Source organism: Callionymus lyra, chromosome 7, assembly GCF_982586985.1.
Source record: "Callionymus lyra chromosome 7, fCalLyr1.hap1.1, whole genome shotgun sequence".
Classification (NCBI taxonomy): Eukaryota; Metazoa; Chordata; class Actinopteri; order Syngnathiformes; family Callionymidae; genus Callionymus; species Callionymus lyra.
In genome coordinates this window covers 20,160,510-20,221,457 of record NC_141824.1, presented here as the reverse complement: position 1 = coordinate 20,221,457, position 60,948 = coordinate 20,160,510, and the positions used below count along the sequence as shown (strand labels likewise).

Below are 60,948 nucleotides of genomic sequence, written 5' to 3'. Positions count from 1 at the left end.
GCATGTTTTTCCTCCTCACAGCACAAAGATCCGTTATCTGGCCGCTGCAGGCTGCCATGACTCAGCAGATCAAGACTTAAAGTCTTTGGAGCCGCGGCACTGATCCCTGCAGACGCCCGAGTCACCGCCGAGTCACCGCTACTGCGCAGGTGACCCGGTTACACATTACACAACTGGATCTGATGACCTACACGAGGGTCTGAGTCAAATCAAGGTAAGAAATGTGGTCAAAACACCCGGACAGACCCCTTGTAACCACCTTGGAGTCTCAGGACAGAGAGAGGTCATCAATTGCAATAGTCGTCGAGTAGAAAACACACACCTTCGTCTGCAGTATCAATTTATTTCACCAGTTGCCGTGAGCGACAGCTGCGTCTGATCAGAAAATACTTTCTCGTCAGGACTTTGTACAATCGGGAAACACGACCGAGGAAATGAACGAGTGAAGTCAAACGTGTTTTTCTCCAGGTGAGTTCGCGACGTCTCGTCCAACTGGAAGACAGTTCTGTTGATCTAAGGTAAGGAATGTTTGAGGAAAAACATGCAAGTGAAGCAACAGAAGAACAAAAAGGATGAGACGGTTGTCCGTGTCCAGTGATGTGAGACGTCCAGTGTTGACCGACGAAACACTGACCTGCAGTTACAGAGCAGTCCAACCACATGAAGAATTGAGTGTTGCAGCCGCTGAGCAGCCATGTTTGTTATGCCACAGGAGCACCTGTGGTCACGTGACCTTGTGTGTGTCATGTGATCGTCGACTGTTCTGAAGTTGATCACGCGATGAGTGTCGTCCATATGGCACTTAGATCTCCATGCACAGGTTTGTCACGATTTCTGATCAAAGATTTGAGGTTTCTTATTTTTTTCTACCTTTGGTTCTACCTTCTCCAACACTCAAGCCTAGAGGGCGCTGTGGTCCAGTGACATGGTAATCCAGGACATCAGGTGTGTACATTGATGCCAGAAATGTACTTTAAATCCTTTTTTTTTACTTGCTTTTACACTTATTTTTGGCACTTTCGAGAAAAACAAGCAGCTTTTTTCAAAAGTTGACTCAAGCACACATGTTCAACTCATGGCCTGAGGGTCAGAACAAGCCTGCGCACTAACTGAGGGGACACACACACACACACACACACACACACACACACACACACACACACACACACACACACACACACACACACACACACACACACACACACACACACACACACACACACACACACACACACACACACACACACACACACACAGATACACAACCATTCACACACACAGACAGTTACGGACTGAGGGAGAAAATACTTTCAAAACTGTGAGGCGATCACGCCTTCACTACGCCACCGTGTTCCCCCCAAAAATGAAACTCTTGAAGCCTGTAAACCAGAGGTCTCTTCTAGAAAGGCACTCAGAGAGCGCATACCTCTGCCAAAGGAGCTCCTTCGATATGACCTTATAAAAGGCATGGCATAAATCTAACCAATAAAATAATAATTTCTAACGGGTTGATGAGGCCTTAGGATACAGCATCAACTGTGTCTTGATACATTACGATGCACTTTCAAAGACCACTAGACGGCACTAGTTCTACGATGCCAGGTTTCATTAAATCATGAATAAGAAGTGAAACAGTCGAGTGACATCATCCGTTATCGTCAAAACAAGAGCGACATGTGGCTCTTCTAAGGAAAGGTTCCCCTAAGGGTTCACCACTGGGTGGGAGTCAAGGGGCAGACCGACATCCTCCAAGTCACTGACTAGTGGTTGACGCTTGTAACTGCAGGCCAGTGGTGGAAAAATGGATAAAAAGTAAGTGATGAACAAGTTGGCACAGGTGTCGTTAAGAAAAAGTCTGCCGTGGTCACGTGATCGAGTCCAGAGATGACGTCCAGCGACGTCTGTCACTCCGCGTTGTTCCTGCTGTGGTCGTACGACAGGCGTCGCTTAGAGGCCGCCATCTGAGCGCTCCGATTGGCTGACGACAGGCCGGGGGAGGGGCGGCGGTTCGCCGGCCACGGAGCAGGTCTGCTGTCCTGTGAGAGAGACAAACATAGATGATCCGGCGAGTCGTCATGTGACCACAGGTCAAATCTCTTAAGGTAATCCCAGATAACACCTGCCCTCTAGTGGCCGCTGAGAGTCTTCACAGCGTTCGTGGGGTTGCACTCACCGGCGGCGGCGGCGTCTCCATCTCCAGCGTCTTCAGCAGCAGCTCATGTGAGGCGCCGCTCGCTCGCTTGTTTCTCTGGACGATCATCTTGTTCAAGTCGTGGAAACTGTCCAGGAGCCTGAAGGTGAGAGAAATAGAAAGTATTGTTTAAATAGAAAAATACATTTCCAGAAGAAAATGAAGCGTGAATGCTGACTATAGTAGTGGAATAAGTATTAGTAGTAGCATTAGTATTGGAATTTGTAGTTAAAGTAGAAGAAGTGGAATTAGTGGTAAAATTAGAAGTAGTAGAAGATTAAAGTAGTAGTAGAATTAGTAGTAAAAGTAGAAGTAGTATTAGTAGTGGGAGTAGTAGTGGAATTAGTATTAGTAGTAGTATTAGAAGTAGTAGTGGAATTAGTAGTTAAAGTAGAAGAAGTTGAATTAGTAGTAAAACTAAAGTAGTAGTAGAACTAGTAGTAAAAGTACAAGTAGTATTAGTAGTGGAAGTAGTAGTGGAATTAGTAGTTAATGTAGAAGAAGTGGAATCAGTAGTACACATAGAAATAGTAGGAAAGTAAAAGTAGTTGTAGAATTAGTAGTAAAAGTAGATGTAGTAGTAGAAGTAGTAGTGGAATAAGTATTAAAATTAGAAGAAGTAAAAAAAATTAAAGTAGTAGTAGAACTAGTAGTTAAAGTAGAAGTAGTATTAGTAGTGGAATAAGTAGTTGATGTAGAAGAAGTGGAATTAGTAGTATACGTAGAAATAGTAGAAAAGTAAAAGTAGTTGTGGAATTAGTAGTAAAAGTAGATGTAGTAGTAGTATTAGTAGTAGAAGTAGTAGTGGAAGTAATAGTGGAATAAGTAGTAAAATTAGAAGTAGTAAAACACATAAAGAAGTAGTAGTAGAAGTAGTAGTAAAATGAGAAGTAGTATTAGTAGTGGTATTAGTAGTTAATGTAGAAGAAGTGGAATTAGTAGTAAACGTAGAAATAGAAGAAAAGTAAAAGTAGTAGTAGTAAAAGTAGATGTAGTAGTAGAAGTATAAAAAGTAGGTCAAAGTGGAAGGAGTTGAAACCTGAGTTTTCCCCATTGAAATGAATGGGGTAGAAAAAGAGGAATAAAAGAAAGAGTGGAAGAGATAAAAGAAAGATAGAACATAGTCCGCCCTCAATTGTGTGACTGCTTCCCAGCATTCACGCAATACCTTCAGGTGTCTCAGTCTATAATTCTTAGTAATAAGTCTCACCGCTTGTGTTGTCCGGCGCTGCCTCGCAGGATCTGAGTCAGAGAAGGAACGAGGTCATCGTCGCTGAGTCTGGGCAGCGAGGGGAAGGCTTCAGTGAAGACACTCTCCTGGGGGGGAAATAAACAACTGCCGTTACCATGACGACTATCAACACAACGTCAGAGAGACAAAACAGCGACACCTGGTGGTGGTTCTTTGAAAATCATGAGGTCAGTCAGGATGAAAGATAAATATGACAAATAACGATTTTAAAATAGACAAATATGATTGATGGACGTCACAGAGAAGTGAGGAGTTACATTCGTTGGATACACATTTTGAATAATATTGTTAAAGCGTTGAGTACCATGAGAAGCCCAGTAGGTGGCGCTTTGTACACGTTTTATTAGGAGATAATTGGTTAAAGGTGTGCTCTGAACAACAGAATTACGTGACCGCCACGTCTCGTATTTTTAACTGTTTTTATTGAAATAAAACTGTCAAAGTTTTGTATTCATTTTTTTTGTATTTTATTAAACTTCATAATGAAAAAAAGGAGCCTTTTTGTTGTCGTCATTGGGACATATCAGAATCAGAAATTTTTATTTCCAGTGTTGCAAATACTACATAGGGTGTGTTCTGGTGGCAATACAGAATACAAATAATACACATTCATAACAAAACAAACCAGCCGCAGATTAACAAAGATAACACACATTCGATTTTTCCCAGGAACAACTATTAAAAAACACTTAAAAAATTATATAAAGGAAAAGATGAAGTGACATAAATAAACAAACAAGTCCAATTATGTTTGTAATAATAACAATACTTGTAAATTAAATAATTTTAATAAAATAAAGGGAATTACACTAATTCAAATAAACAAATCTAAGACAATTTCAATAAATCATTACATTTCCAAATCTATATTTATTATACAAATGCCATTTAAAGATACCTGCTGTAAAAGTGAATCATTATATACATATAATAAGTATTTTAATATTTAGTTTTTACTATTGAATATATTTAATGAATTCATGTCATGATGATTGACATTTACATGATAATATATCTTCATAGCGTCGTTCATAACATGCCTCCTCCCTGAACGTCTCCTACTGATTAAATAAACAGTGTTTAAAAGGCTCTTATCTCACGCAGAATCTTCTCCTCCGTTTGGTCCTAACTCAGTTACCGGTCCAGTGGGAGTCACTTCCTGCCCCCGACAGGCCACATTAAGAAGATCTGACGCTGAAGTGAGTTACTTAATTCCAGCAGAGATAAAAGCAGCTGCGTTACCATGGTGATTCCAACTGAGGACATGATGATTCCTCCTAAATCATACCGAGATGAAACGCTCGCTGAGGAGAGTTTGAGGCGACTGAAGGAGCTCATGTCGTCCAAAGCAGATTTAGAACTAGACCGATAAACTCCTTCACTTAATGTAAGCGACGAGTACTGGAACATAAAAGCACTCAGAGAGTGCAGACCTTCTCAAAATAATCTTTTAAACAAACATGTGTGACCTACATTTGTTTTATCTAAATAATTCCAAACCTTTTTTAGCATTTTAATTATCTCTAGCAATAACACTTTGCTCAACCTGACAGCAGGGGGCAGCAGTGCTACAGAAGAACGGGTTTTTGGACTGTTCAAATCATATTCTTTTTATTTATTGATTTATTTATCAAGTCAAATTATGTGGCAAAAATGAGTTCTTGAATAATTTAATATTATGTTATTTTGTGTCTGTATATTCACATCAAGATCTATAGATGAAAAACAACATTCAATATTGTGCCGTAGGTCAAATATAGGTCACGACCTTTGCTCTTCACTATCAGCGCCGACAACCTCTCCAGGCTCGCTGGTTTCATCCCTGTGGACGTGCTCGGAATGAACATCCCAAAATACTCCCGCTGATGTTTTTATCGCGGTTATCGATCGTGTGTCTGGGGAGCACGTCCACACTGACAGTATTTAGTGCCCACAGGTAGTGTTGTCATGGCAACACATCTTGTCCCATCACGACGAAATGTGGACAAAAAGTTTTTGTATTTTAGTACCAAGAAAAAGAGGCCTACTTTCTGTCAAATCTGTCATGATATAAGACTTCAGCTTTTATTTGTAAAATTGTGAGAAACTGGACGAACCAGCTGTAATGACAGTAAATGCTGGTTTAAGCATGGCTGCTCTGACCATATAAGGACTTCCACACTCACCAGGTTCTGGCTCCGCCCCTTTTTACCCTCCTCCGCCGGCCACCACTGTCCAGAAGCGAGTCCACGTTCCTCCGCCGTCGGAAACGCAGTCCAGGAGTCGTCGGCAAGAGAAGAACTCTGCGTCCAGTCGGGCGTCCACTTCGAGGACTCGTCTGTGAGAGCGGACACAGGTTTAGAACATATGTTGATGCACCTGACAACACAAGGTCCGGTTACTGTCGCCATTATATTGACGGAACCACCTTGATGTTCAAACAGCCAAAATAAAACAGTACGATCAGCAAAAAAACTAAAATTAGGAACTGATAAGATAAGATGTTTGTGTATTAGCATCTATATCAAAGCGCTATGTGACCCTGGTCTAGAAAGGTGCTATATAAATAGACATTATTATTATTATTATTATTATATATATAGACTTTAGACTTTCTTTTATTGTCATTGCACAGAAAACACAGCAGTGAAACTGGCAACGAAATTTCATCGCTCTGCAACCGTTAAAAAACACAGCAGAGAGATGTACATATAAAACGTATAAATATAAATATTAATTAAGTTAAAAATAGTGCAATAATAAATAAATAACATTATTGCATATAATAATTCATGTTTATAAAGTTTAAATACAAATAAGTTAACAATAGTGATATATTTCACTATATATTCCATTGTATGCCAACGATGTGTGTGTCTCTTATCTTTTAGAGACTTTTCAAAGGTGTGAGTTTTAGCATTATTTATATAAAAAAAGGGAGACATTTTGTTCCTTGTGTTTTACTTGTTTTCACTAATAAACATGTACATCTGTTCCATAGACTTAAAGTACATGGACAGGTACTGGCCCCCGGATCGGGGTCTTTAGATCGCTGCCTTTAACCACATTTTAAATGATCATGAAGGTTTATTTTGACTACTAAGATTCAAACCCCATCTGAACTCGAAGAAACAGAGCTTTGCACTTATACAACAATCATTACGGTAGCACAGCAATTTACGAAAGTTAGCTTAGCTCGCCTCTCAGTACTTTGAATCCTGAACGATCATGTGATTCAAATAAATGAAACTGTATCATGTCCATACATAATAACGGTATAGAAACACTGAATGCACACAGCTGTGGTGCTGAGTTCACCAGGAGGGATTGTGACGAAGAGAGAGAAGAAGTTTGGAGCGAGTTTTAAAATGTTTACCGAGTTAGAAAATAGATTTTGTTGCAGGTGAGTTGAAGGTAGTTTTGAGGGTCACTGCCTTGATAGTGTGTATTCAAATAAAAGACCGTGAATGAAATGAGAATCAGGTTTAACATTTTATCCGCCTCTGTCCCATGTCCTCCCCCCAAAACTCTATAGTATAAAACGGTCTCCACCTGTGATAAAAGCAAGTATGGCTGCCGGGGTGAGGGGTGACCCAGCCGGCAGGTGCTTAAATGTGACGCACAAATTTCTTTTTCACCCACTGACCCACAAGTTATAACCACAGCTGATTATTGGCGACTCAGCGGAGGATCGGTTTGGGAATCCAGGTCAAGCTAGAGCCGCTAACGTGACGCTAACGTCCAGCGACAAGCCTCTCACTGCAGCAGCACCAGGGGTTGTTGCCTCGGAAGAGACTTTTATAGTGAGCTGGAGATTCATAAGAACTCATGATTCTTGTGATTATTACAATAAATAAGTGATTTATTTGTATTTTAAAAACTTGAAGAGTGTTTCTGACAATGTGGTTACATTTTATTGTTTATTCTCAACATTTAATTGTTAACATTTTCCACCTTTTTTTGTTTATTGAACTTTAAGGATTTCAGGGCAACTTCATCTCAGCTTTAGCTTCACTTTCCTTTTCCTCAACAACCTCAACTTCTGACTGAGAGTTCAGGCGTTGTTAGGAAACACAAGTTTGTTTGTGTGGTTTAAGAAATGTTCGAGTCACATGGTTTGAAAAGAAACATCCATTCTCATCACAAACACTAGTATGTGATTCTATTTGATCCACATCTATTCCATCTGTCCGTCAAAGTCTTCTTAAAGGTCAGAAAGAAAAAAAAACTCACCGACAACTTGATCTGCGGGGGTGGTCTCGGGGCGGCCTCTCTCCGACTCCGCCTGCATGAAGACCCCAAACTCATCTTCTTCTTCTTCTTCTTCGTCCCGCTCCTCCTCCTCAACCAGCTTCTCCTGCAGGTTCTCCAGCTCTCCAGTGTGTCTCTCGCTCCCCTCCTGGGCTCCTCGGCCCGTCTTGTCGACCCCCCTCTTCACCTCCTTCACCTCCTCCTCCTCCTCATGGGGCGGGCTGGTTGCCATGACTCCCAGGGGAGCTGGATTAGCGGGCGAGTGCAGGAGATCAGCAACATTACTGTGTCGTTCTGTACTCTGGAACTTTTCCCTGCAGGTGCCTCTTTCCTCTCCTCTGGTCCTGTCCTTAGACCTCCTCTGCTGCTCCTCCTCCTCCTGACACGTCTGATCCACATCCTCATCATCATCACCATCTCTGCTTCCCCTCTGTTCCTCCACCAGCTCTACACCCCCTCTTTCTAGCTCAGCACAGTGTCTCCAGATCTCCTCTGGGTTTCCCTGCCCTTGAGGAAACTCTGATCTCATCTCCTCCTTCATTGGTTCCCTTGTGAGGTCCGACACGTTCTCCCATCCTTCATCTGGTTCCTGCTCTTCTAGCCGCAGATTAGTGTGACTTTCAAAGCGGCAGGTGCTGCCCTCTGCAGGGGTGGAGGGTACCTGCCTCAGCGAGGGATCAGAGAGTTCATTTTCAGCCTGCTCCGGCACAGGAGGAATGCTAAGATCTCCAGCTTCTTTCATTTCACTTCCTACAGTTTGTGTTGTTCTGCTCATGTCACATAGGGACGCCTCGAGATTCAAAAGACCAGATTCCTGAGACTCACAGCAGGGTCTTTCCATCACTTCTTCTCGGGAACTTCCCACGTCGAGTCTGGATCTAGAGGAGCCGCTCGGGTCCGGCTCGTCCTTTGGCTCATTGCAAAAGTCTTCACATCCAGAATGACGGTGAACGAGATGTTTTGTGACCTCTAGGCTCTTAGCATCTTCGGTTTGAGTCTTCTGGTGGACATCACAAAGTCTTTCTTCAACCATTTCAAGCTCCTCCCTGTCCTCCTGGCTGGCATCGGTGTAGGTGCCCACAGCAAGACCTTCAGCAGGATCCTCCTCAGGAGTGACTTCACCAGCTTGCGGCTTCATGACTTCTGAGTCCGGGTCATCTACAGTTTGCGTCTTCTGATGGTCCTCGGGGCGACTCTGCTGGAGATCCACGTCATGTTTCGGCGTGGGCGGACGTGATGAAGAACTAAAGTCTTCACTCTTTTCAAAGTTCAGAATTCCTTTTCTCGGAGCTTCCTCCGGACTTCTCTGAGATCCAGACTCGCAGTGGGATGGCGGACTCGCTCCTTCCTGTCCTCCTTTGTCCGGCTCTTCCTGCCTCACTGGGTCGTCGCGGCGCCTCAGTCCTGCCGTGTTGCAGGACTTCCGCCATCTCCGTCCCGAGCGCACTCGGACACGGGTCGCCCCAGTCTGCAGCTGAACCCCCGGGTCTCGCCGTCCCGCTTCCTTGCTTCCTCCCGTCTTCCCTCTCAGCCATCCGCTGACGGCGCTGGCCGGCCCGCCGGACCCGGGTTTGGCCGTCGAGTACAGGCAGCTTCCCTTCTCCGTCCTCAGGAAAAGACACTGGGTTTGAGTTTTCCCGTTTCCCTCGGAGGTCTTCAGGGTCGCCACGGTGACCAGAGCGCCGATCCCGGACTGCCTGGCGTCCAGTCCGAGCGGGAGCCCGTACCCCATGTTGCCCCACTCTCCGCTGAGGTAGACGTCAGCGGGTCGGGGGAGGGGGCTCTTCTGTGGTGGAGGTGGTAAGGGGGCCTGGCCTCCCACAGGCTTCCTGCGGTTCTTGGAGCACAGCGCCCAGGCCCGCAGACCCCTGATGAGCGGGAGGTCCCCCAGCTCCAGTCGGCCCTGGAAAGGGAGCGCCACCCTGGAGCACTTCTGCAGCATCTCCCGCGTCGAGCCCGACAGGCACGGGTAGTTGTTGTTGTTATTCTGCTGGAGCATGCTGCTGGTTCTGGGCCTCATCTATGATTTATGGTTCCGTCCGAACGCTTCTCTATCATGAAGCGGGTCGTCAGCCTGAGTCCGATCTCCTGCTCGACAGATGAAAGTCTTTCACTTCCCCGCAGAACTCCTCTCTTATTCATCGACTGTAGGAGGAGAAAGCATCCGACATGTCGGTCTGGTCCTGAAGACGAGCGTCTGCGGAGTCGATAACAAGAAGTCTGTTTTCCTCCAGCCTCACTGACAGCATCTTCAAAGGCCTCTAATTATCGACTCACAACAACAACCTGCAGGAGAAACAGAAACCAGAATGAGACTTCTTCTCCACAAATAAAGCCGTGAAGGGTCACATGACCTGGACATGTCAATTAACGCCCAATAAATCAAACCACGCGCTTTCTGAGGTTTTTACAGAAACTCAATTATAATTTGTGCAGAGCTATCGTCAACGAGTTTGACTCTATTTAGCACTCGGAGAAAATATGTAATAAATAATTATCAATTTAATGTTTATCCTGATGATGAGGAAACTATTTTTTACGGGTTCAAGAGCTTCTCATTTAAGACTCAAGAGTGCCACAGAGTTTTAACTAGGGGTATGTATTGGCAAGCGTCTGGTGACATGATACATATCACAATATAGTATATGATATACTGCGATACTGTAGGAAAAAGTATATATTTGTAGTATTGTCGAGTACTTGACTCTGGTGTTGCAGAATTTACAGACCACATGACTCTTGTCGAAGTCGTAACTGCTTTCATTTGTTTTGAAACCAAAATAAGTCCAAACATCAGCTTTAAAATCTGCAACTGTATCCTCTTGTCCTCAGTCATCGCTAGGATTCCGTCAATGTGAATATTTGCATGCAGTTGTAAATTAAAATCTAAATAATTGTATGTTATACAGAGACTATGGACATTTTAACTACAAAATAAATATTGTAAAAATAAAACATTATCTGAAAGACAAAGAAACAACAATAATAATTAATTTAAATATGAATAAAGTGCTGGTAAAAGTCAATACAGTATCATGAAAAAAAAATTATAAAGAATAATAAGTATTGGCAACAATAAGTTAATTTTCTCTTGTGAATCATGGAAACAGGAAGTAGTGTCACCAGGACAGGAAGTAGCAAAATATTGCCTGGAACAAATGTAGGCCAAATTGTCTGAATTTGGGGGAGTCGCCAGAACAGGAAGTAGCAAAATGTTGCAGAACCCCAAAAACAAAACAAAAGAATAACAATTAAGTTAAAAATTAGCAATGCTAGTATACACATAAAGTGATGTCATCAGCAGGCGACAGTATGGACACAGGGTCACAAAAGCACAACAATATATATGGAGCGTCACCATCAATGCACAGATGCATCCGTGAGAGACTCAGACTAGAGCTCATCTAAGAGATCACAGTGGCATCAGATCAGGGATGAGTCATCTGACACTTGAGGTGACCCTTCCATGTCGGGTTCCTTTCCTGTGACCCCTTAAACAAACTCAATGAACAGAGCGTCACTCTGGCTGAGGAACGTGTGGTTCTCGCTCAGGTGCACACGTCCCTCTGATGGATCAACACGGTACAGGTGAGCTGAGGGGGGTCGTCGTGAGTGGGGGGGGGGGGGGGGGGGGGTCAAAGTCGTGTTTGGATCGTTACACCCACGCAGGCCGCGGAAGCAGGCGCGTGTTCAGGTTCACGATCATCACCGGAATCCACGATCAAACCCGTCGTTGCTTCTTCCACACGATCCGGTTCTAGACCTGTAACCTCGAGAACATTTGACGGACGCTCACCTCCTCCTGAGGGTCTCCATCACGGGTCCAGGTCCAGCTCTCCGAACCCGCCGGGCTCACCGGGCTGCTGCGCACATGACCGGAGAAATAAAGAGGTGTTGATGGTTCAGATCCTCGCCAGTTTCTCGTCAGCTCATCCGGCGACACCGCATCTCTGCTGCAGCATCTTCCCGCAGTCGCCTGGAGCCGCTGATGACGACACGCCAGTGGACCAGCAGCCCACTCACGAGTATGGCGGCAGAACAGTGCCACGCAGGCGCCGTGTATCACAGAAGATTAATGCCACAGCACATTTTTTAATACTACTTTTCAAATCCATTATAATCACTGACTGATATTTGTGTATTTATTTTTAGTTTTTATTATTTAATTTTATATATCGCTCCTTTTCCTTAACACTTTATACTGAATGCTGCCTGCGAAGCTGGAATTTATAACTTCATTTTATTATATTTCATCTTTTTAATTTATTTTTTATTTTTGTGGGCATTTCTTAACCTGGGTTACATTGACCCAGAGAAAACACAATGGATACCAGAAACACATTTGTTTTCAAGCCTTCGGGTCACCTTTACCCAGGGTTAAATAAATAATACAATATGAAAATATAGTACGGAAGTAAGTAATTTTTATTTCTGGAAGATCATTCCAAAGCTTAGGAGCTAGTGTTTTTCTTTATAATATTAACGTATTTTATCCGCAATTTCTCAAATCTTGAGCGACAGACTGGCGTCCTATCCAGGGTGTCCCCTGCCTCTCGCCCTATGATTCTGGGATAGGCTCCAGTCTCCCCGCGACCCCAGGATAAAGCGGTTGTCAATGAATGAATGTATTAAATTAAGCTCATGTCTGTATTTACACTTATAGATATTCTTAAATACAAAATTTAAACCCTTTTTCTTTTTGTCTGTGCTACTTCTTCAACATCTCATTGAGGCTATAGCTTTCTTCATCCCTTCTTTCTTTCTCTGTGAAATATATTACAACTATAAATTGCTTACTTTAACACTGAGTAATGTTTTTCTGTTTGGATCAGTTTCATAATCGAGAAAATCAATATAACTTTTACTTTCGTGTTAAAGTTCTTTTCTCGCACAGATGTAACTGAATCTCTGCACGTTTGTCCTTGAAGTGCAGAATCACTACGACTGTAGTCGCGTCCTCCCGCCACACTGGAGCACTGTTTACCCTCCATACTCATCTAATCTCCCATCACACACTCGACCTGGCAGTCTACGTCACACAGCATCACACACACACAGCATCACACACACATACACACACACACACATACAATGCGAAGACGTCATAGTTGGACACAGTTTCCTTCCGGAGCCATTACATTATGACCAGCTCACTCGTTCATTCGGCGCCCGTTTCCTGGTCTGCAGTGGTCAGTACACGTGCTGGAAATGTGATGAGATTCAAAGACACGAGGAAACCTTCAAGTCTGGGAAGCTTTTTTTTTTTTTAATTCACAAAACATGTTGTTCATAACAGTCGTTTCCCAATTCGACAGAAACACTGAAAACCCTCGTTTCAACACAATCAAAGACTCCAGTTATGATCCATGCTACCGAGCGCGTCACTACTCGCCGTCCAGCGTTAAAACCGAAATCATGAAAACTGTCTGATCACACGTCCGGTGTACAAAGCAAGTCACGCAAAAGTAGAAGCACTTTCCTCCCCTAAATCATCGGCTCTCAACTCAGTCGCGATCTAAAAAATTATGGATACGATTTCATGCTAAACAATAACAAAATGTGGTTCTAAAAATCATAAATTAGCAGCGGTTTAAAGCCGAAGTCTCTGAGAGCAATTTGAAACCAGAAAGGTTGCAGGTTTGATCCCAACAGCATAAGAGAGCATCGCTCGTGAGCGGCGTCGAGTGTAAAACTACAGTCAAACCTGGTGAAAAGAAGTCACATGACAAGACCACCCGCAATAGGAACATCATCACTGAAGTTTCTCTTGTATTTACACGATTAATTCGGCCTGTGATGAGAATAGAAGGTGGTGAGTATGAAAATAAAGACTCCAGCATTTTTCAAACAAAGTATTTAGGACTACACTACACATCTCACGGGCAGTTACAAAAATAATCACGTTTAAAACGATATTTATATAATGACTCTTCTGCTGTTTCTCTCGCAGCAAAAGAAAAAAAGAAAAAAAGGATCAAACAAGTGTCGCGTGTTCAAAGTACAAAAACACAGCAACCCCAAAGAAAAACATGGAAACAGCATCTCTAGAAATCTGTCACCTGGGTCACTTTGGTGGTGGAAGATTCACCTGTTCGTGTTTCCGTGGTAACCACCTGCCGCGTGATTCTGGTGGTCTTGGTCGACGTGGTGAGTGACCCTTCCTCCGTGGAGGACACCTGCCGCTCTGTGGACGTTTCCTGGGTGGCAAAGTCCATCCCTGAGGCGTGAACGCAGTAAGACCCGGAGACGTCCACGTCACCGCCAACTTCCCCCCGATGATGGGCCCGCGGAGATCCCTCCGGAGTTATCTGAAGGAAGCCTGGTAGTGTAGAGGGGGAGGGAAAAGAAGAGAAGAAGAGGAGGTGAAGTATATTCTTTGTATTTATAGTCAATTTTCTTTCAGCCTTAATAAGATCAAATACAAATATGTTTATTTAACATTTAAAAATCATTTGTGAAATATTTTTTGAAAAAATGAAAGAGAAAAGCTACATAGGAGACAATGAATAAAGTTCATTTATCTATCTATGTACTATTGTCTTTCTCCAGGAATTCTTATTTCCACCAAGAGGATCATGTGATCATCTGCTTTAATGGTTTAACATCAATGAAATGTTAATAAAATAGTGAAAATGGGACGAGAACAAGATGATAACAGTTTGGTAGTTTTCCGGATAACCATCTGAATCAATGACTCTTTTGAAGGATCTGTCGCTTCAGGTGAGATAGCAATTGCTTCTTTTAAAACTTGAACAGTCAGGCCAACAACTAGTCAAAATTAGAGTCCCTTTTCCAAATCAGATTCCAAATGTATTGACTTTTACGGAGGTTCAGGAAACTAGCATGCCTCATCCTTACCTTTGGAGTGTGGCTTGAGTGTGAATTTGGGGACTTTAAACCAGGCAGAAGACTCCCCTTCGTCAGTTTTGCTCTCTACTTCAGTCCAAGTTTGAAACCCTGATGAACTGATGGTAAATTCACAAGGAGACTCTGAGCTGTCCCTGTCTAGCATGTCAGTCCTGGCATGAGATGATACCAGGCCCTGAGGACGTTCTCCACCTAAGGCCACCGAAGTTACTTTGCTTGTGCTGACTGTTGGTCCTTCAGCAGATTTCCCTTCCAATGACTCCACATTCGCAAACATCTCTGCCTCCTTTTTTGGTGAACCTATCCTACCATAGGGAGAAGTTAACTCCACCTTTGGGAGCTTGACTTTTCCACTTATTTGTCCCTTATTGTCCTGAGGAAGAAATGAAGGATCAAAGTCTTGATCTTTGACACCAAGACCAGAAGATTGTGTGCTGGAAAATAACGTCTTCCCCTTATGTCCATCCCAAACGTGCACTTTCTTTTCCGTCTTCTCAAAGGTTGTGCTTGTGCTTATTCTTGATGCCTTTACCGTCATTTCCCCACTTGCACTTGTTGTCTCCTCCGATGTTGGATTCACCAATACAAAAACAGCTTTCTTTACCTTTGGGATTTTAGGTCCTTCATACAAAAAATCTGGCCCTTGAATATCCAACCTTTTTTCAGGAGAGGCGAGAGAAGGCAATGGTATGCCAAACTTGGGTATTTTGATTTTTTTCTCCATGCCTTTAGGTGCATCGTCGTCATCTATTGAAGTTACAATATCAAAGTCTATGTCTGGAATTTGGGGGATTTGGGAACCAACACTTGCAGATGGCAGCTCACGCTCTGTCGTTGGTACTATGGTAGCTGAGCCTGGTTTGATTGTTGTACTTGTAATGGGTTGTAATGATCCTTTATCACGATCATGGACCTCTGAGTTTCCATTTTGCCCTGAGTTTGATCGACAAGAGATTTCAATACCTTTCTCAATATTTGGTGTTTCAGTAGTGACAGTTGGCTTTTTTGGCATCTTGAATTTTGCTCCCTTACCTTTAGCGCCTTTTCCTTTATTTTTTGTTTCTGTGGCATGGAGCTCTGTGTCTTTCTTTTGGCCTTTCCCTCCCTTCCCTCTTTGAAGTCCCAATTCTAGTTCTACAGGTTGAAGAACTGAAATTGCGTCCATGTGTAAATCAGACACATTTGTACCTTTACTTTTTGGAAGTATAATGTCTACCTTTGGCATTTTAAATGTACTACTGTCCATCACTATTTCTTCCTGATGGGCTATTACTTTGGATTTTCCTTTAGGGAGTAATAAATCAACTTTGGGCAACTTGTAGAGTGCTCCTTCTTCATCTGGATCAATCATTTCATATGTCAAGGAAATGTTTGAATCCGGCTTTTTTCCTTTAGGAAGTGAAATACCAACTGAAGGCATATTAACATGTGGCATCCTGAACGTTGCTCCTTTTACTTCCTCTTCCGGAGTTTCAAAATGTCCTTTCTGTATAGAAATGTCAGACTTTGGCAAAAGCACCTCACTCTCTGGACATTTACTTGGTGATATTGAGAACTCAACAGAGGGCATTTTAACTTTACCTCCTAGAGATGGGCCTTTTGGGGACACCTGAAAATGTGAAGACTTTACTTTGTACTTTGAGTTATCTTCAACTGTAGATTGTGGAGATATTTGAGGACTACTAATGTTGCATGTTACTTTGGAATCAGCATTAGGACTTAAACAAATAGAGGGTGATTTAAGTTGGGGATTAGGGTTAGGTAGATCAAAGCTTCCACCTGAAGATGGTCGACTGCCACCTGCTTTTAGGAGTTCAACTTCGACATCATCAACTTTCGGTTTAGTGAGACCAAAGTCAAGATTTACCTTGGGAGCAGAAATATCAACCTTTGGAAATTTGATGTTGGACATTTGACCAATATCTACCGAAGGCATGTGAAACTTGCCCCCTTTATGACCTGACCTTTCAAATTCCCCTTCGGCTTTTACTTTGGAGATGGACATTTCAACATCAAATTTATCCCTGTTATTACTTTTGACTTCAGGCCCTTTGACATCAAGTCCCCCCTCTAGCTTTCCTTTTGGAAATGATATATCAACAGATGGCATGTCTACTTCTCCTTTATCATCCGGCCAATGCAAATTTGCATCAATTGTTGGAGAATTTATCTTTGGCAGGGACAGATCGATTTTAGGCATTTTAAACTTTCCACCTTTAATCTCAGGGGTGTCAACATCAATGTCTCCTTCGAATTTTCCTTTGGGAAGTGATAAATCTACACTAGGAATATCAATCTTTCCTTTAACACTGGGCCCTTCCAAATTGGCGTCAATACTTGGAAGGTTAACTTTGGGCAAAGAAACATCAAACTTAGGCATTTTGAATTTACCCCCCTTTATCTTAGGACCTTCAACATCAATGTCTCCTTCAATCTTTCCTTTGGGTAGTGAAACATCGACAGATGGCATACTGATCTTTCCGCTTTTCAGATCTGGACCCTGAAGGTTGATGTCTAGCTCTGGTGATTTGATTTTGGGACCCGAAATATCAAGAGTTGGCATGTTAAAGTCTCCCCGTTTCATCTCTGGGCCTTCAAGATTAATTCCAGGTCCTTTGCCTTTCACCTTGGGAAGAGAGATATCCACAGAAGGTAGATGGAACTTTCCTCCTTTACCAGATGTTCCTTCGATTTCAATGTCCCCGCCAGCTTTTCCTTTGGGGAGGGAAATGTCTAGGTCTGGCATCTCAATCTTAGGTCCTTTGAAGTCTGGGCCTTTAATTTTGAAGTCTCCCTCAGGTAGCTTCACTTTGGGCATGTTGACATCAAATGTAGGCATCTTAAATCTGCCCCCCTTGACCTCTGGAACTTCAACGTCTAGTCCTCCTTCAAGCTTTCCTTTTGGAAGGGATACGTCAACGGATGGCATGTCCACTTTACCCTTAACCTCAGGTCCCTGCAAATTGGCATCAAATGTGGGGAAGTTGACCTTGGGCAGGGTCAGATCCACTTTAGGCATTTTGAACTTTCCTCCTTTAATGTCAGGGGTGTCAACGTCAATGTCTCCTTCAAATTTCGCTTTTGGAAGTGACACATCTACACTAGGAACATCAATCTTTCCTTTAACACTGGGCCCTTCCAAATTGGCGTCAATACTTGGAAGGTTAACTTTGGGCAAAGAAACATCAAACTTAGGCATTTTGAATTTCCCTCCCTTTATCTTAGGACCTTCAACATCAATGTCTCCATCAATCTTTCCTTTGGGTAGTGAAACATCGACAGATGGCATACTGATCTTACCGCTTTTCAGATCTGGACCCTGAAGGTTGATGTCTAGCTCTGGTGATTTGATTTTGGGTCCCGAAATATCAAGAGTTGGCATGTTGAAGTCTCCCCCTTTTATCTCTGGGCCTTCAAGATTAATTCCAGGTCCTTTGCCTTTCACCTTGGGAAGAGAGATATCCACAGAAGGTAGATGGAACTTTCCTCCTTTACCAGATGGTCCTTCGATTTCAATGTCCCCGCCAGCTTTTCCTTTGGGGAGGGAAATGTCTAGGTCTGGCATCTCAATCTTAGGTCCTTTGAAGTCTGGGCCTTTAATTTTGAAGTCTCCCTCAGGTAGCTTCACTTTGGGCATGTTGACATCAAATGTAGGCATCTTAAATCTGCCCCCCTTGACCTCTGGACCTTCAACGTCTAGTCCTCCTTCGAGCTTTCCTTTTGGAAGGGATACGTCAACGGATGGCAGGTCCACTTTACCCTTAACCTCAGGACCCTGCAAATTGGCATCAAATGTGGGGAAGTTGACCTTGGGCAGGGTCAAATCCACTTTAGGCATTTTGAACTTTCCTCCTTTAATGTCAGGGGTGTCAACGTCAATGTCTCCTTCAAATTTCCCTTTTGGAAGTGACACATCTACACTAGGAACATCAATCTTTCCTTTAACACTGGGCCCTTCCAAATTGGCGTCAATACTTGGAAGGTTAACTTTGGGCATAGAAACATCAAACTTTGGCATTTTGAATTTCCCTCCCTTTATCTTCGGACCTTCAACATCAATGTCTCCTTCAATCTTTCCTTTTGGTAGTGAAACATCGACAGATGGCATACTGATCTTTCCGCTTTTCAGATCTGGACCCTGAAGGTTGATGTCTAGCTCTGGTGATTTGATTTTGGGTCCCGAAATATCAAGAGTTGGCATGTTAAAGTCTCCCCCTTTTATCTCTGGGCCTTCAAGATTAATTCCAGGTCCTTTGCCTTTCACCTTGGGAAGAGAGATATCCACAGAAGGTAGATGGAACTTTCCTCCTTTACCAGATGGTCCTTCGATTTCAATGTCCCCGCCAGCTTTTCCTTTGGGGAGGGAAATGTCTAGGTCTGGCATCTCAATCTTAGGTCCTTTGAAGTCTGGGCCTTTAATTTTGAAGTCTCCCTCAGGTAGCTTCACTTTGGGCATGTTGACATCAAATGTAGGCATCTTAAATCTGCCCCCCTTGACCTCTGGAACTTCAACGTCTAGTCCTCCTTCAAGCTTTCCTTTTGGAAGGGATACGTCAACGGATGGCATGTCCACTTTACCCTTAACCTCAGGTCCCTGCAAATTGGCATCAAATGTGGGGAAGTTGACCTTGGGCAGGGTCAGATCCACTTTAGGCATTTTGAACTTTCCTCCTTTAATGTCAGGGGTGTCAACGTCAATGTCTCCTTCAAATTTCGCTTTTGGAAGTGACACATCTACACTAGGAACATCAATCTTTCCTTTAACACTGGGCCCTTCCAAATTGGCGTCAATACTTGGAAGGTTAACTTTGGGCAAAGAAACATCAAACTTAGGCATTTTGAATTTCCCTCCCTTTATCTTAGGACCTTCAACATCAATGTCTCCATCAATCTTTCCTTTGGGTAGTGAAACATCGACAGATGGCATACTGATCTTTCCGCTTTTCAGATCTGGACCCTGAAGGTTGATGTCTAGCTCTGGTGATTTGATTTTGGGTCCCGAAATATCAAGAGTTGGCATGTTGAAGTCTCCCCCTTTTATCTCTGGGCCTTCAAGATTAATTCCAGGTCCTTTGCCTTTCACCTTGGGAAGAGAGATATCCACAGAAGGTAGATGGAACTTTCCTCCTTTACCAGATGGTCCTTCGATTTCAATGTCCCCGCCAGCTTTTCCTTTGGGGAGGGAAATGTCTAGGTCTGGCATCTCAATCTTAGGTCCTTTGAAGTCTGGGCCTTTAATTTTGAAGTCTCCCTCAGGTAGCTTCACTTTGGGCATGTTGACATCAAATGTAGGCATCTTAAATCTGCCCCCCTTGACCTCTGGACCTTCAACGTCTAGTCCTCCTTCGAGCTTTCCTTTTGGAAGGGATACGTCAACGGATGGCAGGTCCACTTTACCCTTAACCTCAGGACCCTGCAAATTGGCATCAAATGTGGGGAAGTTGACCTTGGGCAGGGTCAAATCCACTTTAGGCACTTTGAACTTTCCTCCTTTAATGTCAGGGGTGTCAACGTCAATGTCTCCTTCAAATTTCCCTTTTGGAAGTGACACATCTACACTAGGAACATCAATCTTTCCTTTAACACTGGGCCCTTCCAAATTGGCGTCAATACTTGGAAGCTTAACTTTGGGCAAAGAAACATCAAACTTAGGCATTTTGAATTTCCCTCCCTTTATCTTAGGACCTTCAACATCAATGTCTCCTTCAATCTTTCCTTTGGGTAGTGAAACATCGACAGATGGCATACTGATCTTTCCGCTTTTCAGATCTGGACCCTGAAGGTTGATGTCTAGCTCTGGTGATTTGATTTTGGGTCCCGAAATATCAAGAGTTGGCATGTTAAAGTCTCCCCCTTTTATCTCTGGGCCTTCAAGATTAATTCCAGGTCCTTTGCCTTTCACCTTGGGAAGAGAGATATCCACAGAAGGTAGATGGAACTTTCCTCCTTTACCAGATGGTCCTTCGATTTCAATGTCCCCGCCAGCTTTTCCTTTGGGGAGGGAAATGTCTAGGTCTGGCATCTCAATCTTAGGTCCTTTGAAGTCTGGGCCTTTAATTTTGAAGTCTCCCTCAGGTAGCTTCACTTTTGGCATGTTGACATCAAATGTAGGCATCTTAAATCTGCCCCCCTTGACCTCTGGACCTTCAACGTCTAGTCCTCCTTCGAGCTTTCCTTTTGGAAGGGATACGTCAACGGATGGCATGTCCACTTTACCCTTAACCTCAGGTCCCTGCAAATTGGCATCAATTGTTGGGAATTTGACCTTGGGCAGGGTCAGATCCACTTTAGGCATTTTGAACTTTCCTCCTTTAATCTCAGGGGTGTCAACGTCAATGTCTCCTTCAAATGTACCTTTTGGAAGTGACACATCTACACTAGGAACATCAATCTTTCCTTTAACACTGGGCCCTTCCAAATTGGCGTCAATACTTGGAAGGTTAACTTTGGGCAAAGAAACATCAAACTTAGGCATTTTGAATTTCCCTCCCTTTATCTTAGGACCTTCAACATCAATGTCTCCATCAATCTTTCCTTTGGGTAGTGAAACATCGACAGATGGCATACTGATCTTACCGCTTTTCAGATCTGGACCCTGAAGGTTGATGTCTAGCTCTGGTGATTTGATTTTGGGTCCCGAAATATCAAGAGTTGGCATGTTGAAGTCTCCCCCTTTTATCTCTGGGCCTTCAAGATTAATTCCAGGTCCTTTGCCTTTCACCTTGGGAAGAGAGATATCCACAGAAGGTAGATGGAACTTTCCTCCTTTACCAGATGGTCCTTCGATTTCAATGTCCCCGCCAGCTTTTCCTTTGGGGAGGGAAATGTCTAGGTCTGGCATCTCAATCTTAGGTCCTTTGAAGTCTGGGCCTTTAATTTTGAAGTCTCCCTCGGGTAGCTTCACTTTGGGCATGTTGACATCAAATGTAGGCATCTTAAATCTGCCCCCCTTGACCTCTGGACCTTCAACGTCTAGTCCTCCTTCGAGCTTTCCTTTTGGAAGGGATACGTCAACGGATGGCATGTCCACTTTACCCTTAATCTCAGGTCCTTGCAAATTGGCATCAAATGTGGGGAAGTTGACCTTGGGCAGGGTCAGATCAACTTTAGGCATTTTGAACTTTCCTCCTTTAATCTCAGGGGTGTCAACGTCAATGTCTCCTTCAAATTTCCCTTTTGGAAGTGACACAACTACACTAGGAACATCAATCTTTCCTTTAACACTGGGCCCTTCCAAATTGGCATCAATACTTGGAAGCTTAACTTTGGGCAAAGAAACATCAAACTTAGGCATTTTGAATTTCCCTCCCTTTATCTTAGGACCTTCAACATCAATGTCTCCTTCAATCTTTCCTTTGGGTAGTGAAACATCGACAGATGGCATACTGATCTTTCCGCTTTTCAGATCTGGACCCTGAAGGTTGATGTCTAGCTCTGGTGATTTGATTTTGGGTCCCGAAATATCAAGAGTTGGCATGTTAAAGTCTCCCCCTTTTATCTCTGGGCCTTCAAGATTTATTCCATGTCCTTTGCCTTTCACCTTGGGAAGAGAGATATCCACAGAAGGTAGATGGAACTTTCCTCCTTTACCAGATGGTCCTTCGATTTCAATGTCCCCGCCAGCTTTTCCTTTGGGGAGGGAAATGTCTAGGTCTGGCATCTCAATCTTAGGTCCTTTGAAGTCTGGGCCTTTAATTTTGAAGTCTCCCTCAGGTAGCTTCACTTTGGGCATGTTGACATCAAATGTAGGCATCTTAAATCTGCCCCCCTTGACCTCTGGACCTTCAACGTCTAGTCCTCCTTCGAGCTTTCCTTTTGGAAGGGATACGTCAACGGATGGCATGTCCACTTTACCCTTAACCTCAGGTCCCTGCAAATTGGCATCAATTGTTGGGAATTTGACCTTGGGCAGGGTCAGATCCACTTTAGGCATTTTGAACTTTCCTCCTTTAATCTCAGGGGTGTCAACGTCAATGTCTCCTTCAAATTTCGCTTTTGGAAGTGACACATCTACACTAGGAACATCAATCTTTCCTTTAACACTGGGCCCTTCCAAATTGGCGTCAATACTTGGAAGGTTAACTTTGGGCAAAGAAACATCAAACTTAGGCATTTTGAATTTCCCTCCCTTTATCTTAGGACCTTCAACGTCAATGTCTCCTTCAATCTTTCCTTTGGGTAGTGAAACATCGACAGATGGCATACTGATCTTTCCGCTTTTCAGATCTGGACCCTGAAGGTTGATGTCTAGTTCTGGGGATTTGATTTTGGGACCCGAAATATCAAGAGTTGGCATGTTAAAGTCTCCCCCTTTTATCTCTGGGCCTTCAAGATTAATTCCAGGTCCTTTGCCTTTCACCTTGGGAAGAGAGATATCCACAGAAGGTAGATGGAACTTTCCTCCTTTACCAGATGTTCCTTCGATTTCAATGTCCCCGCCAGCTTTTCCTTTGGGGAGGGAAATGTCTAGGTCTGGCATCTCAATCTTAGGTCCTTTGAAATCTGGGCCTTTAATTTTGAAGTCTCCCTCAGGTAGCTTCACTTTGGGCATGTTGACATCAAATGTAGGCATCTTAAATCTGCCCCCCTTGACCTCTGGACCTTCAACGTCTAGTCCTCCTTCGAGCTTTCCTTTTGGAAGGGATACGTCAACGGATGGCATGTCCACTTTACCCTTAATCTCAGGTCCTTGCAAATTGGCATCAAATGTGGGGAAGTTGACCTTGGGCAGGGTCAGATCAACTTTAGGCATTTTGAACTTTCCTCCTTTAATCTCAGGGGTGTCAACGTCAATGTCTCCTTCAAATTTCCCTTTTGGAAGTGACACATCTACACTAGGAACATCAATCTTTCCTTTAACACTGGGCCCTTCCAAATTGGCATCAATACTTGGAAGGTTAACTTTGGGCAAAGAAACATCAAACTTAGGCATTTTGAATTTCCCTCCCTTTATCTTAGGACCTTCAACATCAATGTCTCCTTCAATCTTTCCTTTGGGTAGTGAAACATCGACAGATGGCATACTGATCTTTCCGCTTTTCAGATCTGGACCCTGAAGGTTGATGTCTAGCTCTGGTGATTTGATTTTGGGACCCGAAATATCAAGAGTTGGCATGTTAAAGTCTCCCCCTTTTATCTCTGGGCCTTCAAGATTAATTCCAGGTCCTTTGCCTTTCACCTTGGGAAGAGAGATATCCACAGAAGGTAGATGGAACTTTCCTCCTTTACCAGATGGTCCTTCGATTTCAATGTCCCCACCAGCTTTTCCTTTGGGGAGGGAAATGTCTAGGTCTGGCATCTCAATCTTAGGTCCTTTGAAGTCTGGGCCTTTAATTTTGAAGTCTCCCTCAGGTAGCTTCACTTTGGGCATGTTGACATCAAATGTAGGAATCTTAAATCTGCCCCCCTTGACCTCTGGACCTTCAACATCTAGTCCTCCTTCAAGCTTTCCTTCTGGAAGGGATACGTCAACAGATGGCATATCCACTTTACCCTTAACCTCAGGTCCCTGCAAATTGGCATCAAATGTGGGGAAGTTGACCTTGGGCAGGGTCAGATCAAATTTAGGCATTTTGAACTTTCCTCCTTTAATCTCAGGGGTGTCAAAGTCAATGTCTCCTTTAAATTTCCCTTTTGGAAGCGACACATCTACACTAGGAACATCAATCTTTTCTTTAACACTAGGCCCTTCCAAATTGGCGTCAATACTTGGAAGGTTAACTTTGGGCAAAGAAACATCAAACTTAGGCATTTTGAATTTCCCTCCCTTTATCTTAGGACCTTCAACATCAATGTCTCCTTCAATCTTTCCTTTGGGTAGTGAAACATCGACAGATGGCATACTGATCTTACCGCTTTTCAGATTTGGACCCTGAAGGTTGATGTCTAGCTCTGGTGATTTGATTTTGGGACCCGAAATATCAAGAGTTGGCATGTTAAAGTCTCCCCCTTTTATCTCTGGGCCTTCAAGATTAATTCCAGGTCCCTTGCCTTTCACCTTGGGAAGAGAGATATCCAGAGAAGGTAGATGGAACTTTCCTCCTTTACCAGATGGTCCTTCGATTTCAATGTCCCCGCCAGCTTTTCCTTTGGGCAGGGAAATGTCTAGGTCTGGCATCTCAATCTTAGGTCCTTTGAAGTCTGGGCCTTTAATTTTGAAGTCTCCCTCAGGTAGTTTCACTTTGGGCATGTTGACATCAAATGTAGGCATCTTAAATCTGCCCCCCTTGACCTCTGGACCTTCAACGTCTAGTCCTCCTTCGAGCTTTCCTTTTGGAAGGGATACGTCAATGGATGGCAAGTCCACTTTACCCTTAACCTCAGGACCCTGCAAATTGGCATCAATTGTGGGGAAGTTGACCTTGGGCAGGGTCAGATCAACTTTAGGCATTTTGAACTTTCCTCCTTTAATCTCAGGGGTGTCAAAGTCAATGTCTCCTTCAAATTTCCCTTTTGGAAGTGACACATCTACACTAGGAACATCAATCTTTCCTTTAACACTGGGCCCTTCCAAATTGGCGTCAATACTTGGAAGGTTAACTTTGGGCATAGAAACATCAAACTTTGGCATTTTGAATTTCCCTCCCTTTATCTTCGGACCTTCAACATCAATGTCTCCTTCAATCTTTCCTTTTGGTAGTGAAACATCGACAGATGGCATACTGATCTTTCCGCTTTTCAGATCTGGACCCTGAAGGTTTATGTCTAGCTCTGGTGATTTGATTTTGGGACCCGAAATATCAAGGGTTGGCATGTTAAAGTCTCCCCCTTTTATCTCTGGGCCTTCAAGATTAATTCCAGGTCCTTTGCCTTTCACCTTGGGAAGAGAGATATCCACAGATGGTAGATGGAACTTTCCTCCTTTACCAGATGGTCCTTTGATTTCAATGTCCCCACCAGCTTTTCCTTTGGGGAGGGAAATGTCTAGGTCTGGCATCTCAATCTTAGGTCCTTTGAAGTCTGGGCCTTTAATTTTGAAGTCTCCCTCAGGTAGCTTCACTTTGGGCATGTTGACATCAAATGTAGGCATCTTAAATCTGCCCCCCTTGACCTCTGGACCTTCAACATCTAGTCCTCCTTCAAGCTTTCCTTTTGGAAGGGATACGTCAACGGTTGGCATGTCCACTTTACCCTTAACCTCAGGTCCCTGCAAATTGGCATCAAATGTGGGGAAGTTGACCTTGGGCAGGGTCAGATCAACTTTAGGCATTTTGAACTTTCCTCCTTTAATCTCAGGGGTGTCAAAGTCAATGTCTCCTTCAAATTTCCCTTTTGGAAGTGACACATCTACACTAGGAACATCAATCTTTCCTTTAACACTGGGCCCTTCCAATTTGGCGTCAATACTTGGAAGGTTAACTTTGGGCAAAGAAACATCAAATTTAGGCATTTTGAATATCCCTCCCTTTATCTTAGGACCTTCAACATCAATGTCTCCTTCAATCTTTCCTTTGGGTAGTGAAACATCGACAGATGGCATACTGATCTTTCCGCTTTTCAGATCTGGACACTGAAGGTTGATGTCTAGCTCTGGTGATTTGATTTTGGGTCCCGAAATATCAAGAGTTGGCATGTTAAAGTCTCCTCCTTTTATCTCTGGGCCTTCAAGATTAATTCCAGGTCCTTTGCCTTTCACCTTGGGAAGAGAGATATCCACAGAAGGTAGATGGAACTTTCCTCCTTTACCAGATGGTCCTTCGATTTCAATGTCCCCGCCAGCTTTTCCTTTGGGGAAGGAAATGTCTAGGTCTGGCATCTCAATCTTAGGTCCTTTGAAGTCTGGGCCTTTAATTTTGAAGTCTCCCTCAGGTAGCTTCACTTTGGGCATGTTGACATCAAATGTAGGCATCTTAAATTTCCCCCCCTTGACCTCTGGCCCTTCAACGTCTAGTCCTCCTTCGAGCTTTCCTTTTGGAAGGGATACGTCAACAGATGGCATGTCCACTTTACCCTTAACCTCAGGTCCCTGCAAATTGGCATCAATTGTTGGGAAGTTGACCTTGGGCAGGGTCAGATCAACTTTAGGCATTTTGAACTTTCCTCCTTTAATGTCAGGGGTGTCAACGTCAATGTCTCCTTCAAATTTCCCTTTTGGAAGTGACACATCTACACTAGGAACATCAATCTTTCCTTTAATACTGGGCCCTTCCAAATTGGTGTCAATACTTGGAAGCTTAACTTTGGGCAAAGAAACATCAAATTTAGGCATTTTGAATTTCCCTCCCTTTATCTTAGGACCTTCAACATCAATGTCTCCTTCAATCTTTCCTTTGGGTAGTGAAACATCGACAGATGGCATACTGATCTTTCCGCTTTTCAGATCTGGACCCTGAAGGTTGATGTCTAGCTCTGGTGATTTGATTTTGGGACCCGAAATATCAAGGGTTGGCATGTGAAAGTCTCCCCCTTTTATCTCTGGGCCTTCAAGATTAATTCCAGGTCCTTTGCCTTTCACCTTGGGAAGAGAGATATCTACAGAAGGTAGATGGAACTTTCCTCCTTTACCAGATGGTCCTTCGATTTCAATGTCCCCGCCAGCTTTTCCTTTGGGGAGGGAAATGTCTAGGTCTGGCATCTCAATCTTAGGTCCTTTGAAGTCTGGGCCTTTAATTTTGAAGTCTCCCTCAGGTAGCTTCACTTTGGGCATGTTGACATCAAATGTAGGCATCTTAAATCTGCCCCCCTTGACCTCTGGACCTTCAACGTCTAGTGCTCCTTCGAGTTTTCCTTTTGGAAGGGATACGTCAACGGATGGCATGTCCACTTTACCCTTAACCTCAGGTCCCTGCAAATTGGCATCAATTGTTGGGAAGTTGACCTTGGGCAGGGTCAGATCAACTTTAGGCATTTTGAACTTTCCTCCTTTAATGTCAGGGATGTCAACGTCAATGTCTCCTTCAAATTTCCCTTTTGGAAGTGACACATCTACACTAGGAACATCAATCTTTCCTTTAACACTGGGCCCTTCCAAATTGGCGTCAATACTTGGAAGGTTGACTTTGGGCAAAGAAACATCAAACTTAGGCATTTTGAATTTCCCTCCCTTTATCTTAGGACCTTCAACATCAATGTCTCCTTCAATCTTTCCTTTGGGTAGTGAAACATCGACAGATGGCATACTGATCTTTCCGCTTTTCAGATCTGGACCCTGAAGGTTGATGTCTAGCTCTGGTGATTTGATTTTGGGACCCGAAATATCAAGGGTTGGCATGTTAAAGTTTCCCCCTTTTATCTCTGGGCCTTCAAGATTAATTCCAGGTCCTTTGCCTTTCACCTTGGGAAGAGAGATATCTACAGAAGGTAGATGGAACTTTCCTCCTTTACCAGATGGTCCTTCGATTTCAATGTCCCCGCCAGCTTTTCCTTTGGGGAGGGAAATGTCTAGGTCTGGCATCTCAATCTTAGGTCCTTTGAAGTCTGGGCCTTTCATTTTGAAGTCTCCCTCAGGTAGCTTCACTTTGGGCATGTTGACATCAAATGTAGGCATCTTAAATCTCCCCCCCTTGACCTCTGGACCTTCAACGTCTAGTCCTCCTTCGAGCTTTCCTTTTGGAAGGGATACGTCAACCGATGGCATGTCCACTTTACCCTTAACCTCAGGTCTCTGCAAATTGGCATCAATTGTTGGGAAGTTAACCTTGGGCAGGGTCAGATCAACTTTAGGCATTTTGAACTTTCCTCCTTTAATCTCAGGGGTGTCAACGTCAATGTCTCCTTCAAATTTCCCTTTTGGAAGTGACACATCTACACTAGGAACATCAATCTTTCCTTTAACACTGGGCCCTTCCAAATTGGCGTCAATACTTGGAAGCTTAACTTTGGGCAAAGAAACATCAAACTTAGGCATTTTGAATTTCCCTCCCTTTATCTTAGGACCTTCAACATCAATGTCTCCTTCAATCTTTCCTTTGGGTAGTGAAACATCGACAGATGGCATACTGATCTTTCCGCTTTTCAGATCTGGACCCTGAAGGTTGATGTCTAGCTCTGGTGATTTGATTTTGGGACCCGAAATATCAAGAGTTGGCATGTTAAAGTCTCCCCCTTTTATCTCTGGGCCTTCAAGATTAATTCCAGGTCCTTTGCCTTTTACCTTGGGAAGAGAGATATCTACAGAAGGTAGATGGAACTTTCCTCCTTTACCAGATGGTCCTTCGATTTCAATGTCCCCGCCAGCTTTTCCTTTGGGGAGGGAAATGTCTAGGTCTGGCATCTCAATCTTAGGTCCTTTGAAGTCTGGGCCTTTAATTTTGAAGTCTCCCTCAGGTAGCTTCACTTTGGGCATGTTGACATCAAATGTAGGCATCTTAAATCTGCCCCCCTTGACCTCTGGACCTTCAACGTCTAGTGCTCCTTCGAGTTTTCCTTTTGGAAGGGATACGTCAACGGATGGCATGTCCACTTTACCCTTAACCTCAGGTCCCTGCAAATTGGCATCAATTGTTGGGAAGTTGACCTTGGGCAGGGTCAGATCAACTTTAGGCATTTTGAACTTTCCTCCTTTAATGTCAGGGATGTCAACGTCAATGTCTCCTTCAAATTTCCCTTTTGGAAGTGACACATCTACAATAGGAACATCAATCTTTCCTTTAACACTGGGCCCTTCCAAATTGGCGTCAATACTTGGAAGGTTGACTTTGGGCAAAGAAACATCAAACTTAGGCATTTTGAATTTCCCTCCCTTTATCTTAGGACCTTCAACATCAATGTCTCCTTCAATCTTTCCTTTGGGTAGTGAAACATCGACAGATGGCATACTGATCTTTCCGCTTTTCAGATCTGGACCCTGAAGGTTGATGTCTAGCTCTGGTGATTTGATTTTGGGACCCGAAATATCAAGGGTTGGCATGTTTAAGTTTCCCCCTTTTATCTCTGGGCCTTCAAGATTAATTCCAGGTCCTTTGCCTTTCACCTTGGGAAGAGAGATATCTACAGAAGGTAGATGGAACTTTCCTCCTTTACCAGATGGTCCTTCGATTTCAATGTCCCCGCCAGCTTTTCCTTTGGGGAGGGAAATGTCTAGGTCTGGCATCTCAATCTTAGGTCCTTTGAAGTCTGGGCCTTTCATTTTGAAGTCTCCCTCAGGTAGCTTCACTTTGGGCATGTTGACATCAAATGTAGGCATCTTAAATCTCCCCCCCTTGACCTCTGGACCTTCAACGTCTAGTCCTCCTTCGAGCTTTCCTTTTGGAAGGGATACGTCAACCGATGGCATGTCCACTTTACCCTTAACCTCAGGTCTCTGCAAATTGGCATCAATTGTTGGGAAGTTAACCTTGGGCAGGGTCAGATCAACTTTAGGCATTTTGAACTTTCCTCCTTTAATCTCAGGGGTGTCAACGTCAATGTCTCCTTCAAATTTCCCTTTTGGAAGTGACACATCTACACTAGGAACATCAATCTTTCCTTTAACACTGGGCCCTTCCAAATTGGCGTCAATACTTGGAAGCTTAACTTTGGGCAAAGAAACATCAAACTTAGGCATTTTGAATTTCCCTCCCTTTATCTTAGGACCTTCAACATCAATGTCTCCTTCAATCTTTCCTTTGGGTAGTGAAACATCGACAGATGGCATACTGATCTTTCCGCTTTTCAGATCTGGACCCTGAAGGTTGATGTCTAGCTCTGGTGATTTGATTTTGGGACCCGAAATATCAAGAGTTGGCATGTTAAAGTCTCCCCCTTTTATCTCTGGGCCTTCAAGATTAATTCCAGGTCCTTTGCCTTTTACCTTGGGAAGAGAGATATCCACAGAAGGAAGATGGAACTTTCCTCCTTTACCAGATGGTCCTTCGATTTCAATGTCCCCGCCAGCTTTTCCTTTGGGCAGGGAAATGTCTAGGTCTGGCATCTCAATCTTAGGTCCTTTGAAGTCTGGGCCTTTAATTTTGAAGTCTCCCTCAGGTAGCTTCACTTTGGGCATGTTGACATCAAATGTAGGCATCTTAAATCTGCTCCCCTTGACCTCTGGACCTTCAACGTCTAGTCCTCCTTCGAGCTTTCCTTTTGGAAGGGATACGTCAACGGATGGCATGTCCACTTTACCCTTAACCTCAGGTCCCTGCAAATTGGCATCAATTGTTGGGAAGTTGACCTTGGGCAGGGTCAGATCCACTTTAGGCATTTTGAACTTTCCTCCTTTAATCTCAGGGGTGTCAACGTCAATGTCTCCTTCAAATTTCCCTTTTGGAAGTGACACATCTACACTAGGAAAATCAATCTTTCCTTTAACACTGGGCCCTTCCAAATTGGCGTCAATACTTGGAAGGTTAACTTTGGGCAAAGAAACATCAAACTTAGGCGTTTTGAATTTCCCTCCCTTTATCTTAGGACCTTCAACATCAATGTCTCCTTCAATCTTTCCTTTGGGTAGTGAAACATCGACAGATGGCATACTGATCTTTCCGCTTTTCAGATCTGGACCCTGAAGGTTGATGTCTAGCTCTGGTGATTTGATTTTGGGACCCGAAATATCAAGGGTTGGCATGTTAAAGTTTCCCCCTTTTATCTCTGGGCCTTCAAGATTAATTCCAGGTCCTTTGCCTTTCACCTTGGGAAGAGAGATATCCACAGAAGGTAGATGGAACTTTCCTCCTTTACCAGATGGTCCTTCGATTTCAATGTCCCCGCCAGCTTTTCCTTTGGGGAGGGAAATGTCTAGGTCTGGCATCTCAATCTTAGGTCCTTTGAAGTCTGGGCCTTTCATTTTGAAGTCTCCATCAGGTAGCTTCACTTTGGGCATGTTGACTTCAAATGTAGGCATCTTAAATCTGCCCCCCTTGACCTCTGGACCTTCAACGTCTAGTCCTCCTTCGAGCTTTCCTTTTGGAAGGGATACGTCAACGGATGGCATGTCCACTTTACCCTTAACCTCAGGTCCCTGCAAATTGGCATCAATTGTTGGGAAGTTGACCTTGGGCAGGGTCAGATCCACTTTAGGCATTTTGAACTTTCCTCCTTTAATCTCAGGGGTGTCAACGTCAATGTCTCCTTCAAATTTCCCTTTTGGAAGCGACACATCTACACTAGGAACATCAATCTTTCCTTTAAAACTGGCCCCTTCTAAATTGGCGTCAATACTTGGAAGGTTAACTTTGGGCAAAGAAACATCAGATGTAGGCACTTTGAAATGTGTTCCTTTGAAATTAGCACCTTCTACATCAAAGCCTCCTATAAGCTTTGCTTTTTGAAGTGAAACATCAACAGATGGTGTATTGGTTGCCCCATATTTTAAGCCAGGACTCTCAATATTGACCTTCAGCTCTGGGGATTTTATTTTAGGACCAGATATTTCGGCCATTTTAAACTCCCCCTCTTTAATTCCTGGACATTTGACATCTAGTCCTCCTTCTAGCTTTCCTTTGGGTAGGTTAATGTCAAAATCAGGCAATTGGAACTTTCCACCTCCACCAATGTATAGATCCATATCTAGATCTGTATCTTTACTTTTCATCTTTGAGACAGACATTTCTACAGTGGGTGTATTAAATTTACCTCCGATCTCAGCACCTTTCAAATTGTCCACTGCCATGTTGGTCCTTGGTACAGTACCTTTCAAAGTTCCTTCCACTGAACCAAGTTTGTTTTTATCCAGTCCCAGGTTCTGAACATCAACATCAACTGTTGGAAGGTTGACAGCAGTCTTGGCTTTTGATTTACATCCTTTTATTGAGATATCTATATCTTTCTTTTCTATCACTCCTGGTGAAGGGATATCAACTTCAGGGATTTTTACTTTAGGGAATTTCCCTTCCTTTGGAAGCTTTACGTCTGCAGTAGGCATTTTCAATCCCTCTCCTTTTATGTGGAAGTCCCCATCAAACTCATCTGAATGAGGTGAGAGTCGCACTCTGGGTAGTCGTAACTTTGGGATTCTAAGCTTCCCGTCTCCTTTTTCAAAATCAACATCTAATTTTGTCTTCGGAAGTGCAGCATCAACATTTCCTGTCATAGCAAATTTTGGGGCTGGCCTTCTCTTTGCACTTGGTATAGGAACTGCAGCTTGTGCAGAAGGTAGTGCAAATTCTACATTCGGTGAACTGGACTTGGTTCCTGCTTTGGCAACATTAATATTGCAGTCTTTATCATTAGGCAAACTGAATTCAATTGATGGTTGCTGGGCCTTCATACTTGGCTTTGTAAGCTCCAAAGATCCAGTTCCTTTAGCTGAGGCAGTAGTCTCTTTGGTCTTTGAGAAGTTAATTCCAAACTTTTTTCCTTTAGTTTTAACCTTAGCTCCACTGGCCTTAGGTTCAGGCACTTCGACTTTCCCTTTTAAATCCCCAGTTTCTTCTCCAACGGAACCTTTTATCTTCATGTCAGGGAATCTGGGAGGCAAGAGAAAACATATGTATATATTATGTAGCATACATTTTATGCTGGTCCAAAACATAGTCCTCTAAGCTCAAACTTTTGGCAAATCCTTTGACGATGTTAAGTATAAACAGAAGCAGGTAATAGGCCAACCTGATCTTCCTCTTTGCCTTTACTGCCATGGCTCCAGCTTCTTTTGTGTCCATCTCTCCACTCCACCTTTGTTTAAATTTAGGAAGGCAAAACTCAACATCCATGTCACCGATATCCATTTTTGATGGTGTTTCTTCAGTCACAATTTCTTCTTTACGCTTTTCTTTCAGCCTCTTCAGTCCAAAGCGTCCACCCCTCTTCTTCTTGGCCTTAAAAGTCTTCGTGCCCTTCACACTCTGCAACACACATAGACTACCATCTGTACACATCTCTTAGGATGCTATATTATTCTGTAACATTTAAAAATCAGTCAATGACTAGGAACATGTTGTTTATTTGCCCAATTTTCTATTGCACTTTTACAAGGCTAATGGAGACCATAAAAACGTACAGCAGCTAGCCTAGTTTGGACCTTCATCTAAGGCGTGCGCAGTCATTGTGGATGCTGGTGGTTTGTGTGAGCCATGTGATCTATCACCAGAATGGTATTGAAGAGAGTATAGGAGGAGAAACTGAATAAGAAAGAAGGTATAAAGAAGGACCATGCTTTTTCAGGAGGAGTGCAGAATGTCATGCACCACACTAGGTTGGTAGTGGCATGAAGAATGTCAGAGTTGCATGTTCAAGTTTGCCTAAAAATGCACCTGGAGTTTGAGACTGGTGTGTTGGTGCTGGGTGCCAACTCAAGGTTTTTGTCCCAAAAAGGAGTAATTCTCCACATACAGGACAACCCAGGAAACATGAATATTGCTTAACTACCAACCCATTTCTCCCATATTAAGAGTCCAAAGAAGAAAGAAGAAATACAAATTTACCATTTTAGACAACTTTGCTTTAGGACCTTTGAGTTCCAAACTGGGCACTCTGGGCCGCACACTGATCCCAGCTTCAGGAACTGCTCTTTTCACCAGAAAGCTGACTTTATAAGGCTCTGCGCACTGAAGGATTTTGAGTGCGTCTTCATATTTTACATTGTCAAAGTAGACCTTGGCACTCAGCAGCTGGTCACCTATGAGATGAAATGTTGTCAAAATGTTGTCAAACTTCAATCTTGCTAGGATTCCAAGATGAAGATTGTTCAAAGGTACCTTGTTGTAGACTAAGACTTTTTGCTGCTGGAGAATCCTTCAGGACATCTTTAATAAAAATCCCTCGCTGGCCTCCGCCGGTCACGCTGTAGCCGCTCGCCCCAGCCTCTGCTTCTGTCTCCACAACTATTTCCACCGGCTGAGAGTCCTCCTCTTCAGGCTGACGAACACAACATGAGTACTCCAACACCCTTGAAAACTGAATTAATTTCCTCATCAGACTTACTTTCTGCTCAACAGTAGGTTCAGGGTCCATCTCGGGTTGTGCCAGGTGGGAGGCTGACTCTCTCAAGAGGTTTTTCTTTTGACTTAACACCAACTTCAACTCTGCATGGAGTTTCTGCTTCTGCTCCTGTGGACAACAACAACAATGATGGAAATTAAAATGTATATTTCACTAGGACCACAGCAAGAAGATTGCAGGTTGCTTCAGCTTGAGCAACATCTTCCTATCAAGAAACAAAAGTTTAGTCCCAGACAAAGCCAGTTTGTAGGTGTATGACCTTGAGGGTATGTATTTTAGTCAATGTTTAAAAGCAGCTTTATTTAACTTGTCACTGCAATAAAACAAAAAGAAAAGCAAGCTAATAAAGAATAATGTTTCTGAATAGAGAGAAAGGGATGTTAACCATGTGCAACTTTTCTAATTGTGTATGAAAATACAATTAGTGATGAACAAGATTGATATAAACATTTTTAAGCAGCTTCCTGGAGAAAAAAAACAACCTCTTCATGCCACAACAACTTTACTATTTTATCATTTTTTGGGATATTAAAAGACAAAACAAAGACCGTAAAAAGGTTTGTCGAATTTTGAATAACATTTCCGTACAGTAAACTGACTGACTAGTAAACAGTGGTTTTCTCACTATTCTCGCTGGGCTCTCCGGTTCCTCCGCAGGGCCGCCGTGGTGAGGGTTGCGTTGTGGGACAGAAGGGGATCTCTTGGAGGGGGGTGACCGCTTCTTATCTTTCACCTGGACACGACACCAGGTTTATAAATCTTTTTTTTTTCTTTTTTATAATTCAAGAGATGATGACGACTTACAGATGGTTCTCTGGTCTGGCTGAACACATGTCCGTCCTCCTGCTCTCTGTCCGAGTCTGAAACATAAACACAAACCAATCGTCAAATATTTGATCACAAAGACGCTACTTTTAGTTGGGTTTTAACATGTACATTTTTAAAACAACCTACACCAGTCTATGTACAACAGATGAACCAATATTTTCAGCAAATGTATCCTAAAAGTGTATAAAATTAACACTATCACACTCCAGTTATATCTTGCTGTCCACAGCTTGATTTAAGACAATCAATTCAACTTGACAAGTTCAACACATTTATTGAACCTATTAAATATTTTCTTTGGCTCTATTTGTATGTGTTTAAATAATAACATGTGTTCAAGAGCTCTGCTGCGCTTCCATTATTCACTGTTTTATGGGAGAAGATGTCACTCTTTATCAATGAAGTCATGTTTCCAGCAGCTGCTCAGGGTTGACATTTAATAACAGTTCATTAACTATGTCAACAACAAATAACAATAAGGTATATATTCACTGGGAGCCTGAGCCCATCCCAGTTTCTTCGGGCAAGAGGCGGGGAACACCCTGGACAGGATGCCAGTCTGTCGCTGGGCACACAAAGACAGACAACCATTTACATACAAACTCTCACGTACAGACAATTTCCGAAAGTTTCTAATCAACCTCTGTATGTTTTTGGACTGTGGGAGGAAACTGGAGTGCCGGGGGTAAAGACACACAACACGGGGAGAACATACAAACTCCACACAGAAAGGTCACAAGTTGACTCCATCTGGAAGCGAACCGGCAACCTTCTTGCTGTGGCGCGATCGCCCTAACCACAACAAGATAAACTTAGCAAATCAGAAAAACACATTTATATAAATATCTTTTAATTTTATTTTTATTTTTTATGGTTTGCATGTGTCTATTATTATCGTTAGTACAAAAACGACATCAATATAATGTAACTTTTGCAAGAAAAAAAAGTAATTAATATTCTATGATGAGCTAAATCGGCTTAAACTGCAGGTAAAAAAAGAAAAATTTAATTTAGCAAAAATAATTCTGTACTTTCAAAGAAAAAACAATGAGGTTGAACACAAGTGAGATGAGTAGCAACTCTGTGAAGCTCCAGCTGCACTCGGAGTGAACTGCTAACTATCGCGGTAGACGTATCATGTAACCCATAAGTAGGATTTGTGGGAACGTTCAGTGTTGGGTGTGGCGTTCCAAGCTGCCTTAGGACTGTTGCTCAGACACTTAATCGACTGTTCAGACTTTCTTACAGGGCCGGGTCTAGGCAGGGGCAAGAGGGGGCCTGGCCCCCTCAAATAAATGGTGTGCCCCCTCAAACTTACATGTAAGTAAGTAAGTAACAGCACAATGCCCCCTCAAGATTTGTGGCTGCCCCCTCATACATGCCTGTCTAGACCCGGCCCTGCTTTCTTATGGGCTTTAGGATCACGGTATTAAGTTGTGTGCCATTGTTACGGGACCTGAGAACACAACTAGCTGATGGGCGGGATGGTTAACACCAGTATTAAGTGTAAAATTGGCTGTAGATAAAGGACTGTCATGACCAGATAGGGACTGACCCAAGTTTGGTAAAAGCCTCTGACAGATTGTAATATTGCCTCAGATTCACCAAAGCCAGTTCACTTTTGCTAGTCACTGGATTCTGTTCTATGTGTATTGTATGTGCATTAGGCAGTTTCTGAGATGCTTCAGTAACCCAGTGCAAGTGGGCCTAGTGGGAGAACTAAGAACCGACAATTTGTAAATGTGTCAGAACATCAGCTGATGGCAACCGATGTGGAAGTGGACGGTCACTTTCCACTGTGTGAACAACCAAGAGAAGGAAGTGGTCAGTGAGTCATAGCACTGGGTGCTAATGATGACAAATCTTAATCTGTCAATCTCTGAATCACGCTAACTCTCGAGGTTTCCCGAGTCTATCCTTCAACATAGATGAAATGGGCTTCCGTGCCGTCGCTTGTTGGGTAACATAACTCTGATGGATTCTTCAGCTTGAGGTTCATTCCATGACCCCTCGTCCAGCTGTGTTGTCTGGCAATCATGTGATGGCATTATAAATATCACCGCGTATCTTAGCGTGTGTGTATTTATGTAACCCAGGCTGCCTGTTTGGACGCAGGTTTCGGGTATCTAACAGGTCATAGGCAGACATAGCTGACATTCTGGACTGTGCTGCCAGGCACAGAAAGACTTCGGACAGGTCTAGAGAAGAAGACATCATCGGCTGTGTGTGCAACATTCACATCTGTATCACAGTTTTCAAAACAGCGGCTTGGAGGTCAAATGAAGCACGGATTGGACTGAAGAAAGAAAACGGGCAGTGAGTTTTTAAAGGATTCAAACAGTAGGAGTTAGAAGACTGTAACTAAAACATATATAATATGTCTTTTTAAATTGTTATCCTACTCTGATCATTCTCCTGATTAATGGAAGTATTTCATTATCTCAAGTGTCTCATTAAAGGTCTGAGGAGCAGCTTCATGACGGACAGGTGACAGCAGGAGGACGAGCCAGTGTTTGAGGAAGGGAGGGAGAAAAAAGGAGAAGTTTTCAAATTCTCGGCGGCTTTATTTAGACCACACTTGCAGGTCAGTAGTGATGATTCACATCAACCTACTTGCTGTAATCTATAGTTTCCAGCGACGAATAATCTTCCAACATCTAGTTAGAGATAATTGTAAACTTACATAATGGTTAAAAAGAAATGAAGATTATTTAGGAAACAGTGGTGGATTAAATCGTTTCTGTCTCCATTAAGAAAGGATAAATGACAGCTGAACTGACAAACAGAGTCTCCTTAAAAATGTCTGTTAAGTTAAAAGAGAATTACGCTCATGAACACATGACACACGTCATGTTTCTTAACTGAGCAGATGGAACTGAACCATCATCCACATCCTCTACGCTTTGAATATTTTCTCCGCCTCTACAAACTGCAACAGGAAATCCCGATTTGGCGTCAAGAGTGCAAGTGTCATGTCAGTTTCGGGCCGGACGGTGTTTCCCTCCAGTGTTGTCGTAATCGACCCGTCGAAAACAGAACCAGGAGAAAACATCCACCATCTGCTCACAGGGAGGACGATAACGTTCCCCTGCTGTCTGGCGATGGTGATTTATTTGTAGTTCCAGTTATTATCATCACAGGCCAGATATAGAACACACACTAAGAGTGCACACACACACAAAACACTGCGAGTCTGAATCACATTTACTGTCATTAGAACTGCGTCTCCATCGTAACTGCTCGTATGATGCACCGTGATCTCAAAGAATTTGAAGTCGATGAAAAATAAATGCTGTCCCAGATCTGCAGACGAGGTCCCAGAACATCTTTGGGCCTCTCCAGAGATAAGCGCATGGAAACAAGAACTATCTGCAGATGTGAGGCTCTGCACAGGAAGGGCCAATACGTAAACAGGAAGATGATGTTTCTGACCGATGGTTCGACCAACACTAGTTGGGGTTTGAGGAAACTGACTTTATTTGAATAATATTTCTGTTTACTTGACTTCCTTCCTGAAGACACTGGCTCGGGTCCACATTTGAGGAAAGCTGTCACAAAGTCATCCTCCTCAGAAGGACGGTGTGCTCTTGACCCGCCTTCCTGATCTGAACTTGAACGCTCCCAGACTCACAACATGGACCACCCAAAGTCCGTCGCCAGGAAACTTCACAGATCATCCATCATCCACCAACTCCTCTTAGCAACAATGAAACTAATAAGATAGTTGTATTATTTAGTCTTGAATAAGTCTTTCATTCCTCATCATGGTCACCTCTTCACGCCCTCATTCATTTATGAGCCTCACTGATTTTCTTCTTCTCAAGGACTTCTCTTCTTAAAGGGCAACTGACGTGTTGATTTAAGTGTGTCTTAAATAGATGTTGGACCTCTAGTGTACTCATCAGTATGTTTCTGATTGTACAAAACTCTCTTTTCACTGAAATATTTACATAAGAAAATTATCTTAAGCCCCGCCCACTGAAAACACACACAGATAAAAAATCTTGTTTACCATAACCACACCCACTCTGCTGTGATTGGTCAAGCATCAAGGTTTGGAATCAATCCTGGAAGTTTCCACCTCCTAGGGACTCGTTGTATAAACAAAACGGGTGTGGCTGGCTGGAGGAGTGAAGCCATTTTTTTTAACATAATCGTAAAAATAATAAAATAATTTAATGACCCCATAGAACCTCAGAAAAAGACCAAAGAGGAGCTACCAACATTCACTTAGTTGGACATTTATAAAAAATAAAATGGCATCATAAATATTCATCAGTGTATTTCTGCTACATCGTATCCTGGTGCTGCTCTGAGCACCTATCAAAATTTTTTTTTTTTTTTAAAAGGATAAAGATAAAATTATTTTTACTATAACAAAAAAAAAATCATTAAAAATAAGGACAATAAAGGAAAAGAATGTGATTAAGTTATATTTATATTGTATTCGTATATTTTAAAAATGTATGGTCACTTTATAGATTTTCAGCATAAAAAATGTATTTCTGGAAGCAAGTGAAGGGTCAGGTTCACCTTGACCCTGAGAAAACCCAAGGGTTAAACACGAGTGGTATGTGCATCCTTTGATGTTCAATTTAAAAATAATAAAGTGACAATATTCATTTAAATTATATTTATGACAAAAAAAATTAAAAAGTAAATCATGGTATTATAAGTTGGACTTCTGAAGATCACAACAAAAACTTGAAACTGCCAGGACATAGAAACATATTTCCATAGATGAGGGCCAGAAGAATATGTGCCCCCCTTAGCACTTTGACAAAGTCTAATCTACCTTATTTATCTCAACTAGTTGTGTTTGTCTTAACTAACAGTGGACAAATTGTGCGCTGCAGGTCTAAAGATATGAGAACTCGTCCCGGGCCGGTGGATCCTCGGCGCATGTCTGACATGCCATGGCACAGGGGGTGCTCTGAGGTGCTGCCTGAAACTGGGGGGCAACAGATCCTGTGACTGTCACACTGCAGCTGTCGCATGCATGTAACATTAAGACTCTGGAATCTGGAGTAGCTGCAATCATCTGGCAGGAGTTCCAACCCTCTATTTTCAGTTTTAATCAAGTCCAACTAACGAGTTGTTTATGACTTTATAGCTTCAACATCCTTCAGGTATTACACGGTCACTTGTTAACGTTTTCAGCGTGTTGTTTCATTTTTCAATATAGTGTAAACCGGATTATAATTATGTAATAGATCTTCAAAATATATCGAAAGATAATGTGACTCACAACAAAATGGCAACTCAAACACCTGAATACAAAAACATTCCCCATCATTAAGAGAACAAGAAAGGCACTGAGACAGCTCATACCCCTGGCAAGGAGCTCCAACAAATAGTAAAACTGGACAACAGGTACAGATGTTGACACATGTCTTACAAGAGCTACGTCTGATGAACAACCACAATATGACTAACGCTAATGATCACTGGAATCCACAAATAAATCATATTTTAGTGAGACATCATACAAGTGAAGAAAGATTCCTTCAAAATATTTCTGGACCCAGATGGAACTTCAGAATACTACTAAAATTGAGTGTCACTATCTCCGTATTTCCTGAAGGTTTTCCCAGAATAATGGCTCAGAGCTTCTAAGGTGATTTTCGTACCAGTCGGATGAACGCAGATGCTCATGTTACAAATTGTCACAAACTGACACTACAAGTATTTCAACCAATTAATTATTTTTTCAATTATAGTTTAAATGAAGGATTTTGGTTATATCTGATTTTTAATTGTATCAAACACCGTTTGAACTTTAACATCTCTCGGGGCACTCAAGTAAAAACTTCAATTGGTCATCTGCATATAACATAAATCTACAATAGTATTTGATATAAACATGCTTTGACTTTTGAACTGCTTTTTTGAAAATTAGCAATAGCGACATTCCTGACTCCAAATAGTCTTCCTAAATCCATAATGCTCAAGTGTTTGTGACGGCACGCTGGAATAAACACAAGCCGCACGCAGCTGTCCGACGGGCAAATACGCTCTCAGCATTTACACAGCGAGCCATTGTTGCGCTCTCCAAAGTCAGCACAAACTGTCATGAGTGACCTCAGCAGCGGCCAAAATCAGAGAGGATTCGCTGAACTTTTAAAAGTCAGATCACTGCCTACCTGATCTGTCCTGTCGTCGACTCCTTCACCTGCAGCCACTTCCTCTAAACTCTCACTATTTGTTGTTTGTTGTTGATAGAGTCCCTCTCTGTGATCCCCTGTCACCAGCCAGACTGTTGCTCCCCTCACTGACACTTCAGGTCGACCCGCGACTCTGGCATCTCTAGGAGGGCCGGGTCGACACCCATGATTGGTCGGACAGATGCCCCCTTATTAGGAGGGAAGGAGGTGGGGCGGTATTCTGACGGCTAAGGAAGGGGAGAATAATTGAATAATACAGTTTGGAAAATAGAGGAGCGTCTGTCTCCGAGGCCTGAGCGAGTAATGGAATTTTCACGGTGATGTAAATAAAGTGGAAGATATTTTGTTTCTTTAAATTAGTCTCGGGTAAAAATTCCGTTATCCCGCTGGATTCTCAACCGTTTCCATCTCGAATTAACTCATCATGTATTATTAAAATAATCAATGACGTTACAGTTGGTGGGAAAGTGCTTTATAAATAAATTATTAAAAGCAAGTTGGATTGATCTTTCCAGCCATAAAGAGGCAGACATCATCACTAATGCTCGTCTCTCACACATGCTCGGCCCAGCATGAACTCTCATTGACTGGCATGTTGTCCTTCACCTTGCGTACGACCCATTCCCCATGATCCTCATCATGATGTGGTCTATCTCTATGTGTCCTCCTCCAAGTCCATTTCCTGATCCTGCATCTAAATCCTCTCCTTCTAGTCTCTTACACTTTTATTACCTCAGCCAAGGAGGTCATGTGATCATCGTTCTCATGGGTCTAATAACTCAGATGAATGGATTGAACTTCTAAAACACATCATACTATTAGAATAGTGTTCTTGTGATGCCAAATTGTGGAGGCAAATTTGCGAGTTAGTAGATACGATTAATTGAACTTCGAAAACTTGGAAATGCCAAACCAACTGGTAACAATCCAATCCAAAAATCCAATAAACGCCGGCCACACTGCCCAAAGTTCCCAAACTTGGTACTCGAGTAATCCGTCCATCGGTTTCCCTCTTGAGAACCACGCTTTAGTTCTCGAAGGAGCTCAAACCAAGACCACTATAACAAGAATAACCTTATTAGAATCTTCAACCACATCAGGGTTGCCATGTGTACAATACAAATACCTTATATTTCACATTTCACACCAAGTGTTACTCAACAGAAAGAGTCAGACCAGACAGTCTGGAAGGATCATGATAAGATTCAGGTTTCTTTTTGATATTTTGGTCTGTCATATTTCCTTGTGTTGCCTCTGGGTCACGGTGACCGAAAACAATTGTGTTTGTGTACTCAGCGTTGTTCGTTTTGACCCGATGCAAGGAAACTTCTTTGCGGAAAATAAAGAAGGGTCAAGTTCTTGGTTAGTCCAAATTCAGCAAGACGTTCTCATGAGTTCCCCAGGCTTCTGAAAGACTAATGATATCAGTAGCCGGTGGGAGAAGCTCAGAGAAGAACACACTACCGTTGGCAAAAAAGAGAGAAAAGAGGTCAAGGGTCTTCTTCCTACTCAGAGTAATGGATAATCTTACGATACAGTATTGCTGAGGCAGTGTTACACAAATGGCCCGTTGACTTTTGATCATCAAATATATACTAATTGCTGACTGGGATCGTTTCCAAACGTGTCCCTGATTAAATTTAAAGAAAAGGAAGAATCCTTAACGTAGAGATGCAATATATCATTCACCTTTGGTGACTCATGAATAATAACCCCCGGGACAAATGTTCCGATAAGATACGCCGAGGGAAGTTATTTATAATTTGAGTGGTTAAATTTAGTTCTGCCAGGCCTTGGATCTTATTTTAGAGAAAGTGTCACGCTTCCTTCTCAGAGGTGCAGCTGTTGTTGTGGGAAAAGTGTTGGAATAAAGTCAGAACAAAATGAATGTTGGTCATTTTCAGGGAGAAACGATTAAACAGCACGTTGAGTTCGTGCCAAAAGTATCTGATAGTGATCTAATAAAGTAGCACAACTGAGGATCTTTTCAATATGGGCTTAGGAATGTCTCACTTCCTCACTTGGACCTCACATTTCTGGAGGAAGGAACCTTGAGCTGCGTGATAAACATGTCATACTGGGGCATGATTTGATACATATGGATACTTTTTTACACAACAATACACTCCAGTCTTAGTATTTCTTTGAGAGAACAACTCTTAACTCCAGAGACAGTCTCAGCATTCAGAGACTGTTTTTCCACCACAAGTGTAGTATTTAACCCTATATTTATGTTGATAGATTTTTTATTTTAAAATCACAGGTTAAGGTTAATACTATTTGGAAAATTCTTTCAAGAAAGCCAGAAGGGAAAGTCATTGTAACTATGTCAAATACTCACTTCCTATGTTAAATTTCAAACTGTAACTATATAGTTAAAAAAGAGAAACTAAGTAAAACCACTTTTGTTTTCATTATTCAGCCTTAAAACTAGGAAAAGTCATGAAAAGGTTCAACTTCTTCTTTCTTCTTCTCTTATTATTCAACAGCTTCTTGTACAAAGGAAACAGGACAACATTCCCTGGAGATTCCCAAACATTCCAGGAGACACAATATTCCGACAACGGCCTCATTTGCCAGGAAACCCCAGGAAAAAACCAATATAGAGCAGCGTCAGTCAGACCATGCCACCCACTGAAAGTGAGTCTCAATTTCGGTATTTAGCAAAACTACCCGTACATGAGATCACAACCTTGGAGATCAGATATCAACTCATAACGCTTGATTCGAACCAGCAGCGGTGACTCACGCTGGAGATGCTGTCAGTGCAGTTGAAGCCGCCAACGACACGTCAGCCAAACCAGTCATTGTCATTCACTAAAGCCCGGCTTTAGTTGAAGCGGAGTCCGTCAAAGACAAACAAACCAGATGCGACCGATCGACCATCGGAGCTGATCTTTTTTTTAAATTTCACTCATGAAGAAGTTCTGTGTCGTTTTGTAAGTCATGTAATGTGGCCAAGATTGAAGTTAATCGCAATAAATGGAATATAACCTTCATTATTTAACATGCTACTAGAAAAACATCAACTAATAGTCTGTAAACAAATGAATGTAAGTTACATGAAGTCAATATATTTCCACACTAATACTCAAATTAGTTTGCAATAATTCAAAATGAATCCAAATGAAAATTCAATCTACTCTTGCCTCATGAAGTCCTTGCCGCGTCTCTCTCTAAACACCTGACTGACCAGTGTGAACCATCTGACCTGCGTTGGAGGACGGTGTCCAGGTGACTCTGAATATTCCACGGAGACACTCACACATGGTCTGCAGGATGGAGGTCACCGGAGGGAACGTGGCAGCCTGCTCGCGGGCCTCAGGTCTGGGAAGCTTTTGGGGGGGCGTCAGAGCTGGAAGAGGCTGCTGGAAGCCGTCCGTGGATCTGAAAGACCGTTTGGGCCCCCGGACGCGAGCTGCACAGTCAGGTGGATTAGCCAGAGAAAGGGAGAGGGTGAGAGGGTGGAGGGGTCACAGGGTGGGGACAGAGCGATGATGGAGACAAATGCCTCACAGAATTCTGACATTTTTTCGTGTCTCATTGGGTATTTGTTAGAAGATTTGATTGATTATTTAGCAAGAGGTCATTTATTAAAGTTAATTTTACTAGAAACATGTGTTGCTGGAAATGAAGCTTCCAAGACTTAGGGAGAAAAACACCACCAATTAATCGAAACACCACCAGCTAAACTGAACCATAGAACTGGATCTTCTCTGGACTCGAGTTTTGACTTATAACTGATCACTTTTAAAGTTGTCCTCTTCGATAATGTGTTTTGGGCACTGCAGCAGACGGGCGGACTGGTTGTGTTTTTCGCCGCGAGTGGACAGTCAGCACTTTGCAGCGTCCTCCACAAAACCCCTCCATTGTTAGTGAGGCAGGGGGCTTTAGTCCTGGTGCTGCCGGGCCTTGTCATGGGGCTTAGTGGGCCTCGGTGCTGGATGATCATAGTCGAGGACCATGCAGATGATGTAAGAAATACTACTCAGGGATCACCTCTATGGATGCCTTCTATCTGTTCCTCTAGTCAGAGTCTCTGGGAAATGAAACAGCATTATAGGTCATCTCTGGTAATTTGTCTCATGGTGCTGAGAATTAATTAGTGGATCAGACTTGGCATAAATTAATCCTTTTATGGACGATCGTCGCTGACATGATTTAAGCATTTCAAGAGCTCTTATTAGTGAATCTATTTAATAATATTTAATGGCCATTAAATTATGTTTGACAGCCGAAAATTAAAGCCTTTCCAACAAACACACCAGCAATAGCAATGAATTCACTGGGAGGGAGTGAGACAAAGAGATAGAGGTGTGCTCAATTAAACTTATTGAGAATGTTCAGTTAGAAAGTTATTGCATTTCAGTCAGAATCTTATTAAGAAAAAGTTACATTTTCTTTGTAAAAAGTGAATAAAACAATACACATTTCAGTTATAGAAAAATTAAGTCTTACCACAGTGGTTAAAGATATCTGAACAAGTGAAGAATGAATGTGTGTTGTTGTAGATCAGTGAAATGGTTCAAATGCATCATTTCAGTTTGAGTTATAAGTTGAAAGATACAGTTTGTTTTTTATTATTAAAATCTTTTCATATGTTGTGACTGAGGTAACTGATATATATTTAAAAACTATTCTGACTTATCTTTAACTTATCTTGTCCCAGGGTCAGAGTCACCCGAAGTTTACCCAGAGACAACACAAGGGATACCACAAACACGTGTTGTCTGGCCACCTTGACCGAGAGATAAAACAAGGGTTTAAAAAAGGTAAAAAACTCTCATTCATACGACATTGCTCTAGCCTAAAAATCCATATTAAACAAGGCAACTTTGTACTATTGGAAGGGTTAACGATGGGTCGGAGGGGAAGTACAAGCAGCAACAAAGGTGTAAAACACAATCAGACGAAGGGGCCACACACCCACCAGCCTTGACATGTGACTATTGTTACGATGCCCTTCATGTCCCGTATTTAATTTCTAGATGACTATACGATATATAATATTCAAATCTTTGAACCCAGCCGGGATAAACCGATTCTGTGTCGTCTGTTGTGCTTGATACTGATCCACGTCAGTTTCAGCTCGACTCTTGAGGTCATATTTTTGTTTGTCCCAAACATCACACCCACCCTGGATTACTGGACTGATGTGAGGGTGGGTGGGTGTCCCTGTGGGCAGCAGGCGGACAGAAATAACCTCCTGGGTTGGGCTCTGCCGCATTCCTCCGTGCCTGACGAGACAAAATAGTTCACACACTTTTAAGTGACATGCTGGTGATACCACTGGATGTGTGTGTGTGAATGTGTGTGAGGTTTTAATTTAGAGTTTATTCATGAAAACTTGTGACAAGTTTAGATTCAGAAGTTGGACTATGGATTTGATATCACTCTGAAGAGAAAGTCTCGAGCGATTTATTAAATAAATGAACAATAATTCTGCGACGGATAGGCTAAGATTGTACAAGTAAAACAGCCAAATGTATTCAATATAGCAGATATAATAGGTAGAGTTCTTTACGTCTTCACTGGCCGGTGTCCATTCACTGCTGCTACTCCAGTCCTGAGAGAGACGTGAGGTATATCAGGTCTTTGCAGCTTCAACCTCTGCTTTGATTGCCGGTTTGGATCCAATTATTGGTTTAGTTAACTTAACTTGTTGGGTAGTGGGATCTCATTAGTTTTTTAATTTAATTGACCATTCATGAGCTTGTTATTGCTTTTATACATATAGTGATTGAAATTTTTAATTGCTTCAGTCTATTGTGTGCCAAAACAAGCTGTTTGGAATCAGGACACATTAACTACACTATGATAGATTTAAATGTGTGATACCAGGACACACTGCTACAGAACTCTAGCAGGTTTCTGCTCTGGGTGTTCCTGACCCACACACCCAAGAGAGAGGGTGAGAGGCAGTAGAACTTCTGCTCCTCCACACCAAGTGTTCCTTCTTTGCCTCACCTGAACACCACCAACACCTGTCGTTGAAACATCACAACTGATGACCTTTTTAAAAAGAGAAATAGTAAACATCAGTAAGTAAAAAAACCAAAACAGTACAAAAGGTCAAAGTCAGATGTTTATTTGAACAATAATCAGTCAGCATTCATTTGTTTAAAATTGTAAAAAATGTTGGATTAAAAACCTTCCTCCCTGAGTTGGGCTTTGATCTTTAAAAACATTATAAAGTTAAAAAAGAAGTTCAGACACTTCAAACTTGGTGGTGCTTTCTGAAGCTCACCTGAATTCAAGGCTGAGCAGCGCCTTCTAGTGGATATATCAAGTCCCTCCAAGCTGCTGTAAAAAAAACTTGCAGAAACTTGCAGATTGAGACTTACTAGTTCTATCTGGTGACTTCATCCTCAACTATCCTTCTTCCAAGAGCTCGTCACACTTCACCCGTCGAAGAAACCTGGAGTTTGAAACTGTATTATGTGCAGGGCGGAGTGATAAGAGGGAGGTAGTGGTGAAAACTAGCAGATGTTTTTGAGGTTGGTGTCTTGGGTCAGAGGTGAGCTGTAGATGGAGCTCCAGTCTCTCTCAAAAACATCTCGGAGTTGTTCCTGGACGGTCGTTTCTGTCGACTCTGACCCCGTCTGGTTCAACACCAAAGCCGATCCTGCCGTGTTGATGAAGTAGTCGCCGGACCAGTTGGATGTTCCTGCAGGCAAAGAGAAATTAAGAACCTTAAAATAAACAATATTACATGGACGTCAGTCACACATTTTACCTGCTACAGTTCTATACAGGTGGTCTGTGTCTACTGTGAGTTTTTGGATTCAGAAAATAGAAAACACAGCTACTGTAGATATTTGTTCTTTATTAAATCCATTTGAGATGATGTTTTGACATATTCATAAGAAGAAACTTGAAACCCTAGACTTTTATTATTCACACGTTGACAAACCTGGTCACATCCCTTTTCATGACTCAATTTAATCATGCAAACCATATTTCAAACATTATTTAAATGGATCACAAACTGTCATTAGTGCAGACGTGCTCTTGGGAAAATGTTAACTAAATGATTCACACTAATATTTGAGTTACAGAGATGATTGTTAGAACAATATTATGATGAAGTTTAAAAAGAATAAAAGTGTAAATCAGTAACTTTGAGCGCAGTAGTGAGTAGTGATGACGACGTAAAGATGGGATAGTATTTGGTGTGCACATGTGCAACACACCCACACCCACGAGTGATTCCTGATCACATATTCATCATGTGATGGCGCTTTTATACAGATGTGCGTTTCAGAAGATCGCTCCGACCACACTAAAGAAAATCGATTCTTGCTGCGAATTGCGTTTCGAAGTGAATTTGTTTGATAACAATGTGAGATTTTGACCCCACTGATATGCGAGTAGTTCCATCTCATACGACTGACTGTCCGCTCTTGGTCTCTTGGTGAAACGTGGTCGTCCAGCGTTTGAGTCTGAAAACTTCTCAGACTCATTTTTTTTGCATCCAACGTCCTCCCAGATTTATTTTTTTAATGGCAGGCTTAGTAGATTTAAAATGAACAGATGTAAATAATTCACTATATTATAAAAACAAGCCTAGAATTATTTCTGAATAGAGTGAGACAACGATCATGTGGTTAGAATCACTCATAGTAGTCAATGTTGGGACTGAAGAAACTACTGTTATCATCAATTATTTTTGTGAATATTTTGATTTCCATTCATGTATTCGAGACGTGTCAGATGTGCACTTCTGAACATGACCACCGAGTCCCGCTAAAGAGTCGCAGCAGCAGCTGATGATGATGGCAGGACGCTCTACCTGTTTTTTTAGATGCCGAGAAACATGTGCATGAATATCCTTCTAACTCGAATAAAGAAATGTTTCCAACTCACTCTCTCATTCTCTACAACTCAAAATGAGCTAATCACTTTTTTTTAAACAAAAGTTGGAGAATATTCAGTTGCTTTGCTATGAGTCTCACCTATGTAGGCGATCTTGTCGGTCACCATGTACTTGTTGTGGTTGACTCTGGCGTAGGGAATCTGCTTCTGCTCGGGGCTGCTTGGAACCACAAAGAGTTTCTACAAGAAAGAAGGGTAACTTTGAAGAGAGGATTCCCACGATCAGACTCTGGTCTGGGGTAAAGAAAGACATGTGTACCACTTGAATGTCCAGTTTGGTCTTCTTGTCCTGAAGGGAGGCCAGGGACTTCAGGAAGGAGATCATGACGGGCTGAGTGCTGCCCCAGCAGCTGATCAGCAGGCGAACTTTGACCCTGCGCTCATAAGCCGCTCGTCTCAGCTGTGTGTCAATGTCAGCCCAGTACCTGCAGGGGGCGCCACAAGCGTCATGTAATTCTAGACCGGTTTCATCATAATTCAGAGTCCAAATTGTATCTACAAATAATCTCAAGTGCTAGAGAATAGAAAGATGGGAAAAGGAAAGAGCCAATGAATTAATGGACAGCGCCTCCCTGTGGAAGATAGAGGAATGACATAATATATAGTTTGGGGCCACCTTAATCCATGTAATTTTTCAGGAAAAACCTTTAGTTTCTCCCTTATATCTTGTCTTATCTTGTCGTTTTATCATTTTAACTAATATCTTGATTTTATACCATATTCATTTTTAATGTGTTTCAGATCGATAGCTGTAAAGGGGACAACAAACAAAATATATTATTATTATTATTACTTCCTCGGATACGAGAACTCTGTGGTTGGCAGGTAGTTCATGACGGCGATGTAAACGAAGCTCTCTGCATCGTCGATGACGCTCACGATGGCCTGAAGGTCGGATGTTCTGCCTGCTGCGCAGAAGGACGGAGGTGAACTCTGGCGGAGGAAAACAAAATGAAAGAAGGTCCATTTGATGGTGATGTTGTATAAAAACAAAACTAAAATACTTTCTGCCTGATCATCTGTTGTGAATGAATTAAGCCAAATCTTAATCCGTTAACTGAGGGGTGTCAGGTCACTCACTCGAGAGGCCAAGAGATTACAGACAGATCAGTCTCAATTTAAATGAATGACTTAACTGTTAAAATGACTCATTTTACAGCCAAATTGAACTCAAGATATATTCTTTTTTTAAATGCCTTTCTATTAACATTCACTTCTTTGAAGATACCAAGACAATTTTTCAGATTTATATACAGTACATTTTGGTGGACTTTAAATTAACATAGGATCTGGGTTTATGCTCTTAAGGGCTAAATGAAAAGACAAGTCCATAACCAACGAACTTTCTGCCAACGTGATGCAGGATCATACACTTTTATCCGAGACTTAAATTCCTTGCAAGCACAATATGGAAAAACAAGACATTAGACCCTTTAGAGTACTCTAATGGCCGACAGTCGGTCAAAATTCTCACCGACAGGTAGACGCTGGACATGGTGTTGTTGAGCTGCAGCTGGAGCGGCGTCTCCTTGTTGTACGGCGTGGAGAAGCTGTTGGGCCACGGCGACGGGATGGAGCTGCTATCTCCCAGGAACCAGTAGGCTTCAAAGATCTTCTCCAGGTCATTCGCCAGGCAGCTGCAGTTATACACCACTGCTCCGAGCTCCTTCACCTTAGAGGAGACGGCAGGAACACTTCAATGATGCATGTCATACATGTACCATGGACTTGCTTGGTATATGGTTATTAGAATTATATACGTTATATTTATAGTTTGAATATTTAAAATACCAAACAAATAATTGTGAAATTCAACATCAACAAAAGTTTATTTTCATACTTCAGGACTTCTAGACCACATACTGGTTTAACCTGCACGTGACCTAAACCCGCTTCTCCATTTCTTATAACAGCAGACACCAGATGAGTTAGATATTCGAGGAAGAAATTGGTTTGTTCAAATCTTTGAGTCCAATTCAAATCCATTAAAAAAATCCCTGAACTGAACTAATATTTATTTTATAAGTCCTACCAAAGCAGCTAAAATATCCAACTTTTTAACAAGTCGATTAAAAAAAAAATCCATTGTGAAGGATTTATTCTTGAAAATATCTAATTTGTGTCTAAATAAAGTTCTTACTGTCATAAAACAGTCACAACCTCACACACTTCATACTGGGTCTTTAAAAAAATGCTAAATAAATCAAGCCATCTTTGAAATTGTATTCTAATTGACATGAATGTCAGTGTTTTTAGATCATGTCAAGTCAATCATTCGACTGTTCAGCCCGTCCTTACGGTACCTGAGTCAAGGACCTCCAGTCCATGTTGGCACTTCCAATGTAAACGTGTTTCTTGTCCACCACCCAGAACTTAGTGTGCAGGACTCCAGTGGTGAGCTGCTTCATATTCACCTTCCTGACTTCAGCTCCTGAAGAGTTTGATTCATATGCACGAGAAAATCACGAGAAAAGACAAACGATTATGTGAATGTTGTGCGTCTTGTTGGATAGAGTTTCGGAATCACTGTGACGCGTCACCTGAGTCGCTGAGCAGCTGCAAGTCATCTTGGGGTTTACCTCCCGCCGGCTTGCTCACGGCGATACGAACAGACAGCCGTTTGGAGACGTCAGCAAGGTTTTTGAGGACGGTCTCACCCTTTGGAACAACAAACTTGACAATTAAAATCTGCACAGTGATCTCAAATGTCTACTTCGGCTGTGAAAGAAACGATAAAAAGACATGGAGGTTCTGGATGACCTGGTAGGCGGTGGGTGCTTGAGTGCCGGTGTCTTTGTTAGTAAGTGTCCAATAGAAGGACGCGATGTCGACACTGCTGCGAGCTTCACTCATCAGGTCCATCCATGCCTGGAATATTGATGGATGGGTGGTGCTCGAGTTGAACTGCAGACCTTCAGGGATGCTTTCCACCAGTACGACCCTGACACGAGGACAAGAAACTTTAGCTCCCTCTCCATCGATCCATCTAGTTTAATGTTAGAAGTTCTAACCTGCAGGGGTCCGTGCAGGACTCTCGCTGAGGCAGTGTAAAGCTGGTGCCCGGGGTCGGAGGCACTGGTGACGCGTTTGCGGTCAACAGATGGAAGACGGCGGCGGCAGTGAGCATAAAAGTGCTGAATATCGCCAGAGCTATTACACAATGAGAGTACTGGAGAGAAGAGAATTCTTTATGACTCATTTCAGTTTGGATAAAGAAATAAATGCATGTTGTGCAACCTACCAACTGTGCCTTCCTGTGTGACTCCTGTCTCCTCATCTCCAAATCCTGCAACTACATGGACGAAAAAAAAACAGATTAATTTGCTAAACCAGCAACCACACAACAACAACCTCCTATAGAGGGATACAAAAAGAAATTGTTTCATGAAACCAAATAATGAAACCAATTATTTTCTGGTGGAATTTCTCTAATCTGCTCCTTTAGAAAGCAAAGCTTTTACAACATTTCAATATAAAACACTTCTGATTAATACAGGACTTGAGATTTATCACTAAAAGTAGTAGAAAACATTTTGTTTCAGTAACACTAATATAGGCGTTCTAACCAAAGAATTCAATAAAATATAAGAGACACTAATGACACATATTTACCGGGTCATAATGGATGTCAGACTTCATGGTCCACGTGGATTTGGTTGTAGTGGAGCAAATCAGTCAGTCCTGTGACTCTGAGAACAAAGAATAAGAGACAAAACAGTCGATTTACTCAAGAGACTTGTATACAATATAGAATATATTATATAGTATTTTGAAGCTAAATGCAGCAGTAGCAACACTTTGTGACTCATTATTTTCTGATATTTGCAATTTGTCCTGGTTGTGTAAGAAGCTTGTATAAAAAGGAAATGAGGCGGACGAGGAGCTGAATCCATCGTGCTGGGGAACATATTTCGGTCTGGGGTTCACACCATTGTTGCTAACAGAGAATAGAGGATGTTCTCCGTGGCCCCAACCTTTGTTTTTCCATCAGTTATCCATCTGTTGTGTTGAAACTAAGAATAACAAATCTAGAATCGGGACAGAATCTCAGTCAAATGTTCCCTGTGGTGAGACTTGAGGAAGTTAAGTTTAGCTGCTCACATGACAGTCATCATTTTATTTTAACTTCCTTTTATTAAGTTGTGATTAACGAAAACGAAATGTGTATTCAAGGTCACATCATCCATTACATTGCATTTATCAAATCAACTAGTCATTTATTAAATACGGTGAATTTTTCACTGTTTCTCTGCCAACAAAAAGGTTGAACATTGGTAAAAATTTGAGTTGGAAGTCATTTTGAGGGATCAGTTGTAACAAACATGACGCAATTTCATATTTTAAAAAAAGAAAGAAAACAGGTATCTTGAAATCGATTGCAAATTCAATCGGAAACACTAAAATTGATGGTTAAAAGGAATTTTATATGAAAGACAAATGAAAGTGTCATGAGTCACCTGTTAGGGTTGTTATTCAATTACAACTTAATGTTATCATGAAGCATTGAAAGTCAACTTGAGCCCAATCCAGTCACAAGATCACAGTTCAACTCCAGCATCATTGATATAAAACATTGTTTTCCTGAAAGTATTTATTCATTTTGGCCTTGAACATTTTTTTGGGGGCTAGCAAAACAAAATAATTGAAAAGATATATATCATAGGTAAAGCAGAACAGGTCAAAGTAAGTTGTAGAAGTATTACTGAGGCAACACGTGTGTTCATGTTGGTAAACCTTTTGGACAACGTTCAATGACTTGACCAGATTTGTTTGAGGACAATGAGTTTTGCACAAAAATGTGCTTCAACAACCGAAGTTAACATGTAGTCAAACGAAAGAAAGCTAGTAATCTCATAAAATACCTAAAATGACAGACTATAGATTGAAAATGGTTTTTTTCCCCATAATATTTCAGAAGTTACTGGATTAAATTATGTTGAATTTAGCAATAGATCAAATTGATTTATAATTTTTAAATAAATAATATTATAATTGACGTACACAACATGGCAGTTAATACACAAAAGTGAATACTTAAAAAAAAAATGGACAGAAAGTGCTGACGAGGAAGAAACGCACAACAAAGTTAGCTAGTTGCTGACATAACAAACAAAACAACTATTTTTGGAAACGTCGACAGATTCATAAATATACGTTACGATTAACTGAGATTTCTCACCGAGCAGCATTGAGGACAATCCTTCACCCTCGTCCACTTGACAACGGGCTAACTTTTTCCTAAAACAGGGTTTAAATCACTCGAAAGTGTTTCTGTTTACAAACGCCGGTGGAGTCTCCCTCTTGTGAGGGGAAGAGTCATGTGACCGGAGCGCAGCAGCCAATGGGAGAGGAGCTTCTCTAGTGACGCGGAAGACGAGTTACAACCGTCGTAGTTCTAGCTTGTGACCAGTAGATGTCAGTGTCTGTCCAGAGTATCCTCCGCTGCGACGACGAGTCTCTATGAACTCAAGGGAAATACAAATTATTTACAAATATGGACAACAAATAGGTGTCAACAGTCAACAGTGGGTCGCTGCTTTATTGTTTGATAAGCACTGACTGTCAATAAGGCCTGTTTGAAAGCTGCCATGCATGGATGATGCTATTTAAACTAATTGTTGTGGGTTTAGATGTGATTTTATACAAGTCACTCTATAAAAATAAATGGTCAACTTAAAATCTGTACATTTTAACATGCTATTTAGGGTTATATTGTGTAATAATGTACTATTATTTAGTAGCCAGAATTGTTGCTCTCATCGACATTTTTTGTCTCATATATAGAACACAAGAAAAATGATCTTTAATAATAAAAATTAAGAAGTAGCTCAGCATTCATTGGCCTTCTCTTTACTTTTTTTTTAAGTACATCTCTGTATAAAAGAAGTGTTCAATTATGTAGGGTTAATAACAGAATTGGCCCTTTGCTTGTAATTATCGGCCCAAATGTCCTTTCTACCTTTCACCGAAAGTCATTTCTGTAGGACTGTAATTTTCTCGTCTACCTCTTTTATTTTCTTCCCCCAGTTTTATTTGCCATCGACTATTCATATTAAAATATTCAAATTAAAAAAACGCCAGCTTTGAATGTTTCCTTCATAATATATTTTAAAAATATATTATGTTTAAGTGTGTATATCATTCAAATGTGTTGCTCGTAGCTCTTTTTTTAAACAGTTTTTTGCATTAACATTCAGAATTTCTGAATCAAATGAATATCAAATTCAACAACATGATTTCAAACACACGTTTATTCATAAATAATAACACATAACTGTTTTTTAAATGTTGTTCTTGTCACATAAGTATTGCCCTCCTTCAAATTATGGCTCTTTTTCTTAAGTTTTATTGTCCAGGAAACAGAGTTAGAAAAGTCAGAGTTGAAAATACTGATGTTAGGAGTGACTAGAAAAGTCAAGATCAGAAATGAGTGACACATGGACAAGTGTGGAGACAAAGTTAGGAAGAAAGGGGATAAATTAATGTTAGTATTCATCTGTTGTCAACTTGCAGGTTGGATTGTAGCTCCTCATTCATTTGGTGAACTAAGAGGCTCTCTGTGCACGACTTCACTCTCACCTTCTAAGCTGCTGCGCAAATACTGATGAATAAATCCTGCTGATTAAAGAAGAAGGACATGTCAGTGACACTGTTTAATAGAGACATAATGACTTGACATCTGAGGTAATCTCAAGCATCTTCAAACAGACAAACACAATGGTGATCTTTCACTCAACTTCTTGCATTATTAGCGGATTAAACTGGATCATTAGTCATACAGGAAGGTAAATATTGTCTTTGAGCCTGTGCAAGCACCTTGATAACATCCGCGGCAAGATCATCTAAATGAATGATTCCTGCTCTCGTGTAAGCCTCAACTGCTGCTCCTGAGAAGATCCGGCTGAACCAGAGTGTCGTTCCAGCAACAGGAGAGCTGCTGTTTTGTCGGCTTAATGCCTGGCAGGTGAGAAACCAACAGAAGCTCTCGTGAAGCTTAAAACAAGCGATCAAAGATCCAGGAATAATCGATAAGACCGCACCTATGTGATGGTTCAGAGACACAGTTCAAATTGTTCACCATTGAACACCAATTCTGAAAAGCAAAAAAAAACAAACAAACAGGTTTGTTAAAAAAAAAAGGTGTCTTTAAAAGTAAGGTAAAAAGTGGAGAAATTAATCTAACATGTCATGGCATGAAGCTGGACACACTGGTGACAGTTGCTGAGAGGAGATCACTCGACAAACTACTGTCCATCATGGATGATGACAGTCGTCCTCTGAACACTGTCATCAGTGAACAGGGAAGCACGAATGCTCCTTCCCAGATGCAACACTAATAGACTCAGGGACTCATTCATTCCTCGTGCTATTAGGCCGTTTAATTCTAAGTTTGAGGGGCAGGAGTGAAGTGAAATGATGATATTCTATGTTAATCTTTCTATCATTTTTTTTTTTTTTCTTTGATCTATTCTCTTTATCTTTAGATTGTGTCATCTTGCCCTTTTTTATTGCACTTTGTTCTTGTTTGTTTTATGAATCTATAGTCTGTGTTTTGGTGTTGCTGTGTGCTGGAAAAACAATTTCCCGAAGGAGAGCTCCAGAGGGATCAATAAAGTTGAGCTGATTTGATGAATTAATGTGGAAAATCAATAAGACACTTCTGTCTATTTAAAAAATGTGAAGATAAAAGTCAACAAGGAAAGAAAAGAGTTTTAATGTTGAGCCACAATTTACTTTAAACACGCTAAGATGATTTACTTGACATGAACTTGTCATTGAAATGTACACACAGGTAAGACGGAAACACCAAAGGCAGAATCACATGTATATATGTGAATACATTTTAAGTAAGTAAGTAATATTTGTAGAGTGCCTTTCTAGACCAGGATCACAAAGCGCTTAGGTAAGAGTTTATAGTAACACATAACTGCGTACTGCTCAAGATAACCCTTTTTTTTTTTAAACAAAATGTTTCTTTTTTATAATATACTTATTATTTATCCTCTTAAAATGTTTGTTTTGCCTCTTTACTCGTTACTATCTTGTTGTATCTGATTATGGGACATACAGTACAATTTTTTTTATAAAGTTGTGTAAAATACTCAATACAAGTTGTTGTTTTAAATAAAATAAAAATGGCTTTTACATGTGAGGCTTGAGTTAAATGTGCGTGACTTAATAAACAAGTTATCCTGTCTGAGACTTTTCCCAGTGGACGTGTATCAACAACTGATCTGCTCCACTCGACTTGACGCAAATCACTGGGTTGCTTTATCGAGGACAAATGTGTGTCATTAAATATTTGTGCTTAAAAACAACACACATTTGAGCAGATGAGGCGTTCCACATCCCAGAAACTGATTCAAAGGATATCCGTGACATGCCTATGCCAGACTGTTGAAATAAGTGTGAAACTACTGAGTCAACAAAAATGAAATGAATTGCCAAACATTTCACATTATTCGTATTGAATATTTGAATGTCAAATATTTATATCTACTGCTAACACGTATAATGTGTACTTCAATGACTCAGACTTGTTTTGTGTAAATTGTTTACTTACTTCTACATTCTTCCAGCAGAGGCCGCTAAAGAGTCGCTGCAACTCAGAGTCGCTGCGATTCCTGACACTTGAACGTTCCATGAGAGACTCCAGCGCTGAGAAGTTTGTGTCTTAATTCAGAACAAAAAAAAAATCCTCTGGGGTTGAAACACGTGTGTGGATACGAGCTGTCGTGTCGGTCAACTTTTCTTTTGTTAGAGCTTGATAAGTACGACTCCAAGAATCTGACTTTATCTCAGTTTACGCACATTCTCCGAGTTCTTTTTGCTTCTATGTAGGTCTGGATATTTGGAACAGTTTTGCTCTATTTTAGACTTGATTCATGTATATTTGGCAATACAAACATTTTAAATGTAAAACGAATAGGATCTGTAAAGACAAAAAAACAACTATCGACTACATGTAAACAAGTTCGTGAACTTCGTGTTGTGTTTCCATCATCACTATTTGATCAATGATCAACTGAAGGTTAAGATTATTTAATTTGGTGTAGGTGTGTTCGTGACTCACTTTCCTGGTACAGACCTTCACGTTGACAAGCAGCAGTTCATTTGATAAAAGTACAGTACTGTTGCGAATACACTTGTTGTTATTTCTCTTTTATTTCGTGACAATGATGGCCCATGATTCACGTCCTCAATAAATAATATTTAGTAGGCAACCAAAAATTGTTGAGAAAAAAACGGTTTAAAAATGTATATAATTACTGCTAAGTGGACAATAATACTCTCTATGTGAGAAACAAAAAAAATGTAAGATGTAAGAAAAAATAAAATCGGATTCAAATTTGGAATCATTAAATGCAGGGCAGTTAAGATATTTGTAATTCAGTCATTCAAGTCAAAACACTCAGAAATATTTAATAATTTTCAGGTCTAGTTGGTAGTTATTTTACCTAGCTTTTGTAGATGCAAACAGTGGTTCTACTTTGAGTCCCTCCCAGATGACTTAGCTCTTGACCTGATCTTTATAAGAGAGTCAATAGAAAACTAATTGAACCACTCATGTCCACATTTTTGTTATTGGGATAAATTTGCACGTCGAAAGAGCGTGAAAACATCACTTAAAGTAACATCAAAGTGTGATAGTAAGTGGTTAAGTTACGCACGTTAACTGTTGTAGTTGAATGTAGCTATGCTAGTCACCGTTAGCAACTATTTTTTGCCTCTGTCAGCACATCTCTGGTTTGTCCTCAACATAGAGTTAAAGGTTGTCCAGAGTAGTGGATGGCTGGAAACAGCTCAGCTTTGTTGGTTGAACGTTCCGGGTCCATCTCAGGGAACATGGAGAACACATCCAACGGCCAAATAACGTCTTTATTAGGGCTGTGTATTGGCAAGAATCTAAATAAACAATACTTTTTCTGACTTTAACAACAAAGAAATGAGCAAATAGTTAACAAGTGCTTGTAGGAAAGTGCTTCTCAAATTAGTAACAAAAATGTAAACTTACATTAACAATAAACAATGAAGTGCATTAACAGTCTCAAACAACCTGGAGCAATATCCAGTATCTGTCTGTGTTTATTTATTTTTACTTTAACCTTTGCTTTAAAGCCAAAATTACTCAGAACATCAGCTTTAAAAGCTGCTGTATTCTTTCTTTTTCACCCTTTTCTGTTACTAAATGACGATTGTTGCCAACTAGTGGCCAGAAGTGTAGTTGCACCACACAAATGAATAAATGCTCTGAATATTTACGTGAAAGTTGTACATTATCAGGAATAAAAAATATTGCGATACATCGTTATATCGATATTTTAGTCTTTGTGGTTCTTTATGGTACCTCTTGCTCCGACACTGACCACTTCATCATATTAGCATATTCTCTCATTTTGCCCGATGAGGTCATAAATGGCTGAACGACTGTTTAACACACAGGTGTGTGCCGAACAGAAGGACACACACACACACACACACACACACACACACACAGACACACACACACAGACACAGGATACAGGGAAGGACAGGAAGCGGTTGAAGTGTCTCCTCCTGACTGATTTATGGCTGGACTAACGTTCCACCTGACGACACGACAGAGACATCACCTGGGGAAGTCGGAGAAAATATCAAAGTATGACGCCTTGACAAGCAAGAGATGGTTCTCTGAGAGCTACACAAACGAACATTCTTCTGGTTCAAGGATGGAAATTAATTTCCAGCTTCGTCACTTACAGACGGTGCCATGAAAAAAACTCAAATAATTATGCGACTGTAATAATATTGACCAGGATGACACAAAGGTTTCAGAAAAATGAAAAATGATCTTTTAGAAATATAGTTATTTATTCTCAGAAAAAAAGCTCTGTAAAACATATTTAGTAGAATTTCATGGAAAATTATAAAATTGATTTTTATTTCATGATTTTCAAATACAAATCAATGGAGAGTAGGACAGTAACAAAAAAATAATTAAGAGCAAAACATATAAATAGAAATTTACTTCTCATCCAAATTTAAATTAAAATTAACTTGAAAAGATCAGAACTTAAAAAAATTAAAAAATGTCAACTCAGTTTCACTGTAACTATGCTGGGTTGTAATAAATACAGACAAGAGGTTGCATATGTTCACCAGGTCACACTTTAAAGTATGTTCTAGTGACTCATTCATCACCAAAGTAAACATCTTTTTTTTTATTCATGGTTAAAACTCTGTCCTCCTGACTGGTCGAGTGAACTTGTTGGACAAAACAAGATATTGTGTTCAATATTTTTTAACACAAACAGGACCAATGTTTATTGATGTTTATTTATTGATCTATAAATAATACTATATAGATAATGAACATTATTCATTTTTAGCACATTAGACAACAGCAGGAAAAGTTACGTTGAAAATAAACCAGAAGAGGAGCCAGTTCTTTTTCATGATCCACCCACACTGAGCTGTGGACTCTGTCACGGGGAGCTGTGGGGGCCGGCGTGGGAGGTTCTTGGGTCACAACGGTGAGACCAGGACTGGTCAGGCAAACCAACAGTTCAGCTGCAGGTGAAGGCTGATTGATAACCTAGAAAGTGTGCTGGGGGTCAAAGACTGAGGAAGGGGGGGCCACTCCGATGACTCATGGCTAAGACGTCAACCTGAAGCGAGCCATTATACTGGTTTGGGTTTGTGTTTTTTGGGAAGACGTCCAGATTAAGTACACTTTTATTTATCTTGTGAACATTTTTTTTTAC

The 60,948-nt window shown here is 41.6% G+C and overlaps 3 protein-coding genes across 3 annotated transcripts; all 3 read right to left on the bottom strand.

Moving 5' to 3' along the window:
* Positions 1-327: 327 nt before the first annotated feature.
* Positions 328-11,634, bottom strand: LOC148075557 (uncharacterized). The gene is made up of 6 exons (XM_087796257.1): positions 11,470-11,634; positions 7,656-9,959; positions 5,609-5,760; positions 3,402-3,508; positions 2,174-2,291; positions 328-2,036 (listed from the first exon to the last, which is right to left on the bottom strand). The coding sequence occupies exons 2-6, from the start codon at positions 9,691-9,693 to the stop codon at positions 1,905-1,907; spliced, it is 2,547 nt and encodes an 848-aa protein (XP_087652383.1). The 5' UTR covers positions 9,694-9,959; positions 11,470-11,634; the 3' UTR covers positions 328-1,904.
* Positions 11,635-12,934: 1,300 nt separating this feature from the next.
* prx (periaxin) lies at positions 12,935-44,616 on the bottom strand. Its single transcript, XM_087796298.1, has 11 exons — positions 44,595-44,616; positions 35,142-35,197; positions 34,963-35,070; positions 34,320-34,445; positions 34,094-34,253; positions 33,821-34,014; positions 33,006-33,241; positions 27,021-32,866; positions 24,922-26,201; positions 14,532-24,282; positions 12,935-13,992 (listed from the first exon to the last, which is right to left on the bottom strand). The coding sequence occupies exons 1-11, from the start codon at positions 44,596-44,598 to the stop codon at positions 13,718-13,720; spliced, it is 18,036 nt and encodes a 6,011-aa protein (XP_087652424.1). The 5' UTR covers positions 44,599-44,616; the 3' UTR covers positions 12,935-13,717.
* Positions 44,617-47,401: 2,785 nt separating this feature from the next.
* On the bottom strand, positions 47,402-54,525 carry pld3 (phospholipase D family member 3). The gene is made up of 12 exons (XM_087796231.1): positions 54,384-54,525; positions 52,817-52,893; positions 52,446-52,496; positions 52,216-52,373; positions 51,965-52,145; positions 51,745-51,862; positions 51,508-51,635; positions 50,679-50,876; positions 49,998-50,137; positions 49,464-49,629; positions 49,285-49,384; positions 47,402-47,996 (listed from the first exon to the last, which is right to left on the bottom strand). Exons 2-12 carry the CDS (start codon positions 52,841-52,843, stop codon positions 47,809-47,811), a joined length of 1,455 nt encoding a protein of 484 aa, XP_087652357.1. The 5' UTR covers positions 52,844-52,893; positions 54,384-54,525; the 3' UTR covers positions 47,402-47,808.
* Positions 54,526-60,948: the final 6,423 nt, after the last annotated feature.

Excerpts from the sequence above, each read along its gene's own strand:
- LOC148075557 (XM_087796257.1), bottom strand. The coding sequence starts at position 9,693 with ATGAGGCCCAGAACCAGCAGCATGCTCCAGCAGAATAACAACAACAAC. Across the intron at positions 3,509-5,608 it reads AGGGGCGGAGCCAGAACCTG|GAGAGTGTCTTCACTGAAGC; the intron begins GTGAGTGTGGAA and ends TTTCCCCCCCAG. Across the intron at positions 2,037-2,173 it reads TGGAGACGCCGCCGCCGCCG|GACAGCAGACCTGCTCCGTG; the intron begins GTGAGTGCAACC and ends TCTCTCTCACAG.
- prx (XM_087796298.1), bottom strand. Across the intron at positions 35,071-35,141 it reads GCCAGACCAGAGAACCATCT|GTGAAAGATAAGAAGCGGTC; the intron begins GTAAGTCGTCAT and ends TGTCGTGTCCAG. Across the intron at positions 26,202-27,020 it reads AGGAGGAAAGTTCCATCTAC|CTTCTGTGGATATCTCTCTT; the intron begins CTTCTGTAGATA and ends AGTTCCATCTAC.
- pld3 (XM_087796231.1), bottom strand. The coding sequence starts at position 52,843 with ATGAAGTCTGACATCCATTATGACCCG. Across the intron at positions 52,497-52,816 it reads CTGACATCCATTATGACCCG|TTGCAGGATTTGGAGATGAG; the intron begins GTAAATATGTGT and ends TCGTCCATGTAG. Across the intron at positions 47,997-49,284 it reads CGACAAGATCGCCTACATAG|GAACATCCAACTGGTCCGGC; the intron begins GTGAGACTCATA and ends CTTTGCCTGCAG.